The sequence below is a fragment of the Cygnus atratus genome, chromosome Z (assembly GCF_013377495.2).
Source record: "Cygnus atratus isolate AKBS03 ecotype Queensland, Australia chromosome Z, CAtr_DNAZoo_HiC_assembly, whole genome shotgun sequence".
Classification (NCBI taxonomy): domain Eukaryota; kingdom Metazoa; phylum Chordata; class Aves; order Anseriformes; family Anatidae; genus Cygnus; species Cygnus atratus.
Window position 1 is genome coordinate 73855215 of NC_066396.1, and position 71413 is coordinate 73926627.

Here is a 71413-nt window from a genome sequence, read left to right on the forward strand (position 1 = left end):
GTAGAGGGGGAGGATCACCTCCCTTGATGTGCTGGCCACGCTCCTTTTAATGCATGCCAGGATCCCATTGGCCCTCTTGGCCACCAGGGCACACTGCTGGCTCATGGCCAACCTGTCGTCCACCAGGACCCCAGGTCCTTCTCCTCAGAGCTCCTCTCCAGCAGGTCGTCCCCCAGCCTGTACTGATACGTCCGGTTGTTCCTTCCCAGGTGCAGGACTCTACACTTGCTCTTACTAAACCTCATTTGGTTTATTCCTGCCCATCTCTCCAGCCGGTCCAGGTCTCGCTGAATGGCAGCACAGCCTTCTGGCGTGTCAGCCACTCCTCCCAGCTTTGTGTCACTGGCGTACTTGCCGAGGGCAGACACTATTCCCTCATCAAGGTCGTCGATGAAGATGTTGAACAAGACCGGGCCCAGCACTGACCCCTGGGGAACGCCGCTAGTCACAGGTCTCCAGCCGGACTCTGCGCCACCGATCACCACCCTCCGAGCTCGGTCAGTCAGCCAGTTCTCAACCCACCTTACTGCCCACTCCTCTATCCCACACTTTCTCAGCTTTGCTAGCAGGATGTCATGGGAGACAGTATCGAAAGCCTTGCTAAAGACAAGGTAGATGACATCCACTGTTCTCCCACCATCTGCCCAGCTGGTGATGCCATCATAGAAGGTGACGAGGTTGGTCGAGCACGACTTCCCCTTGGTGAATCCATGCTGACTACTCCTCATAACATTCTTCTCTTCCAATTGCTTGGAGATGACATCCAGAACGAGCTGTTCCAACACCTTTCCAGGGACAGAGGTGAGACCGACTGGCCTGTAGTTTCCCGGATCCTCCTTCTTGCCCTTCTTGAAGACCGGAGTGACATTGGCTATCCTCCAATCTTCAGGCACCTCTCCCATTCTCCAGGACCTTTCAAAGGTGATAGAGAGTGGTTCTGCCATCACCTCTGCCAACTCCCTTAGCACACGTGGGTGCATCCTATCGAGACCCATGGATTTGTGTGCGTTGAGCCCACTCAGACGCTCCCGAACCACTCTCTCGTCAACCAGGGGGAAGCCCTCCATTTCCCAAACCCTTTCTCCTCCCACCAGGGTCGAGGAGTCCCAGGGGAGAGTCCTTGAAGCAAAGACTGAAGCAAAGAAAGCATTCAGTATCTCCGCCTTCTCGGTGTCTCCCATTACCAGGACACCCCCCTCGTTCAGTAAGGGACCCACATTATCCCTAGTCTTCCTTTTACTGTTTACATACTTAAAAAAACCCTTCTTATTATCTTTTATCTCTTCTGCAAGCCTCATCTCTAGGTGGGCTTTAGCCTTCCTCATCGCGTCCCTGCAGGCCCTGACAACACTTCTATACTCCTCCCAAGAGGACAGGCCCTTTTTCCACATTTCATAGACCTTCCTCTTCCTTTTGATCTTGTCGATGAGCTCCTTGCTCATCCACGCAGGTTTCCTGACCCCCTTCCCCGATTTCCTACTCTTAGGGATGCACCGATCCTGAGCTTGGAAGAAGTGCTGTTTAAATGTAGCCCAGCTCTCACAAGCACTCTTGCCTTCTAGCAACCTAGCCCAGGAGATACCCCCAAGCAGGTCCCGGAAGAGGTCAAAGTTGGCTCTTCGAAACTCCAGGGCAGCAATCCTGCTACTAGCCTTACTTCTTCCACCAAGTTCCATCTTGAACTCCACCATCTCATGGTCGCTGCATCCCAAGCTGCCCCCAACCTTCACAACCCTAACAAGCCCATCCCTGTTGGTAAGGACAAGGTCCAGAAGCACCCCCTGCCTCGTCGGCTCCTCCACAACCTGCACCAGAAAATTGTCTTCAACGCATTGTAGGAACTGTTTGGACTGCACGTGCCTGGCCGAGTTGCTTACCCAACAGATGTCTGGATAATTGAAGTCCCCCATGAGAACCAGCACCCATGATTGTGAGGCTACTACCAGCTGCTTGTAGAAGGCCTCATTGACCTCCTTCTCCTGATCTGGTGACCTGTAGTACACCCCCACAACAGTGTCTCCCATACCAGCCCACCCCTTAATTCTCACGCACAAGCTCTCCACTTGTACTTCACCCTCCCCCAGGTGGAGCTGGGTACACTCTAATTGCTCCCTCACATAAAGGGCAAACCCACCTCCTCACTTCCCCAGCCTGTCTTTCCTAAATAGGACATAGCCCTCCATGACAGCATTCCAGTCATGCAAGCTGTCCCACCACGTCTCTGTGATTGCAACGAGATCGTGGCCCTGCAACCGAACACGGATCTCGAGCTCATTCTGTTTATTTCCCATGCTCCACGCATTGGTATACAGGCACTTTAGGGAAGCAGCAGGCACAGTTTCCCCTGGAGGGATGCAAGAGGAAGATTCCGGACGGGGTATCGGGATCATTACCTTCTCTGAGGAGCCCTCAGACAATCCTGTGGGACAACTCAGAGGTTTTTCCCTACTATCTTCAACCATGACAGCAGTGACAACTTCCCCCAGCCCTTCTCTGTCACTTTTAGCTCCCCTTCCTTCCCCCATCAAACCTAGTTTAAAGCCCTGGTAATCAGCCCAGAGAGCTTGCTCCCCAACACACTTGTGCCCCACTTGCTGATTATCTATCTTATTGTTCTTGAAGCATTCACACAAATTCCCTGGGAAAAATTTTAGATGTGAGAAATACCACAGATACTGAGTTCTTGCTACCAGATGCTCTCACCCCTGACCGTCATCTCTTTTTCTTGGATCAGCACACAGGAATAGTCTTGGTCATCTTTCTTAGCTTGCAGCTCAGAAATAATTGAAATACTGCGGCCAGATTGTTCTGTTTTCCAGGAGGGAAGGATAGCGTAATATTTCTCAGAAAGGGGATGTAATTTGTTTATAGGGATGTTACATTTTTTTTAAAGCAAAACAATTCACAGCAGTGTAGATACTACAATTTTCTGTCAGTTTGTATATTGGAAAAGTGACTTTTCACCTTACAGAGATTATCCTTGTCCTGAAAATCTCATAATATAAAATGAATGGAGACAAGAGAAGGAAAATGAAAAAGAAAAGGGCAGATGGAAACTGAAAAAAAAAATAGTTGTTTCCAGTTACTTATAACAAATCCTTCACACTTTGCTTGCTCACTGATGATTGGAAATTGAAAGGAGAAATTCTGAAATACCTACAAAGGACAAGATGGAGCAAACATGTTTGGGGACAGGCCTTGGAGAATGAATGCCTGTGAAATATGTCAGAACATAGTAGAGGGAGCAAGCAGGGATGGCGTAAATTGGAATCAAGAGATTTAGGAAATGAGGTCAAAAAGAGTTGGCGAGGCACCAGAAAGAGACATTAAAGTGCAAGAAACTTAGAGTTCTACTGGGCCTCTAGAGTGAAGACTAAGAACTTCAAAGGAAGAATTGGGAAGGGCAGTAAAGAAAAGGTACACATTCATAGAATCATAGAAGCGCAGAATGGTTTGGGTTGGAAGGGACCTTAAAGACCACCCAGTTCCAACCCCCTGCCATGGGCAGGGACACCTACCACCAGACCAGGTTGCCCAAAGCCCCATCCAGCCTGGCCTTGAACACCTCCAGGGATGGGGCATCCACAGCTTCTCTGGGCAACCTGCTCCAGGGCCTCACCACCCTCTGAATGAAGAACTTCTTCCTCACATCTAATCTAAATCTCCCCTCTTATAGTTTAAAACCATTCCCCCTTATCCTATCACAATCTGCCCAGGTAAAACGTTTCTCTCCATCTTTTTTATAAGCTCCCATTAAGTAATGAAATGCTGCAATGAGGTCACCCCAGAGACTTCTCCAGGATGAACTGCCCCAAATCTCTCAGCCTGTCTTTGTAGAAGAGGTGCTCCAGCCCTCTGATCAATCTTTCATGGTTCTCATCTGGACCCGCTCTAACAGCCCCACATCCCTCTTGTTCTGGAGGCCCCAGCCCTGGACGCAGCACTCCAGGTGGGGCCTCACAAGGGCAGAGCAGAGGGGCACAATCACCTCCCTTGCCCTGCTGGCCACCCCTCTGTTGATGCAGCCCAGGACGCAGTTGGCCTTCTGGGCTGCAGGCACCCACTGCTGGCTCATGTCGAGCTTTTTGTCCACCAGAACCCCCAAGTCCTTCTCTGCAGGGCTGCTCTCAAGGAGTTCTTCTCCCAGTCTGTGCTCCTCTCTGGGATTGCCCTGGCCCAAGTGTAGCACCTTGCACTGGGACTTGTAACCTCCTTCTCTTCATGTAGGCCCACTCCTCAAGCTTGTCCAGGTCCCTCTTGATGGCATCCCTTCCTTCTGTTGTGTGACTGCACCACTCAGCTTGGTGTCATCTGCAAACTTGCTGAGGGAGTGCTTGATCCCACTGTCTATGTCATTGGTAAAGATATTAAACAGCACTGGTCCCTAGACAGATCCCTGAGGGACACCACTTGTCACTGGCCTCCACTTGGACATAGAGCCATCGACCACTCTCTGGGTGCCACATTCAAGCCAATTCATTATCCACTGAATTGTCCATCCTTCAAATCCATATCCCTCCAATTCTGAGATCAGAATGTCATGTGGGACTGTGTCAAATGCCTTACGTTAAGTCCAGCTTGGTGACATTGGTCGGTCTTCCCTTGCCAACTGACGCAGTCACTCCACCACAGAAGGCCACCAGATTGGTCAGGCATGATTTGCCCTTGGGGAAGCCATGCTGCATGTCTCAGATCACCTCTTTGTCCAGCATGTGCCTTGACATTGCTTCCAAGAGGATCTGTTCCATGATTTTCCCAGGCATGGAGGTGAAGCTCACTGGCCTGTAGCTCCCCGTTTCCTCCTTTCTACCCTTGTTAAAAATAGGAGTGACCATGCCAATTTCCTTCCTTCCTTGCTTGATTTCTTACATATGGTGATGGTGAGCTCTTGCACTCCAAGAAAAGTGTCCTTAAAGAGTTGCCATCTCTGATCAGTTTCTCTATACCTAAGGACAGTGTCCCAGGGGATCTCAGCTAGGTCTTTAAACAGCTGGAAGTTCACTCTTTGAAAGTTCGGGGTCCTGACTTTGCTCTTTGACAGGCCCACATTCCTCCTTCATATTCAGTGTGGGTTTATGCAGGGGGAACCATGCTCAGCCAACCTGACAGCCTTCTTTGACCAGCTGACTGGCTTGGTAAACAGGGGGTGAGATATGAATGGTGTGAGTCTGAACCGGAGCAAGGCTTTCAATGCTGTCTCCCATAATATCCTCGTAGATAAAACTGGCACAGACTGGACTAGATAAGGGTATGGTGAGTTAGACAGAAAGCTGGCTGAATGTCCAGTCCCCAAGCCTTGTGATCAGTGGCAGGAGGCCAGCCAGAGGTCAGTTACCAGTTCAATGCACCAAGGGCTGACACGGGGGCAACAGTGTTTGACATCTTCATTAATGACGGGGTGTTTGCTCAGCAGGTTTCTAGATGACACAAAACGTACAGGTGTTGACAGGCTGTATATATGAGATGGGCTGTATATATGAGATGGGCTGACAGGAACCACGTGAAGGTCAATAATGGAAGATGCAGAATCCTGCACCTGGGCAGGAACAACTCCAGGTACCAGTACCTGCAGTTTTGCAGAGAAGGACCTGGGGGTGCTGGTGGACACCAGGCTGACCATAAGCAGCAAGGGCGGCCAGCAGCATTCTGGTTTGCGTTAGTAAGTGTGTTACCACTGCAAGAGACATGGGCACAGTGGGGTGAGTCCACCGTAGGGCCACAAATATGATGGTGGGACTCTACAAGGAGAGGCTGAAAGAGCTGGAATTGTTCAGCCTGGAGAAGAGAAGGCTCAAGGGTAGTCTTGTCCATGTGAAACCTTACCAGGATCCAGGGGAGTAAAGAAGATGGAAGCAGACTCTTCTCAATGGTGTGACTCTGTCTCAATGGTGAAAGGAGACAATGAGCACAAAATGAAAGGCAACAAACAGAATCACAGAATCACAGAATCACAGAATCGTCTAGGTTGGAAGAGACCTCCAAGATCACCTACTCCAACCTCTGACCTAACACTAACAAGTCCTCCACTAACCCATATCACTAAGTTCAACATCTAAATGTCTCTTAAAGACCTCCGAGGATGGTGACTCAACCACTTCCCTGGGCAGCCCATTCCAATGCCTAACAACCCTTTCAGTAAAGAAGTTCTTCCTAATATCCAACCTAAACCTCCCCTGGCGCAACTTTCGCCCATTCCCCCGTGTCCTGTCAGCAGGCACGTGGGAGAACAGACCAACCCCCACCTCTCTACAGCCTCCTTTAAGGTACCTATAGAGGAGATAAGGTCTCCCCTGAGCCTCCTCTTTTCCAGGCTGAACAACCCCAGCTCCCTCAGCCGCTCCTCGTAAGACTTGTTCTCCAGACCCCACACCAGCCTTGTCGCCCTTCTCTGGACACTCTCGAGCACCTCCATGTCCTTCTTGTAGCAAGGGGCCCAAAACTGAACACAGTACTCAAGGTGCGGCCTCACCAGAGCCGAGTACAGGGGGACAATCACCTCCCTAGCCCTGCTGGCCACACTGCTTCTTATACAAGCCAGGATGCTGTTGGCCTTCTTGGCCACCTGAGCACACTGCTGGCTCATATCCAGCTGACTATCAACCAGTACTCCCAGGTCCTTCTCTGCCAGGCAGCTTTCCAACCACTCACCTCCCAGCCTGTAGCGCTGCTTGGGGTTGTTGTGCCCCAGGTGCAGGACCCGGCACTTGGCCTTGTTGAACTTCATACAGTTGACCTCAGCCCATCGGTCCAGCCTATCCAGATCCTCCTGCAGAGCCTTCCTGCCCTCGAGCAGATCGACACACGCACCTACCTTGGTGTCGTCTGCGAACTTACTGAGGGTGCACTCAATCCCCTTATTCAGATCATTGATAAAGATATTAAAGAGGACCGGCCCCAGCACTGAGCCCTGGGGGCCTCCACTAGTGACTGGCCTCCAACTGGATTTGGCTCCATTCACCACAACTCTTTGGGCCCGGCCATCCAGCCAGTTTTTAACCCAACAAAGCGTATGCCAGTCCAAGCCACGAGCGCCCAGTTTCTTGAGGAGAATGCTGTTGGAAACGGTGTCAAAAGCCTTACTGAAGTCAAGGTAGACCACATCCACAAACAAACAAACAAACAAAAACAAAAAACACCTATTTAATCATATGAAAAACCTTGTTTACTGTGAAGATGTACAAATGCTGGTGCAGGTTTCCCACAGAGTTTGTAGAGTCTCCATCTTTGGAAACGTTCAAACCTGCTGGAACGTGATCCTGGGCAAAGTGTTCTAGTTGACCCTGCTTGAGCAGGAGGTTGGTCTCTTCAGCTCTTGTGTGATTCTCTGAAATTGTTTACTTGGGCTTTCTAAATTTAAGGCTAAACTCTGAGCATGCCTTCTCCGTTTTTCTTAATTTAATGCTGATTGCATAACTGCTTTCAACAGCAATACTGGGGGGAAGGCTTATAGGTTAGTGTAGACCGGGATCACTTCCCCCCCAAAAATACTATGGAACTAAAACATTTGCATACATCTCACAATATTGAGGAGGTTTTTAATTATTATTTTTAAATTTATTTTTAAGTTGTTTTCATCTTCTCTTACAATAACATTCCTGAAGGTCAAAAGTATCAAAGCCTCATTCCTGACAGATTCGTACATTGAGATTTCACTGCAAGCTTTAAGTTGATTTTTTTTTTAAATTTTTCCCACTATTGGACATTTTAAGAGCTTGGGTGTCTAATCCTTCTGGTGTTTAATTTGTTGAGACACTCTACCAGACAGGAGACAGCCTGTGCTATGGCTAGCCTGGAACTACACTTGTTAAACCTCAGTGGCCACTTCACATATGCTGATTAGAAAGCTTGTTACTACTGCCAATTATGAGGGTACTGGCAGACTTCTCTGATAAGTTGGGCCTCTCTAGTTCTCCTCTATTAGGCAGAATTTTCCTCAAATTTTACAAGTGCTCAAAGACTTGAGTAAAATCTCTAACTCATTCAGGCAAGGGAAATGACTGACAGAGAGCAATTGAGTAAATTTCTGTATTGAATTCTGCTAAATACTGCATACTTTTTTTCTCAATGCAAATGAAGACTCAAGAGAAAGACACAAGAGAGAACATTTTGATAATAACAAACATGCTTAGCAGTAACATACCTATTTCTTTGTTTTTATTCAAAAGAAAGGAAGAAAGAATTTTAATAAAGGGTTAGTTAGACGTATCCTACATTCTGCTTAGCCTTGGAGGCAGAGTTTTCAGTGTTTAAGTTATTAAAATTTAAAACTTGACTTCAAATACACACAATTCCTACCAAAGCATATTACCTTTATAATAAGGTTTTTTACAAAGCAGTTTCAGAGTGCAGATGCACAAGTGGATGAAGTTATTATGCGCAGGGCATACTTCCACCCTCCGCTCATATCCATATTTTCATGAATAATTTGTTCTTGCCTTTTATTTGCCCAGAACCTCAGCAATATCCTTGTGAGGAGAAACAGTAACAGGACAGTGACGGGCAAAACGTACAGCTGGAAATACTAACAAAGGCACACACAGGCTGTGAAATAGCATTTCAGCAGATTTTACATACAGTTTTAGCTGGGGTTCAGGTGAAAAACTGTTTTGCCACCTGCAGCTGGAGAACTAGATTACAAGTTTTGTCTCTCCAAAACTTATATAAATGATGTTTTTCAATAGAAACTCTGATGATTTTGGAGAAACCTGAAAAGCCTGTATAAACTTTTGTGTTTTTTTATGTTTCCACAGTCCTCTCAGAACTAATACCAGCATCACTACAGTTTATCAACTAATGACCTTTTGCTAATGATCTAAATATATATATACTTTTTATCAGTACAAAATTACATATGAGTGTTTATACTTCATCTTTTTTGTTGGAGCAACAGGTCTCATATCTACATACTCCACAGCCATATAGGATCCTCAGGAAGAAACATCGGGCTGCAGTTGGGCCCCGGGATGTGCGACCTACGCCTCTTGACAGGAATAAATGTCCCAGGAGAGGAAAGGGTGCCGTTGTGAGGTGTTTGGACTAGAGGGAATGGCCTCGAGTTGTGCCAGGGGAGGTTTAGATTGGAAATGAGGAGACATTTCTTCTCAGAAAGAGCAGTCAGGCATTGGAATGGGTTGCCCAGAGAGGTGGGCAACCTTAAGTGTGGGAGACAGAGGGATTTGGCCAGCCTCTTTTCAGTGGTTTGTGGGGACAGAACAAGTGGTAATGGCCACAAAATGGATCACAGGGAGTTCCGCACCAACATGCGAAAGAACTTCTTCATGGTGAGGGTGACGGAGCACTGGATCAGGCTGCCCAGGGAGGTTGTGGAGTCTCCTTCTCTGGAGATATTCAAGGCCTGTCTGGACGCCTACCTGGGCAACCTGCTCTAGGGAACCTGCTTTGGCAGGCTGATTATCTCTTGAGGTCCCTTGATTCTGTGGTGGAGTTACTGTCCCTGGGGGTGTTCAAGGAAAGGCTAGATGTGGTGCTCAGGGACATGGTTTAGCAGGTGACATTGGTGGTAGGGTGATGGTTGGACCAGATGATCTTGGAGGTCTTTTCCAACCTTAATGTTTCCATGATTCTATGTTACACTGATGAGAGGCTCTAGCCTGAGCTGGAAAATGTAATGTGGAACAAGGTAGATAGGGCTGCAATTTGCAAGGTCCTGCAGTTTTGCCACCTAACCTAACCCATAACAGTGGCCTAAAGAAAGCTGGAGAGGGACTCTACCGGGAGTGTAGCAATGGAACTAGGAATAATGGCTTTGAACAAATGGAGGGGAGATATAGATTAGATGTGATGTGAGGAAGAAATTCGTCACTCAGAGCATAAAGTGCACATCGGAATTAGGGCTGAAGATGCACCTTGCTTCTGTTCTTTTCCGTAAATAATAGAATGAAATTACATAAAAACCAGTGTTAAAAATAAACCCAGGGCACAGGATGGGAGGTGGAGGGCAGTCCCTCTGGCCAAGGGGCAGCCTATCTCTCTGGCAAGCCAAATGGCCCAGAGGAGCCAGCCCCAGAAAAGGGGCCCTCAGCCCCCCCAACCCTCCTCCTTATTCCATGTGAGGGCATCTTCCAGGCTGCTCCCAACACAGCTGCCTTTGGCCACGCATGGGCCACTCCATCACAGAGGCTTGCTGAGGTCACAGTGGCCACCACTGCCCCCCCTTTGCTCCAGGCCCTATAAAAGAGGACCCCCGCAGCTGGCCCACCATTCGCTGAGCTTCGAGGCCCTCTGATAGCCAACTCGTGTGGCAGGAGGAAGAGCAGAGGAAGTAAGGTGAGCGGCAGGCCTCCTCGGTGTGAGGACAGCAATGCAGTCCAAGGAAGCACCGAGGAGTGCACCTAACAAGAAGGAGATGTGTCGTGGGCAGAGGGATAGCGCTGGCAGCACAACTGACACCAGTGCTCAGGAGACCTCTGGCGCGCAGCCCACAGACACATATAGGCGGTGCCACTGGCACCGCAACGATGCGGGAAACAGGCTGCCCCCTCAGCCATACAGAGATAGGGGGCCTGGGCCTTCCAGTTGGTGCAGTGGTGGCGTGGACCGAAGGCATGAGCACCAGGCAGACAGCCGTGGGGAGCAGAGGTGTGCCTATCATCCAGAGCACAGTGTGGGACCCAGCCATGGCCATACAATGGACATCAGTGTCAAACCCATGCATGAAGATCAATCTGAGAGTGGCATGGGACCTCGGCATGGGACTGGGCGACCCCCTGGTTTGGCACCCTGGCCTGAGAACATTCCGGACGGAACGCATCCTGTCTGGGCAGTCCCAGGCAAGGACTGGCTTAGCCTTCTGCCCAACATTGTGGAGTCCATGGAGCTGGTTCCACCAGAAGAGGTGGAGGAACCAATGGAAGTGGATCCACCTCGGCCAGAACAGACCTGCGACTACCCCGGCATGTCTTTGTTACCTGCCATCCGAGTGCACCAGCAGCGTCATAGCAGTGCCCAGCGAGCTCCCTACTTGTCGTCGCGCAGGCTCCATCCCAAGCATTAGCTTGGAGCCCCCAAACACCACGGACATCCCGCAGGCTCACCTGCGAGGTATCCCAGCAATAAACAACTCTGTTGCCAATTCTCAGGAGTTGTGTGAGTGCTTCTTTCCCATCTCCCAGCCCTTGTGCAAAAGGTGGCATCCCTTCTGCACAGAGCCTCGAGGAAGAGCACAAGAGAGGACCCAGCTTCCTTTGGGCTGCTGTGCTGGGGTGACAGGAGGACTCCCCGTGGGCCACCATGCACCTCTAACATTTGTGCAAATAGACTGAGGGGTGAAAATAGTAGTGTGTAAGTGATTATGGGTGGCTAATTTGTTATATTAGGAGTGAGTTTCTATATCTGAGTAATTGGTAACGACAAACGTGGAGAAGGCTGAGGTACTCAGCAACTTCTTTGCGTCTATCTGCACTGGTAGACAGGCTTCCGAAGTCGTCATTTCCCTGAACCCGTAGATGGAGGCTGGGGGAGCAAAGTCACACCCACTGTAAGTGAAGAGCAGGTTCGACACCACCTGATGAATCTAAAGAGGTACAAGTGTATGGGGCCTGAGACATGCATCCCAGGGTCCTGAGGGAACTGGCTGATGTAGTTGCCAAACCTCTCTCCATCATAGTTGAAAAGTGCTGGCATTCAGGCGATGTCCCTGGGGAGTGGAAAAATGGAAACGACATGCCCATACTCTTCAACAATTAAAACAATTAGGAGACATTTCTTCTCAGAAAGAGTGGTCAGGCATTGGAGCAGGCTGCCCAGTGAAGTGGTCAAGTCACCATCCCTGGGGTTGTTCAAGGAAAAGTTGGACCTGGTGTGTAGGGACATGGTTTAGTGGGTGACATTGGTAGTAGGGTGATGGTTGGACCAGATGATCTTGAAGGTCTTTTCCAACCTTAATTTTTCTATGATTCTATGTTTTTCTCAGTATGCAGCAAAGCTTTCCTCAAACCCTGGTAAATAAATTCATCGATATTTTGGCAATAAAACGATGAATGAACCAAGAGCAGTAACTCTACAACACACGGAAAGCTTGCCTTTTTTTTTTTTTTTTTTTTTTTAAACACAGTACACATTAGCATAAGTCCAAGGCATTTGATTAGAACTCCAGGGTGTATCATGCCTCTGAGGCATGATGAGCCATCTTTGAGGAGGAGGCAGATTCACACTAGCTGAAGAACGCTGCTCTTTGTGAATCGACACAGTCTGTGCTAAAAGGGGAGACCAGGCGCACGTCATCCATCACTTCAAATTGCCACAGCTCCAGATGGCCCCTTGTTCCAGGAACCCATATCCTTTACTCTTTGTCCCCCACTAAGCTGAATATACCTGCTGAAAGAAGCCACATTGCAGGTTTGCTAGAGAAGTTATTCAGACCAAAGGCCTTACCCTACCTCACATCTCTCCACCATGCTCCCAGTGAACCTCCTGAAAGTGTACTGGGGCCTTGTGTATTAAAGTAGACATCAACTTCAGTGTTGGATGCTGCAGTCTCCCAAAGGCGAGGTCTTTTTACCTCTTTACCTTTTTACCTTTGAGGTCTTTTTACCTTAGACCTCTCATAAGGATGAATTTCTTCCTTTTGATACAACAGAGCAAGCAGGACCAATTGCTGACCCCGAGGGGATGGCAGAAAGACAGGTCCTCTGCTAAACCGAGGTGACTTGTGCCAGCTTGGCATTTTCCCGCATGACACTGTGTGACGGTTGCTCATTCATCATTAGTATGCTTTGCTGAAGGTTGGAGTCAGTAGTAGGGTAAATAACCTTTATTCATTTTATTTATACTCTAACAATTCTTAAACACATGCTACAGTTTACAGAAGCCTCAGAATGTTTGTATGGAGCCACTGACCCTAACAGCTATTGCAAAATAAGCAGCTGGTCAACATAATCTCCCATGCAAACACCTTCTGGGACAAAGATTAAGCTTTAGTGTTTCAGCTCAATATTTCAGAGCCAGAAAAAGTTTAATAAACTGTGATTATTTGCTCAACTTACTATTGAAGACTGGCCCTCAATCTTCCTAATTCACTGTACCGTAATATTTTAATGCAAGATACTATTTTGCATAGGTTGTTTCTGCCTCAGAAGAGAGATTAAGTCAAGCCAAGTAAGGGTTTATTGCATATATCAGCTCATACATTTCATGATTCAGATGTACTGACTCAGAATTCTCTGGCTGGCCTTGTGGCACTATCAAAACTGAGCACTACTATTCAATTCACAGCTTAAAAATGTACATAAAGCTCATTAAGAATGATGGGATCCTAAGCCCATATAAACGCGATTCTTAGATTCTAACAAAGAAAAATGAAAAACCGATTGATTACCACCCACAGTTACAAATCAGGTACAATCTGTGATTAATGAATTTGAAAACTGAGGCCATGTGTTTTTTGTGAAAAGTTCATTAAACACAAGTTTTGCTGAGAAAAAGACTGAAGCCGGACAGCATAAAGGTATGTTGCTGGCCACCACGATTTACAATTAACATGATAAGTGCTGTTGAGCAGGAGCTAACAGACTACCCGTGTAGCGTTGGCTCTGCAGCACACCAGTTCCTCACCTGTTCCTACCAGAGATTTGTCAGACTCCCATTTCAGTTTTAAGCTGTGCTTTCAGTTTAAATTCAGTCAGTCATTTTCTGCTGCAGCATGTAAGCTTTGTGGATAGTATCACAGAATCATTAAGGCTGGAGAAGACCTCCAAGATCACCTGGTCCAACCATCCCCCTACCACCAATGTCACCCACTAAACCATGTCCCTAAGCACCACATCCAGCCTTTCCTTGAACCCTCAAGGATGGGGACTCCACCTCCCTGGGTAACCCATCCCAATGCCTGACTGCTCTTTCTGAGGAGAAATTTCTCCAAATTTCCAACCTGGCACAACTTGAGGCCATGGCTTTCCATCCCTACACCCTGAGTCCTTGATACTAAGTAGAGTTACTCCGAAGCCTGATTTTTGTGCAGTTTCGAGTTGCATTTTGGTGACCAGACAGCAGCGACTGAGTTCTTAAGGAGAATTTACGAGCACTCCTCCACCCGCAACCCCAACGGGGAGCGGAACGAACACACACACGCAAGCTGGGTCCCGCCACGTCCCGCCCCACATCGCGGGTCCGACACCCCCGTCAGCCCCGTCGCCATGTCCCGGTGGCCCCAGGGCCCCTCGGCGGGGCGGTACCTGCCATAACCGCCCGCCCCTCCCCGGCGGGCCGGGCCTGCGCCTGACAGAAAGGCGGTGGCAGGAGGAGGGAGGACGGGGACGGGGCGGGCCGGCAGCGGCTCCTCCTCGGTGCGCGGAGCGGAGGCCGTCGGGCCGGCGGGGGGACGGGGAGCAGCCGGCACAGCAGAGGCGCAGCCGCGGCTGACGGGGATGGCGGTGCTGGCTCTGGCCCTGGAGGGACTCGCCATCTTCGGGCTCGTCCTGTTCGTCGTGCTCTGGCTTATGCACTTCATGTCCATCATCTACACGTAAGCGAGGGGCGCGGGGGGCGGGGGGGGGGAGGACGGGCCCGGAGCTCAGCCCGCAGCTCCCAAAACCCCTCTTCGGGCTGGAAAAATTATAAAAATAATAATATTAAAAAAAAAATAAATCGTCGGTGTTGAGGCCCGGCGACCTTGCGCCGCCGCTGGCTCTCAGGGCGTGCGGGGGGGGGGGGGGGGGGGGGGTACGGCGTGGGGAGGCCCCCTCCTCCCGTTTTAAAATTTATTTATTTATTTTGTTAAAGTGGTGGTTTGATGAATGATGGCGGTGTGTGGGTATGCGCAGGTCCCCCGGCCGTTGAGTCGCGGGGTGCCCGGGGGCTGGCAAACAAAGCAGATTTATTCAGCCCTGTCAGCTTGGCAGAGCGATCCTCCATATGGGAAGGGGCTGGGAAGGCGCCTCTCCCCCTGAAAGACCTCGCTTCTGCCTCTCCCTGAAATGAAAGGCCGCTGTTGCATCACTGCAGGCATTAGAGAATATCTAAATTTGTTCTGTTTGTGCTCGGCTGGCTTCCTTTCTCGCTGCTCCCCGCGTGTGGTAGGTATCCCTGATGAACCCCTGCCTTCGCTGAAGACAAAGCTCCTCTTGCGCTCATGGATGCTGGAGGTTTGTTTCTGCTGTCCTTGGTCATGGTTGCCGTGCTCCTTTTTCCATGCAAAATCGCTTAAAATCTCTACTAATTTTTCCGTATTGTAGTTCAGCTGCATTTAGGTCTTATGCAGATGAATTATCTCCTTTCTCGAAGGCTAGTTGTCTGGTTTGTTTTGGGTAGAAATGACAGTATTTTGGTACTGGTGAGCTGCAGGGGTGCCCTGTGTGGGAACAGGCAGCGAACTGAGCTGCCATAGAAAAGCTGATTCTGGACAGCTCTGGGCCAGATCAAAACAGCCCCTTGCGTGCCAAAACTTCAGCCTCTCGTGTGAGAGCGTGTGGCGGTGCTGCCGCTGCCCATAAATAATTAAGGAAGAGTGGCAGCTGCGAGGAGCAGGAGACCCACACAGAGACGTGGGGGAAGACATGCGAGAAGATAAACAGGAGGTTTGTGGCGAGAGGGGAGCCAGGGGACTGTACAGAAGGGGGATGTTAGTGGCAGCCCTCGCCACAGGACCCAGGCGCAAAGGGATGGCCAGGGTGGGCAGTGGTAGGCATGGGAGGGTGACGCCAGAGCAGGGTGGGCAGGGGACACCCGAGGGACTGCAGCCCCTGCAAAACCCACGGTGGGGCAGGGATGCTGCCAGAGGGAGTGCAACCTGTGGGTGAGTCACGGCAGAGCAGGTGCACCTGCCGGAGCAGGGAACAGTTAAGGAGGAAAATGAACAAGAAGCGAGGCATGGCAGAAGGTGACTATGCACTGACCATGGCCTCCTGTATCGCCTGGCTGAGTGGGTCAGGAGGGACTGAGCGTAAGGTGCTGGGAAGCACAAGGAGCCCAGGTGGGGAGGAAAGGTCTTTGCCTAAAGCTGACTTTGGGTAAGGGGATAAAAAAAGGCGCTTCTCTGGAAGTTTGATGGTCTGCTTTGTTTCCTCAACACCCAAAACAACAATTAATTTTCCGTTAACTGGCAATAACTCAAAGTGAGTAGAATTCCCCAAGCTGAGGCTGCTTTGCCTCTTCCAGTAGCTGGTGGAGAACACGGGCAGTGGCTAGACTAGGTGCCATGGCTGTGAAACTTGGACAGAGCTCTGGGTTTTGTTACTGGGAATTTGTGGTGTTCCTGTTGCCTGCGCGTGCCACCCCTGCTTGGTACACAAGGCGATAACAGGTTGGGAACTCGCCAGCTGGGTGGGTGATTGCCCCGGGCTGTGACACCCCTGGAGAAAGGCGTGCTTCCAGCAGGGCTCCGCAGGGACTGGCCCCGCAGATTTGGCCGTCTCTGCTGGAGAAAGGCCACCAGCAGGGCTCTTTAATGCAGGAGGGTCTCCCTTGCCCAGAGCTGAGCAGCTGGTAGCTGAAGTGACCAGATGGCAAGCTGTGGTGGAGGACCCCAGCTGTATGGAAACGGGACCGCTGCACCCAGTGTGACCACTCAGCTGCCCTTCACTGGAGGTGAAAGTAAAGAAATGCTGGGTGCCTGCAGCAGCTGCTGCAGGGAGATGTCCTTTTAGCGGTGCTGGGAAGCTGGAGCAGTGGGCATGGATACAGCCGCTGCTGTACTCGTACAAGGAAGGGACCCCAAAAAGGTGTATGCCATTAGTGCTGTGGCCTGAAAGCTCTGGTGGCCACATACCATTACTAATGCCTCTCATCATGTGGAGGCTGTTTTGTCCTGGAGAGTGGGTACAGCACGCTGCACCCTTCCCTAGATCTCTAAGGTGTGAAGGGTCTTTGCTTACACGTGGAAACTCCTCTCGATCCCAGGAAGAGGGTGTAGCATCGGAGCAGAATTATCTCATGTTTACCACGGAAAACTAATTAAACTGTACCCACTACAGAAAGTGAGGAAGGAAGATAAAAGTGATTACTCTTCCCATTTTCTCTTTGCGTGGATGATATTGTTGGTTTAACACTTGTTAAAGTGATAGGGGTAGGGACTGCTTGTTCTCAGCCTGTACTGCATCCAGCGGTGCTTGGCTGGTGGGTTGGAAGGGCTGATCTGTGCTACTGGAATGATAACGTTAAAACTACTCAGCAGAGGTTTTGTGGCCAAGGCAATCCTCATGCTGTGGTTCCCCTTCAGCATTTTAGATGCTTGACTTAAAAGGAAATATACTAAGAAGATGTGTGAATTAATTAGATAAATGGGATTATACATCTGCTTAGAAAGTAATCTTTTCTTGTTTTTAATTGCTTTCAGCAGTTGCCAAGGTTAAGGTCATAACAGCATTTCAGTGGTGCTGGTTTGCATTGCAGTTGCTTTAAAAAGATGTAGGTTTTGGATATCTAGGGTGACATACAAGATTTCGGTTGTAGGAAGAATGTCCACTGTCTGTTCTCCCATGAAAGCACTTGCCGCATGGGGTACGAATCATGTACGACTGTCAGTTTGGTTCTTGACAGCTTTTTCCCCTACCACCTTTCCCCGTTGTGAACGGGTTTGATTTAGAAAAAGTGCAGTAGGTTTGGTGGATTTCGTGTTCCTTCGAAATAAGCAGGTGGGCTGGAGCAGTGAAATTCAGACAGCCCCACTATTAAGTCAAAAGGTGATATTGGTAAATTGTTTCAAGTATGTGATTATGAAACCAGTATACGCTGGGTGCTCTCTGTGTAGCACTGACTCAGTGGAGTAAATGAAATGAACACAGGCCAAATGGCAGTTTTTTATTGCTAGTAATTAGGTAAAGGGCAGTTTGCATGTATTTGCTCTGTGTAATAAGGCAGTGGTGACTGACCTGTTTGAGATTCTATCCTTCATGCACAGCTTGGGTCCTTGGGCAAGACCCTTGCGTGTGTATAGCTGCTTGGATCGGGCTTGAGACACCGACTGATCCAGCAGGAGTTCAGTGCCGGAGGTTACTGGGTATACCAACTCTGAAACCTTCTGAAGCTGTGTGGACAGCTAAAACAGACTTTCAGAACTAAAATCAAACCTATAGCTATGTCTGAAATGGAAGGAGTGCATGTGATGTGCAATAAGGAAAAAGGATCTTACAATACTGCCTGAAGTGTCATTCAGGAGACCGAGGAGTAAATCTTAATTTATTTCAAGGCTGTTAAAATATCAATGTTAAGTTAATGATGCCTCACTACGATTCTGAAGATGTTCAAACAGTGGAACAGAAATTGTCTTAAATCATGGGGAAAAAATAAAAACAACTAAAGCTGCTTTCTCAGGGTTTATGACACTCTAACACATCTTGTATTTCTGAATAACTGACTGGCAAATTCTGTGGCAGCGGGCTTGCTGCTTTGACAGTATTTCAAAATAGATGGTTCTAGCTTAATAATGATAGTTTTCTGAACTTTGTGTCGCTTCTAAAATAGGACTGGCAAACAAAGTCTGCAGAAGCAAGAAAAAGCCTTACTTATGCATAACCCGATCTGTTTCCCTACTATGTCTTCCGGCTTTAGTCTAGAAACGAAAGAAAGCCTATGTTCTATAGTTCCCTGAATAACTTGACTTGATTGTTTCAACCTGTATGCCACACAGAGGTGTGTTGCGAATGTATTTTGGGGACCAAAGAGAGGATAGGACATCTTCTAAGATGTTTTGTCCCTGGTGAACTGCATTGAACTCTGCCAGTGCGAGTTCACAAAATCTCTTAACCTGCTTGCAACTTCCTGCTTTGTTTTCCTGGTCCACAAAATTGGACTGATGGAGTCGATTTCCAGCCCCGAGTCTCCATTGTTTTTGTACCTGCTGTCAGCAGCAATTCTAATTACAGCACCTCATTTAAATTAGTTTTTTTTTTTAACAAGGGATCCATAGTCAGTTCGCACACAAGTTGTTCATTGTGCTGGTTCTCCAGGTATGAGTAGGAAGGATACTGCCATATCATTTAATTGGTAACTACATTGCTGTTTTTAGCTGTTAATTATAATTAAAATGTCTATATGTTAAACAGTATTCAATGATAAAAAAAAAAAAAACAAATTCTGCATTCGTGCAGTATTTAGGTATAATTAGGCACACTATGCCTTGTCTGAGTGAAACCCAAGACTTCCAGAAACATAAATGTAGTAAAACTCCTAAAGCTAACTAAAAACATATCTAATACCCCTAGTGTGAATCGTATGCATCTAAGGATGAAGTTCAGTTTACAAAGATACAGAAAAATCAAGTTTTCTTCTAAACAAACACCAGCTCCCTTCTCCCCCAGCAGAGCTGGTGTTTGATTTCTGCTTTTTATGAAGTCATGTTGATCTTTGGGTTAATAATATGTTACTGTAGAGCATCTGTGACCTTTCCTTCTTAAAACAACAATTCTGTTGTCCATATCTTATTGTCTTGTCCCCCTGAATTTCTGTTTGTCCCTCCCTTGCTGCTCAGTCGATGATTTGTGTCCAGTCCTACCCTGCTCTACGCTGACATCCTTGCTCTTGTCCTTCTGACCTTTTTGCTTGTTGGCACGGGGCTCCTTCCTTTGGGCTGTCTTGGTTTTTCCACCGTCAGTGTCTGGCAACGGATTGACCAAAGGAGATGGATGAGCAGTAGTAATTCCCTTCGCCGTGACAGGGCTGCGGGGTTTTTTTGGTTTGTGGCACTGCTTCAGAGGCAGTCCTCAGACAGAAGCATCGAGGGGAGGAAGCGTGCTATCAAGTACTGCCAGGCATAAGCGAGCCAACATTTGGATAAACTTTTCTAGAGATAATACCTGTTTCTGAGATGAGAGGTACCCTTCCCTCTTGTTGGTAATCAAACAGAAAACTGAGACGTGTGCTGGAGCTCCTCCAGGAAATGTCTGGAAGATTTCTAGCACATGCAGAATGCTCTGTCTGTTCTTGGGTTTGTTTTTCTTCGCTACTCAGATGAGTCTTTATTGAACTTGAACCATTTAGGCTGAAATTTTCCATGCAGGTGAATAGTTTTTCCAGTTACGTAGCTGATGACAAACAAACCTGATCTAAAACGTTGGTAACTTTAATAGTAGATTGTCATCTGTGGTCTCGTGTGTGTGGAACAGAGAATGGAGCAAGCTCATGATCTCCATTAGTAATCTTTCTGCAAAAATGCGAAGGGTTGAAAGCAAGCAAAAACAGAACTTGCATGTTTGACCACAAAGAGGGACACTAGAGAACTCGGAGAAGTTGAACAGTTACCTGAAACTTCTGTTTGATCTTGGGTGACACTTCTATCTTCCTACTGTCTCCGCACAACCCTCCCACCTAATCTGTGCATGGAGGTTGGACCCTGCTTTCTGCAGCAACCTTAAGGTACTTGCTGCAAGTGCTGCGTCCTTACAGCTTGTTGGGTGGCTTTTACCTGGTGAGGGAATGACAGCATTGCAGGAGAGGGGAATCTGAGGGACTGCAATGCCAAGATGTGACGTAAAGCAGAACTGCTCATGAGGAACAGGAAAACCAATGTTTAAGGACATGGACGATGGGAGGTATCAGCAAACAGCAGGGGGTCGTGCCGCCATTCAGAGGGACCTGGGCAGGCTGGAGAAATGGACCGAGAGGAACCTCAAGAAGCTCCATCGAGGCACATGGCAAGGAATAGCTCCGTGCATCAGCACTGGCTGGGGGCCAGCTGTCCGGGAGGCAGCTCTGCAGAGAAGGACCTGGGGGTGCTGGTGGACAACACATGGCCCTTGAGGCAGCAGCGTTACCTGTGGCAGCACAAAAAGCCAACAGCTTTCTGGGCTGTGTTACTGGTTCCTATTACCTACGGACTGACTGGGATGGAGGTAGCGTGGAGGATGGAAGTTGTACATGTTGCCAATTTTAAACAGCTTTAAATTTACCAGACACTGCGTGGTCACCAGGCTTAATTTTAGGTAATCTGTAGGGAAAGACAGACTTGGAGAAGGCAGGAGTTAATTTTTGAGTTATGTATAATAAAGTTGTGGTTGAGTGAGCGGTTCTAGACTAAAAGAAAGGAAAGCAAAACAGCGCAGAACCAGAAATCTGAGAGTGGTAACAATGTAGGAGAAAAGCCATGATGTTGTAGGCAGTTAGAAAACTGTTTTCTTTCCTTTTTCTTTTTTTTTAATGTTTTGAGTCAGGAGGATAAGGTACAGGTAATAAAATTTGAGGGGGCAGTGTAATATTGGAGGCTCTTAACGTGAATGGTTTGGTAGAATCCAAAGCTAAAATTAAAGACTGTCTAGGGTAGGCTTTAAGGACCGCAGTTGTGGCAAACCTGTGGATGATATCCTCAATGTGTTGAGAAAGAGGAGTGGTGGTGGTGCAATAAACGTGACAAGTGCGCTGTTAGAGCCAACCACGTCTGCTTGGTGAATGGTTAGTGTGGAAAGGAAAGATGGAAGGCTGCAAGATTTGGAGTGTGTAAGGCATAAAACTAGGTTAAAGGAAGTGAAATGGATTGTGTTATCGGTGTAAGTGGAGGTCTTTGACGCAAAGAAGCATCTAGCCTTGCGTGCCAGCTGCAGAGGAAGAAGTTGAGCAGTGGGATGAGGAAGAATATATTATGCGTGCTGGCTACCATAAGGTTATCAAGATTTCAAAAAAGTGGAAAGAAGCTGAGGCTGTATGTAAACCAAAGGTTGCTATAAAGATGTAACTTGATTAAGCTGGGTGTGTAGAGTTGTGTAGGTAGAAGTTGGTAGATGGCAATGACAAGTGACTTTAAGAGTGAATTTGTGGAATTTGTCAGAACTCCTGTGTGGCATGCAAAGTATGTAACTAGTATTTCTGGTTTGCTAGAGCACTCCTGAAGTCAAAAACAGTCATGTTAAAAGTAGTCAAATTCACTGGGATTGTAATTTTTTTTCTCATAACTGAAAGAAGTTCTGTGATTTTGATACACCTAACATTGGTCTTGCATTTTAGCGAAGACTATGGTTTAGAAAAATAATTAATGTACTTTAAATATTTTGCAATAGATCAAAAAAGCCTTTAATTTTTTGTTATTGCAAGGTGAATAGTTTGCATTTTCTTAAATACGTTACTTATAGTTGATAAAGATCGAGGCTAGATTATACCTTCTCATTCTTGGCTTGAGCTAATTCATACCTTGAGTCAAATTACTGAGGTTGTAGCATGCATAAAACAAGTCTTATGTTGTCTTCTGGGCAAGTAAGGTAAAACATGTTTACAAGCGTAGACAAATGCAGAAAGCCGCAGTGAAGTATAGTACTCAGAAAAAGGCTTAGACTGTCTTGGCAGTGCTGCTTGTAACTTTATTGCTTTCAAACTGTATTTCTTGAAGCAGTTTGACTTCACAGTGATGGAATGGAATAACCTATTTTTTTTATATTAATTAAAACAGACGGATAACTAACAACACATCTCTGCTGCCAGTTGATGCTGATAGTTGGTTTGGTCTATTTCAGACCATTAATTGTTCCCCTCTTCAGAAATACCTCTTTGAAAACCAAAGTCTGTTCGTTTTGTTAGTTTGTTTTTTTTTTTAACCCCTTGGTAAGGCTTCTCAGCTCTATGTCAGCAGCATAGTCCGTGGAGAAGGAACCTGTTTAGGTAAAGAAACACCAATTTTCACGTTTGCAAGTATCCTATTTTTAAGTGCTTGTTCTGGGGTGTTGTTTCATTCTGTCTGTATAATAATGAATTCTCAGATGATTGTTGCTATGGTTCAATAATGACAGCATGCTACCCTTCATTTTGAAGAAATATTTGTCTGGCCGTATGCATACCTTGCTTGAAGCAAAATCAAGATGCTGAGAATTAGATTTTAGTCAATATGCAGAGCTATTTTTGAGGAGGTGTCTTAAGTGCTTTCTGCCAAAATAATTTTTTTAATCCTAAACGTGTTTTTCTTGCAGACTTTGCTGGAGTAAGACTCAGAGGTAAAGCAGAAAGCTTTCAGACTTGTCTCCTTCATGAGAGCACACATGGTGAAGTGAGAAATTCTTCTTCCTGTGTTCATCCTCGCAGACACATGTGTTGGGCTGGGGGAGTGGAGGAAGCAGACAGGATTTTCAGGCTGCAGGAGTCTTTTGCTGGCTTCTCGCTTGCCTGACTCCACAGAACAGGGTGGTACAGCCAGTGGCTGAGATGCTGTGGCGAGGGCTGTACCCACCAACCTTTTGAAATACTAGTGGGGTGTTTCAAAATTAAGACGCTCCATGTCCCCTTTCAAACATTTTTAAAGGGGAGGTGAAATGCACATGTTTCACAACAGCATTTCCAGGCAGATTGTTTTACGTAGATCATGTAGCAGTGAAGGAAGGAATTTTTTTTTGAGGGTCTGTGACCAAAGTGTTGTGTGTATATTTTTGTGGCTTTTTCTGTACAGAAGACAGATGAAATTTACCAAGATAGTTTTTCTGGTTCCCATCTGCTGAGGGAGTGGGGGGATTACTTTTCTGAAGCCTTTAATATTGTGTTGAGTATAGAAATTACTCTAATGTTTTCTTTGGAAGGTTTTCATAATTGCTTTCTTTATTGGAAAGTCTTAAAGGTCCCTTAAGACACTTGCAGAGAGAGCACTGACAGCCCTGTAGGCCAGACAAGGTGTGTAGCTTTTATATTATCTCTGTTGATACAAGGAGGGACTGGGACCGTGTGTTCAGACTTGAGTACACTGGTGTTGGGGTGAGGTTTCTGCTTCTATTTTGTACTTTGGAAACATTTGCAAATGAGTTAATTAAAAAAAAAGGGACTGTCAACCACTAAAATAAGAAAAATGTATTGACGCAGTATGTCTTTGATTTGTTCGTGCCATCTCTGGTCAGTCATTACTACAATTCTGTTACTTGCAGTTAACAGTTTTGGAAGCTTTCGGGGAGAAGAAAATGAAAAATGATGCTGAGTGGCACAACAGGAGCAGTAAGGAGCAACGTGTCTGTAGGAAGCACATTATTTAGTGTTTAGAAAACGATGTTGTCATTTAAACTTGTCCCTTATGAAATTAATAGTGATGAACTATTTTCTCCCTACAGAATTGCAAAATAAGTCAGAAAAGCGAACTGAATTATCTCACAGTGCAAATCTTATAAAGCTTTGTTTAAAATTTTCATACTGTGCTTTGGGGACTCGATTCTGTGCTAAGCCCTTACTGCTGAGTGGTTCACCTGGCCCAGAGCTGTTGCCATCCGCTGGAGGTGCCCTCATAAATAAAACAGGGGATGCAGTTCTCTGAAGCTGCCTATCGCTTGTTGCAAGGAGTCTGCATCAAAAAGCACTTCTATTTCCGTGCCTCGCTGGCTCTTAATTTGCTGCCCAAAGGGGTAATCTAAATCCACTCCTACCCCTACACCTTTCTAAACATTTCTGCCATTCTAATCTGCCTTTAGCGAGCATGTGGCTACAGGGTGACTCAGATCAGCAACGAGCTCTTTCTGTGGGATAGTTCTCAGTTTGATCAGCCGGCTGATCCAATTTATCCTGTGGCCCTGACTGCTTTATAACCACCAGTCGGCTGAGGGTGTGGGAAAGCAGAAACAGGGCATGAGTTGCTATTTTGATGGCAGCCTGCAGGTAGGCTTCTAGGAGAGCTGTGTTCATTTTAGTGCTTGCTATGATCCAGTAATGGCTGCGGCGTAGACAATGTGCGGAGCTTTTGTTAAGCACACGTCGGTTCAGCTTGGCAAACTGTACGCGACCTAGGATTTGGATGGTAAAAGGGTTCCCCTTATGTTTAACTGCAACCTATTGTATGGGAGCCTGATTGTTTCCCTTTTATCTTGTGGGCGTGGGGATAAGAGAGGGGAGTAGGGAAGGAAATTCTAGATTAAAAAAGGGGGTGTTTGCTAGAGGTTCTCAGTTGAGGTATAAAGTGTTTGCTCTTACTTATTTCCAAAAGATAAGTTGTTGTTTTTTTTTTTTTCTGCTTCAGCTTTTTTCAAACATGGAGTTAAAAAATAAATAAAAATCCAAGACCCCACCTTTGAAAAGACTGCACCACCTTATGGATTGCCTGTGCTAAATGTGACTTTTGTGATAACATGTTAAAGCTGTTCAGAAAGTGCTTCTCAGGCAGTTTCAGCTGTGTTTGAAGGCTTGAAGTTAAAAATGTTAAATTGCACTAGATAAGATTTTTATTGTTTTGCATTGTATGGTTATACTTGTCTTCGCTGCCTGCTAATTGAGCTCCTGATTTCCAGAACAGGAAGAGCAAATTAACGTTTGTGTTCTGAAAGCATTTACCTCCTGAAAAAGTGTAATTATCACAGCCCAGGTTATACCTCATTCCGTTCCTCCTTGAGACCTTTAATTCTGCGTTTTTCGTGAGTCTGTGTGGAAAGCCTTTTCACTCTCACTGCTTTGGAGCTTGTTTCAAGTTCTTTACACCGTCTCCCTTCACTGCACCTCCCCATCACGATTTCAGTGTACTTTATCCTAAGGGACTTCTCCCATCTCCAAGCACTCTGTCAAGGCTGGGTGACGTGCATTTTATTACAGTAGCAGTCACACCAAACATGACGTTGGGGTTTCCTCTCGGAAGTCTTGTTTCCCCCTCTTCCTGGCAGCGCGTTTCTGCACCTCCCTCTTGCTGGGCACTTGTGTAGCTGGGACCAGTGCACGTGTGGGCTGGCTGGCCGTGTGGCCCTGTGCCCTCTGCCTGGGATGTGAGGCTGGGAGATGACTCTATGTCCCCTCGGTGAGGGGCTGGTCCCCACCAGCAGCCAGGCAGGGGTGTGCGAGCTGCCACCACCTCACTTCTCTGAGGCCACGTCTCTTCCTTGCAGCCACGCGAGGAAGAAGAGTGGCGTGCCCTGTGTGTGTCTTGTGAGTGGCAGGGACGTTTTCTCCTAGCAGCTGATACTGGTTAGCCCTTTCTGGCGGGCAAGTAAGGACAGGGAGCAAGCTGCAAGGGAAAGGATGCTGTGAAGGACAACTTCTGTGACAGCCAGCTGTGGAGGAGTTTTCAGGGGACTGACCCTCACTCCTGCACGTGCTTCCAGAGAAGCTTCCAGAGGGTTGTGCTCCTGGTGGCATGGGTCCCGCTCTGGCCCTGAGGCACTACATACCCTCCATGGGCACCTCAGCCCTTGTGGAAGCCTGCTGAAGCCAGGGGAGGAAGGAGACCATATTCCTCCCCTTCTCCTGCAATCCTGGCAGCGTGTTCACAGCCGCCTTTCCAAACACGCTCTGGAGCTTATTGTGCCATTCCCTAAGGCACTCCAACATTAATTTGGCAGAAAACAGTCCATGTGTTTTTTTTTTTTTTTTTCCCTCCCACTTCAGGTTTAATTTTCTGTTGAAGTGAGTCGAAGCAGCTCACAGCAGGGTTGCACGGGCATCAGTACTGGCGCAATATCTCGTTTGGCTGGCGTTGACAGAAGCAAGGGAGAGAAGGAACACCAGGGGAACCTTCTCTTTGCTGTTAGTGAAGCTGCATGATCATCTTGCCCATCCTTTCAGAGTGTATGCTTGCTAAATTACATTGACAAAATGCTGACATTATGAATGGAATAACAGTTTAAGTTATGGTGGTTTAAGTACCTCAGCTGGGTCACTGTGGGATCAGACAAGTGTCAGAACCACCATGAGAAGCTCAGGACATCCCAGAAAAAGAGGGAAAATGAGGAGAGAGGGAGTGCCTTCTAAGCAGTAGCTTACACCTAAACTGGTTCAGCTATTTTATGAAACTGCAGTCTAGGGGAACAAGGCTGGAAAAAGATCCAGGTGTTCAGTTCTTGCTTAAAGAAGAATTCTGTTTGCTTGTTGGGAGTGGCCACAGGTGATGTTTTCTGCTTACGGATCTGTTTTGCAGTTTTCAAATCCTTCTGCAGTCGAGGGAGGACCCTAAAAATGAACAGTTTATTAGACCTCCAAGTGGACAGTAGTATGCCCATGTTCTTAAATATGGTGAACTCCTGTTTTTTACCTTTCCGCTTCCAAAAGAAGAGGAACCATCTCCCTTTTATTTCTCATGCTCTCAGCCTGGATCTGGTATTCCACAGCAGATCTTGCTCTCCACAAATCCCTGTGTGAAATGATTCAGCTGACTAAGATGGAAACTGACCAGAGGATGGGTGTGTTTGTGTGAATTCAGAATTACAAGCAGGGAAAGCAGCCTCTTCCAAAAGTAATGATCTGTGAGGCTATCTCAACTGCCTGTGCAACCACAGCCTCCAAGGGATGTCTCCAGCCCTTCCCAGGCCTTGTTAGTGCTGGCTTGTAGCATTGCAGGATCTGCTGCCAGTCTGTGGCGAAGAATGATGTTTTTGCACCAAATGAGTGAATTGTTAAAGCAAAGTAGCTGCGGAGGGAAGGCTGAAATAAATGAATAAAGAGTTGTGTTTTTTTCAACTGCTTTTAATAGCCATAGAGACCCAGCAGTCCATGCTAGCAAGCATTTTGCATTTGCTAGAGTATTCTCCTTGCCTTAAGGGGGTGGGAGAAAAGGTTTGGTTTGGCTTGATACAGGTGAGCAAGGATTCATCATGCACTGCCTGGGCAGTGCTAACTGAGTAGCCTGGATTTTGCCTTTCAAAGCACTAGTACCTCGGAGAGAAAAAAAATCTGGATTACTGTTGCTTCTGTGGGTTAATTATCATGTGGAGGAACTAAGTTTCTGCAAGTTTTGCAGATGTTCCTTAGATAATATAGGATAGAACCACAGAACTGCAGGCTGATTTGGGTTGGAAGGGACCTCAAAGCCCATCTAATTCCACCCCCCTGCCATGGGCAGGGACCCCTCCCACCACACCAGGCTGCCCAAAGCCCCATCCAGCCTGGCCTGGAACACCTCCTCTTCTCCAGGCTGAACACCCCCGACTCCCTCAGCCTGTCTCCACAGGAGAGGTGCTCCAGCCCTCTGATCATCCTCGCGGCCCTCCTCTGGACTTATTTTAACACTCTTGTGTCTTTCTTGTGCTGGGGCCCCAGAGCTGAAAGCAGGCTCCACGAGAGCTGTGTAAAGGGGGACAATCACCTCCCTCATCCTGCTGGCCACACTGCTTTTGATGCAGCACAGGACATGGTTGGCTTTCTGGGCTGCAAGCACAACATGAGCCAGCAATGTCAGCTTCTCATCCACTGACAACCCCAGGTCCTTCTCCTCCCCGCCTGTGTTTGTGCTTGGCATTGCCCCAGCCCAGATGCAGCACCTTGCCCTTGGCCTTCTTGAACCGCATGAGGTTCGCACAGGCCCACCTCAGGCCTCCCCAGGTCCCTCTGGATGGCAGCCCTTCCCTCCTGCGCGTCGGCTGCACCACGTGTCTTGGTGTGATCGTTGGGCTTGCTGAGGGTGCGCTCAATCTCACTGCACCTGTCACCAGCAAAGACATCACGCAACGTCGGTCCCAATACCGGCCCCTGAGGAACTCCACTGCTCACTGATCTCCACACTGGGCTCTTGACCACAACCCTTTGCGTGTGACCATCAATCCAATTCCTTACCCACCAAGTGGTCCACCCTGCTGCTTTTCTCTTTCCCAACCCGCGCCCGGCTTCAGAGTGTAGAATAAATTTCACTGCTTTGTTACCTAAGGATCACAGGCTGATGCATTTAATGTGACAGTGTGAAAGGTGCCCAGGTAACCTGGCTGCTGGTCATTCACACTCAGGACCTGAAAGTGCCTTAAATATTGCTTTAGCAGCACCTGTTTTGGAGTTCAAAGCTGTTACTGATTCCTTGGTGTAGCAGTGCTTTTCTGCAGCTTACTGCATTAGGCAGGGGTAGAGAAAAAATCCATTAAGCAAGTACATCCGAGTAGTGTCTTTGCGGCTGCTCTGGGTTAATTTCAATGCAGAATAATATACGTGATACTAACTTGGAAGGGGCTGCCTTACTTTATTGTTTTTACTGCTATACGTGCTCTGTGGTAACAGACCACTGTGATCACAAGACCTGTCTTGAGAGTGCTAAACCACCGTAAGTACAAGGTTGTGCTCAAAAATATTACTTCACTTACTAATTCATCTTAACCGTACTGTGTATGACCTGTAGCACGTGGCTTCATTAATAATAGATCTGCATTAAAAAATGTTGTTCTAATTTGTCCTAGTATTTTGTCTACCCTGTTAAATGCTAGCCCTGAGTATTTTAATTTATTTCCCGTAATGGTTGGTCAGTTTCTCCAGTGATGCTAGGTTTTCAGCTGTAGCGCTTCCATTCTTGTTCAGGTTATGTCAACCCACAAACAGTCTGTATCGGTGTAAAATGATGCTGCTTCAGTGTGGCATCACAAGTAGCGGGTGATCTGACGGCTTACTTGTAGGATGGTGAGCTACAGGCGGTGCTACCCTACTGAACTGTGGTCTGTTAAAATTCCCTGTCTGTGGTGTTGTGTAGCTGGATGGATCCTGGTAATGCCACATGCCTCCTTTGCAGGTTTTCTAGGGCTTCCCTGACTCGCAGCATGTGTAGGCTCTTCTTTATGTAATTCAATCACCTGTGTGGTCCTGCATGTCAGCATGGCTTGTGCTGTGACGCCTGGCGAGGTTCTGCAGTTCTGTCACTTGCTGCTTATTCTCCATCACAGTCCTGCCACAAATCTTTCTTCATTTTTTTTTTTCTTCTCCTTACCTCTCTCCATTCACTCTTCTCTTCCCTTCCTTTCTGAAGGATTTTGCCTTGGTATGCAAAGCTTATGTGTGCATTGATACAGTCCATTTAAAATGGATTTTTTTTGGTTTTTTTGCCTTACGTACCTCTTATTCTTCCTTTTCAAAGTTGAATTATTTGCTCTCCCTTCATACCAGACTTAACAGCAAACAAGGACATTATGTTTGTGTGAAAATTGGCAAGGAAATCATTGTGGTAGCTTTCTGAACTGTTGAAACTATTACTTTCCTTATTTTGGCCTGACTGTCCCTTCTCTGTTAATTGTTCTGCAAGACTATTTTGGTTCACCTCTGCAGTGCCCAGCGTGTCAGTGCTGACAGCGTGAGGACATCATCTTTGTCTTTCTGTCTTCTGGGCCATGTGGTTCTCTCTGTGCTGAGCCTCTGGTGTCCAGCTGCAAAACTAGTTTAAAGGAGCGTGCTGGTGAAGCAGAAGAAATAACACGTGAGGATGTTGCTGTCCTGTTTCAGGAAAAACTATAAAGAACTACTGGAATCTCTTAGTGGAGCTTCTTAGTAGATCAGTAACTTCCCTTGATCAGGCACATTCTTCAGGAACAAGCTGCTTAGGAACATGACCTCTTGTTTTGCCATTTAACCAGGATGAATTGCACTCAGTAGACAACTACCCTATTCTCTTTTTTAGGCAGCATCTTGTGAATTCTGAAGTGTAAAAATTTTCAATATAAAATATTATTTCAGTCTGAGTACTATGCATGTTTTTAGAGAAAACTGCAGCATACAGTAGATTAGAACTCATTTTGAAAAGATTGATATTGTAGTAATTTGCAAATGTTAAGTTTCAGCAAATACTTTTTTTTTGCTGTTACTTAGATTACATATTTACTTCATTAAAATTTTATTGTGTTCTGGCCTGCTGAGAACTCAGAATTTAATTTTGCATTAATTCACACAGGAGTGTAGAATTAAACATTCATGATAGTGAGTTGTGGCGTGGTTTTAAATTTTACTTTTTATATTTATTGCTGAAATATTAGTGATAGTCTAGATTTTTTCTCAGTTTATCCATGCATCTGACGAAGTCTGGTATCTAATTTTTAGGATATTTATACTACAGTTGATAGTCATACTTTTCTCGGAGATGTTTAACTGTTGATTCTGCTGATCAGTTTTCCCCCGTGCTTTCAGCTTGATTTAAGTTTTGCATAATTTAGTATAGGAAAAATAACATGACTTTTTTTTTCTTTCTATTGTTTACAGTAAGTTGTTTTTCTGGTTATCCCATTGTAATACCAATAATTCTTCATACTATGTAGAAAGGCAGGAAAATCTCATCTCCTGTCTAGATTGCAAAAAGTGATACTTTTACTGTTCAAAATGTGTACTGCTTGGAAGTTTATCTGAAATATATAAAAAGTTGAACAAGGTTGAATTTAACCTATTCAGCACTAAAGTTCTTTGGACATTGCCTCTGACATGTCAACTGTCATCAGGTCTAAAAATGCTGAACAAACCAAGTTTTGTAGCAGTTTTAGCTTCCGAGTTTCTTGGTGTTTATTATATTTTGAGTAGAGTTCTCTAGCATATCTTCATTCTTTTATGGTGGTATGTTATTTCTCTTACAGACGTCTTCACCTAAATAAGAAAGCTACAGATAAACAGCCGTATAGCAAGCTTCCTGGTGTTTCACTTCTCAAGCCGTTAAAAGGTGTGGATCCTAATCTGATCAACAATTTAGAAACCTTCTTTGAACTGGATTATCCCAAAGTATGTATACTATTTACAGTCTTTCCTCTTCTGCCTTCTAAACTGATATCAATTGTTTGTGCTAAAACTATTCAACTTGATTGTATAGTGAGTTGTTCTTCCTTCCACAGCTAATGCATAATTACATGTTTTATGTGTTCCAGACAATACTTATTGCTCTTAAAAAAGCTGCTTATGAAGAAACATGACTAAGACTTGGGAATAAAACATACTCTAGACATTAATAACTAAGAATTGCTCAGTGTTGAGATTATCCTATAAACAAGTGTTGAGGTGCACAGTCTCCAAGCCACTTAGCCACTGCTGGAAAATAAATAGTTAATAAAAGCTTCCATTTGCTCTTGAACACCGTTTGACTTTGTAATATTAGTGATAAGTAATATAAGTGATAAGTGTCAGAGTATGTCCTTGCTTTAAGGACCATACAGCATAAAGGAGAAATGCTCGCTGCATCCTTTGCTACTTGGTTTATGCTAGTGTGTATGGAAAACATGCTATTCCTACTACATATCAAGATTTCGAACTCAGGAGATATAAGGACTTTTTTTCTCAGTTTTTCTCGAAACCATTTCTGATACTGTTCCTTCAGGTGTAGAAGGCCAGAGACATGGGTAAGGTGTACAGTGAGTTTTTGTTGTGTATCCTATTTAGGAGTGAGTTCAAAGCTCTGTCTGGTAGGGTTTAAAAAAAACAACAACAAACAAACAAAAAACAAACAAACCAAAAAAACAAAAGCAGAAAAAAACAACAAAAGACTTGGAACTTACTAAAAATTGGATTGTTCTTTTGTAATGACATCCATGGCCTTTGAAAAGCTTGAGGTGTGCAGGTTTGAATCCTTTGACTTACTGAAAAGCGCGATAAAGGTTAAGTGTAGCCAAAATAAATTAAAGCACACTTGAGGCGTTCTGTATATGCTAATGTTGCAAACAGTGCAGAAGGGTTGCAACAAGACCTTAAGATGTTCTGTGACTTTAATGAGCACCTGAACACTTGACTACAAATACAGTTGTTTTTACCTACTATGCATATTGAAATTTTGGCAGAAATCTCCCCACTCCTGTTATATCCAAATGAATCTGATTCTAATGTTTATGTAGATAAGCATCTTTGTATTTCTTCTGCTTTAGTCATATACCTTGTATCTCTTTAATCTGTTACTGCATACAAAGACTATTTACTGTGAAAAAGAATTTTTCTCTGTACAAATGTTGGCATGTCAAAGCTTTTTGTTCTATCTCGTTGAATTTCTTTCAGACTGTGAATATAGAAATGTCATTGCAACTGTGGATGGAAGATTAATTTTACAAGTTACCAGCAAAAATAATTGTTCTTTTGCTTTTTTAATTGAATCAGCAATAAAGCGCTAATTTCTTCAGTTGGTAATTTTCATGATGTTCAAGATGTCAGGACCATTCTATAATAGTGGAAGGACCTGCCTGCTTAATGAGACAGGTCTTTTGCCTTTTAAATTCAACTTTTTATGCTGGTAAAAATAATAGGAAACAAATATTACTGACTCTTTAGGCTAACAGGCTTTAAGCTTGCACTCTGAGACATAAATGTGCTTGTCTGGTAGTCTGTAGTGCTAGACCAAGTCTTACTAACTACCACTTAGTGGTTAATGATTTTAAGTTTCCACAACATTCTGAATGAACTTTTGATTGCTGTATTTTTGTCTCTATCTCTTTTTTTTTTTTTCTTGAAAGAATGTATTTATTCCATTTATTTCATCCAATACTGTAAAAACATTACTTCTTACTGAATGGAAACATTAGAGGTGGTTCTCACTGAACTCAGACAGCTCTTGAGATTCAGGTTAATTTTTGATTACGTAAAATAAACTTCAAGTAGGTGTTAAAACAGTGTGAGGGAGAATGAAATAACCATCCTGATCAGTAGTTGGAACTTCTCATTTGGCATAGCAATTGTAAATAAGATTCAACAACAATATTGTTCTTAAGCTGAATTTTTAATTTTTGGTCTGTAAAAATGGTCCCTAGGTATCTTGATCAGAGATCTAAATTTTCTGAATGTTATTCTTTTTATGGAGCACTATTAACATCTTGTAATACTTCAGCCATTTGACCAGGGAGAGGGGAAGGTTATGTCAAGTAAGGAGCATTTAGTGAATCTCTTGCAAATGCAGAAACAAATATCTCCTTTACAGCTTGTAAAGTTGTCTCAAAACATTAGGTTGAGTGATTCTTAAAATGCAATTTTTTTCACCCTGGTGTCTGTAGTTCATGTAATAAGCATGTAGATTGACTGCTGAAACAGCTACGTTTTTCCTTTAACAGTTGCTAGTTTTTCTGTTTTTCTGTTGATGAGGAAAATACACATATGGCAAGATGCATGTCCCTGAGCTTAGCTTTATTATGTGCTTAGGTACACATTTACTGGTCTCAAAGGATTATCTTCTGTGCATCTACATCTACATTATGCATCTACAAAGTAAAGAAAAGGAAGATGCAGTTTGGTGTACAATAAAGCTTGTGTTAATATCATCTGGGGTTCTCTTAAGGGTATAAAAAGAACCCAGACTGTGTGAATTCCATTTTTAAGTGCCTTCCTTGTTTTGCCATGCAAGCATTCAGAGTATTACAGGCTCTATTGGTAAAGATCATATTCTAACACAATTCTGACATACTGCATTTTGGGAATTAATGTATGTTGACAGAAAGACAAGATACAGATTGCTCGGTCTGCTGTGGAAGCTAATGCTTTCATGGCTTGTATCATCATTTCTTTAAATATTTTGTGTACTGTAATTTCATAGAGTGTAAACTCAGTTTTAAGATTCATATGTGAGCAAAAATAGCAGTGAAACAAAAAATGTTACCTTTTTTGTGTACCAGAATGTCTTGTTTTGTGCCCAGTAAAAACTTTTCCAATAACAGGAAAATGAATGTTCTTAACGACAACAGCTTATAGGGACACGGGCTTGGGTTCTTTTCACAAGCATGTGGTTGCACATTTAAAAAAGTCTTATTTAAATGTAAAACAACCCCGTTATTTTTTTTCAATTCTATAGCAGTGCTCTGTATTTTTTCAGTTTGGTGTGCCATTAAGCTTTATTCCCTCAGCTATACTGGTATTGTGTGTGTGTGTGTGTGTGTAAAAAAAAAAAAAAAAAAAAAAATGCATTTGTGTACACTTTTGTTTTTCTTTTTTTTTTTTTACTAGTATGAAGTACTACTCTGCGTACAAGATCATGACGATCCAGCTATTGATGTTTGCAAAAAGCTCCTTGGCAAATACCCAAATGTTGATGCTAGGCTGTTCATAGGTAAGCATTGCAGCTCTGGGGTTGGACTCTCGCTTGAAAAGTCTTTTTAGGCCTTCAACTCCTTATATAGTATTCTGCAATAAACAGTTGTCTTGTTCTGCCAGTGTTGGTTCTGTAGCTTAGTCATCTGTTTGAGAGGAGTATAGAATTAATTTTGTATTCACCATTTGAGACCTTGTTTTAAAAACAAACAAAACCAAACTGTAGGAAGAAGCATTTGTGCAAGCCCCTCCTCGCCCCCCAGCTTTTTTCTACTAAATCTGGAATTCATCAATTTAAATCCTATCTCTGTGCTGAACTAAATATGCAGGAAGTTACTTAATGTTGTGGGTGTATTTGAGCTTGAGTTGCTACAATAATCCTTTTTCATCAACTTAGAGACTGTGAGGCTATTTCTTCACTTTCTGATTATATCAGAGGAAAGGAATAAGGTGTATTGGAACTAAAGACTAGTTTTAACTGCAGAACTATAATGCTTCTCTGACATGAAATAAACTGAATCATATCTGTTAGGAGCAAAATGTTGTCTCACTTTTTTTGCTCCTGTTCTGTTTTTTTTCTAAAATTACCCTAGAGCATAATGATCATGATCAGTAGTAGCACACAACATTGACCTTACAGAATGTAGTAACAAGCTTTTTAGTTCTACTGTCTTTTCAATGTCATTAACCTTATTAGCCTGCCATTTTGAGGAAGCATTTGAATCCTTTTCCTTTTTAACCCTCTGCATAATTGTAGTGAGAGCTAAAACATGGAAGTGAAGGAACACTTAAAATTGAAATCCTTTCTATTAAGTTGGACTTAAAAAATTGAAAGGTTACTTTATTCTGTTTCAGTTAACACATCTAAGTATTTGGAATATTGAGCCTAGATTCTAAAAAGCATGCATTTTGTGTATGATGTCTATGTTTTTTTAGGTGGCAAGAAGGTTGGCATCAACCCCAAAATTAACAACTTAATGCCTGGCTATGAAGTTGCCAAATATGATCTGATATGGATCTGTGATAGTGGAATCAGAGGTAGGTGGGTGTTGTAATGTGCTGACAGTTGTATTGCCCTTACTCCTGTAAGCAAGCAGTTGTGGGGAATTGTTTTAAATGAGGATAGAAATAGAAATTAAAAATAGAATTTTGGAAAAATATTTTCACAGAATAAAGATGCTTCATCTCTAAAAGGTATAAATACCATTAAAAAGAAAGTTCAAACTGCTTTCATTCTATTTGTTGTTGATCATAATAATGTTAATCATATTTAGTATTTTATTGACACTGTTGCCCCAGAGTACTGCGCACTGAAGTGTACCTGCTCTTCATAATAAAATGAATCACTATATTTTTTATAGAGTAGCCTCCTGCTAATGACAGAACTGTTCAGTGAATTGTTTTCTCGTTTGTCACTTAGTCACACCAGACACACTGACGGATATGGCCAATCAAATGACTGAGAAAGTAGGCCTGGTCCACGGGCTTCCCTATGTTGCAGACAGACAGGGATTTGCTGCTACCCTGGAACAGGTCAGTGCAATACTTTATTTTTTTTTCCCTAATACGCTGCTGGCTGACTAAAAGTTGTATAGTGCCCTTTGCAGCTTTTAAGCGAAGGGATGTTTCATTTGTTTTTAGCTGCAGTTACACTTCAGACTATCTAGGATAACGTTTAAATGTTTGAAAATCCAACCACAGCGCTAAACATTGGTTCAGTATTTAAGTTTGCAATTCCAAGAAGGAGTGCAGGATTTTATTTTAAAGTTAATTAAAACTGGAAACTTCTTCACTGCTTACTCAGTAAAGGCTATTCATTCTATTTTTCATTTTGAATAGGAATACAAAAATGGCTGTATGTCAGAAAAGTCCTTTTCATACAGTGTCTTATTTACAGCTTAGCTTATAAGCAGAGCCTTTGAGAACAGAACCTAAGCAAGATATATATGCTGTTTTCAGATAGTAGTTGCTCAGCTGAAAATACCAGAAAGCTGAGAGAGATCCTGAACAGGAAGTAGTCTTGTCTGTTTACTAATACTCAATATATTAGTAAGAATGGTTTTCTTATAAGAACTTTTCCATTTCCATTCGATTAAGTCCATTTAGATTTTCAACATCTACAGCTGTATGTAGCAGGAAGTCCCACAGGTACAACCACCACCACCTTGTTCACTCTGAACTTCGTTCTCCTGTAGTGTATTTCATGTCTCCTAATGCTTCTTTTGGAAGAGAAAGTGAACAGTTGATTCCTGTCCAACGTCTTCATATCACTTATGTTATCTGTCCTATTCTTCCCTCTCTCCATTCTCAGTAAGTTCTCTTTTGTAGAATGAAGAGGTTGAGTTTTCTTGTTTATTCCTTTTGTCTCAAGGCAAGTAATTTAATCAATTATCTTTTATTCTAAGCTGGCACGAATGAAGCATTTTGGCCCTGAGTCTAATGTTAGTCAAAGGCAAAAATATGAGAGACAAAAGTGCAGAGAAATTCAGTGGAGAGAGAGCAGCTTATGTGACTTTTTTTCTGCAGCGGAAAGTCTGAATTGATTTTCTTAAGGGAGCAAGAAGCAATAGCATGAAGTCCTTAGTATTGCTGTTAATCTCCTTAGTACAGTGTTTCAGCTCTTGCTACTGTATTCCTGGAAGAGCTTTTTCTTCCCATATCCTGTATGCTATAAGATCAGCATGGCTCTTCTTGAATGAGTTAGTGTATTAGTAAGACCATCAATGGGAAAAAGTAGTGGGAGGTGCTAATGCTCACTACCAACTGTCTTTTTGTAGAAAATCGCTGGTTCTATATTGGATCTTACAAAGATACAACTTGCTTACAATCTGAATTTTTATCTTCCCTATTTCTTCTTGCATGTACATTAAATAAACAAAATTCCACTGGTTCTATACAACCATATAGTAAGCTTCTTTGAAAATGTATGCAGAAATTTACTTGATGTTTACAAGGAGGCAGCATATCTTTTTTCTATAACCAAGTAATCTATTAATTTTAATGATTGGTAGTATGATTTTAGTATGTACTTCCTGAGAGCAACCTCTATTAACTAGAAATTAAATACCAAATATAATATGGTGGTTCAATACATGGATTTAATGAACAGCTTAGATTTATAAAAACAGCACATATCACTGTTAGATTTATCAGTTTTGTTGATAGGTTAGATTTCTTATATGGGTGGTAAAGACCTTTCCAAATAGATCATCATAATTGGCCATGTCTAGATTTCTTTTTTTCTTCCAAACACTTACGGGAGAAAGTTGTGGGTAGTACTTGCATAAATACAGGTAGATCTTTAAAAGTCTTATTTATCTTGTTTTTGCAGGTTTATTTTGGAACTTCACATCCGAGGTCGTATATTTCAGCCAATTTAACTGGCTTTAAGTGTGTGACAGGAATGTCATGCTTGATGAGGAAGGATGTCTTGGATCAAGCTGGAGGACTGATAGCTTTTGCACAATATATTGCAGAAGATTATTTTATGGCCAAAGCTATAGCTGACCGGTAAGATGACTGGACATTGCTTATTACTTTAAGTACGGTTTTAATTCTTTTTTTACATTACGTATTGTATGTATAGGCTGTCGAGTCAGTTTCACATGTATACAGCAAACATGTTTTACAAGTGCTTTGTCCTGTCAATGTATTCTTGGAGAAATAACTAAGTCACACTGCAGTCTTATTTCTTTAGGAAAAAAGTTTCAGAGAACTTGGAGTAAATATTATTCAAGTGGTATTTGCTACCTTCCAAGCAAGAGACTTGATAAAATCTGCTTCATTTTTTTGCTTATATATAATAATGTGGCATACATACCAAAGAAACCTTCCAAGTCTAATAAAATTCTTAGATGTTTGTTCTAGAATTGCTCTTTGCATTTCTTATTTGCTCTTTTTTTAATACAAATTTATTTTTCAGGGGCTGGAAATTTGCAATGGCCACGCAAGTTGCAATGCAAAACTCTGGTTCATATTCTATTTCTCAGTTTCAGTCCAGAATGATCAGGTAAAATTTTAATTTTTACTTCTCCCTCTCACCTCTTACTTGCTTCTAATGTGGAAAACTTAAATGATGAGAGCAAAACTTCTATCAAACTAATTTGATGTAATATCCAGAATGATGAAGTTCCAATGCATGGCTTGAAGTACTCTTCTTGTTGGTGTTGAAAGACAGGTGCTGGCTTTCCACAGAAGTAGGACTGAGATATGAACACTTTTTTTTTTTTTTTAAACAAAACTGAAACCTTAAAAAAAAAAAAAAAACAACACACAACGCTTTAATACCTTTTAAATGCTATGCACAGTATCTTTGAAAGGGAGATTTTTTGCCATGCTTAATTTGGAGGTGTACTTTGTGTGATTAAACTAACATTGAGAAAGACCCTGTTGGCTCATCACCTGATGAGCCTGTAGAAGAGACATAAGGAATTGTGTATAGTTTGGAACTGATTTATTTATTTTTCCTAGGTGGGCCAAGCTGCGAATTAATATGTTGCCTGCTACAATAATCTGTGAGCCAATCTCAGAGTGCTTTGTTGCCAGTCTAGTTATTGGTTGGGCAGCTCATCATGTCTTCAGATGGGATATAATGGTATTTTTCATGTGTCACTGCTTGGCATGGTTTATATTTGACTACATTCAACTAAGAGGTGTTCAGGTATGTAGCACTTTTTTCAAAGGTTATGAAAGTTTTTAGTGCCAGCTACTTCAGCAAAAAGATAAATGTGATTATAGCGACAAAATATTTGACATTGTCAAGGAAATACCAGGTCAAATACCGCTACCCCTACCCATCTTCCAACTTTAGTTATAGTAGCGTGAAAGGAGGGTGTAAGTGTGCTTGTTCGTAATCTTGTTTTCTGAGTGCACCTACCTCTACATAGGCTCTGAAAGTTGGCTTCTCTCTTGCCTTTATCTCTTTTGCATTTGTTTCCAGTCTGCTCTACCTCTGCATGTCCAGAATTTTTAAGCTTTTTTTTTTGAGAGTCCAAGAACAGCAGCTTTGTGGGATGTTAGTTTTCTTCCTTTCTTAGTTGTTCTTTTGTCTTGTATGACTTGAGGCTTATATGTATATTTTAAGTATACAATTACTTACAGTTTTACTCTATTTTGATACCGAATAATGGACTTAACCGTACAGATGTAGTCTTCTAAAAATAAAATTCTTCCATCACTGGAAGAAGTGACACCTCAGCAAAACTTTGAATATAGAAGGATGTCACAAATCAGCACAGCATTTGCTGTTCTAATGCTGTAGTTCCTTAAACTATTTTTTCTGTGACCACATTCCATCTAAATCTGATCCACAATTACTTGTGTATACGAATTTATCAAATAGCTCTCGTTATGAAAAATATTCTTTTTTAGCCTTAGCAATTACTAGAAAGATAAGTTGGTTCTGCTGTTGATTTTGTAGAACACCAACAGCCAGGTTTCACAGTCACCTTTCTGAATCCTCATCTCACCATGTGTGACACGTACATGGAGTAGGAAAAGAGCTTTGTGCCTATTCTTCCTCTTCTGAAGTCTCCTCGGTTTCCAGCTCTGCATGTGGCTGGAAATTCTCAAAGGAACAGAAAAGGCAGAGGCTCTAAACTCTTTTTAATCCCATTTTTTTTCTGAGGCCAAAAGCTTGGGTTTTTTTTTTTTTGAATTTCACTCTCCTGGGAAACTGCAGTATACTTCTCTCATCTAGATGCTGCTGTTCTGGGGTCTGGGGCAAAAACCTAGTGCCTGCTTGAACACAATTTTACAGAGCTTCACAAGGGAAAAGAAAGTGTTTATGCTTTTCCTTGCCTTTTGCTCTACATAGAAGTCATTCTTTGAACCTTGTGGGTCATTCTGTCAAGCTTTGCACGTTTAATATGGGTAATATTTTGAACAGGAAAACTTTCTTGGATTCTAAAAAGTATGCTATTGATAATATAAATCTGTCCGGTAAGCTGTAGTGTAGATTTATCTGTAACACAAGTGTTTTAATTACTTCAAAATTCCTTTGGAATAGTACGTTTAAGTATTTGTTCTTATGTTCCTAGGGTGGTGCTTTGTGCTTTTCAAAACTTGATTATGCAGTAGCTTGGTTCATCAGAGAATCCATGACAATTTATATCTTCCTATCTGCTTTGTGGGACCCCACTATTAGCTGGAGGACAGGACGCTACAGATTACGTTGTGGAGGCACTGCAGAAGAAATCCTTGATGTATAGCCACAGCTTTGTAACTGTGAATGTCAAAAGAGAAAGGGGATCAAAAGTATTATAAATTGTTTATATAAGTACTTTTAAGAAAATCTACCTTCAGTAGTTTTATTACTTGTATGTTTTGGTATCTGTTCTTTAATTTATTTTTGCATGGCACTTGCATCTGTGAAAATACATCTGTAGTTTTGGCCAAATGGTACCTTGCTCCTATGTACAAATAGAAATGGTGAGAATTGGTCCTGACATCTATTTGCTATGTGAATGCTCTGCAGTAAACTAATTAAAAAATATACATATATCCTCCTGGATATGAACAGCTTCTTACTCCGTGGTGTGCTGGCCTAGCAAAGCCAGGGGTCACATAGCGATTGTCCAGCTGGATTGCACAAGGCCGCACACAGTAAAATCACAGAAAAAGTATGTCTGATTTCTGTCATATCCCACTAAATTGAACCAGTAATAGGACCTCGAGAAAGAAGCTCTTAAATGCTTTATGCCTACCTCTTGTAGTTGCTGCAGAACAAAATGAATGGAAAGGTAAAAATGCTTTGCAAAAACAAGCTAAAGTAAAGCTGGAGTCTTGTGTTTATGTGTATATATGAAATACTTGTCATTGCAATGAACCAAAAGTGGACTGAGTTTGATAGAATGCGTTGAAAGGAATTATTAGACAGTCATGTATTGTGAGCATCTTTTGGCCAACTCTGATCTGGTTCGGTCTTGAACCTTGTTAAGCACTGTGCTGTAACTAGCCTAGCTGGTCCCCTTCACTATTTCCATCCTTTTATAAGGGGTGTTTTGTGTGAGTGAATGCTTTTGCGGGGGGGCGGGGTGGTCACTAGGGGTTGGAAAGGAGCAGAAATACATTTCAGAAACATTTCACATGAGCTATTTTCTTACACACAATGTCTTAAGAATGTAATTTCATGATGCAGGTATTTAATAACTTTTTAAAGTGAACATACATACCTACACTAGTATCATAATTAAGTATTCAATTGCAGTAGATATTGTGAATATATTAAAGGGCTGAGTGAGTTTGCTGTTACTGATTAAAACTGTAATCTTAATTTAAGTATCAAACTAAGTCTACTCTTGGCTTTTTGCCTACTACTGTTAGTCTAGCCTTTAAATTGGACTTTTGTATTCCAGTGGTATGACTAAAAAGACTAGATTATAATGCATGCCCTGTTTTCTGACCCCTTCCCTGTAGCTTGGTTTCCAACCTCATTGTGAGACTTCCTAATTTGTGGTGAACTGGACTTGTTTTCTTTGAACTTTTTAAATTAAAAGCAAAACAAAAAACACAGCAAAGCTAGAGAGGGATGTTGCATAAGCCTTTTGTTTTCATAATTGTATTTATGCTACTTTACTTCAGATGGGATAGAATATTGCCACCATGAATGTGAGCTGTTAATTACAAGGCTAAAGCCAAAAAAGCAGCTTTAAAAGTTGGATTATAATGTGTAGCATATTAGCAATAATGATGTGTATTTATAAAAATGGATACTTTCACCTTACTGAGCCAATCCCTTAATTGTCATATGCTATACACTAGCGTAATGTGTATGTATGTGTTAAACATACTCTGGGCCAAAATGCTTTATCCACCTTAATATTTCTTTTGCCTTATGATACAATGGAACTTCTTTTAATGGGCATTTCTATATGAACAAAGGCTTTTGATGCATGCTTCATTCTTTTCATGTGAATCAGGAAGAAACTCTTCCTGAGGAAAGTTGCACACTGAAAGCTAGTCTAGTTGTGACCCACGAAAACATCGTTTTTAAGAGTTTCTACATAGTTGAATTTTGCTGACAATGTTTGTATCTTTGTTTTATGAAGTTTGATGCGATTCATTGCGCTGTTGAAGTGAAGCATAGCTTGCAACTTAGCATTATGCTGATTTCTATGCAGGCAATGGAACAGAAAACCAAAAAAGGCTGAACAGGCTTCATTTTAAAAATGTAAGTGGGGATAATTGTTTAACGGGTGCTTTTGTATTAGTAGAGCCATTTTTGGTCAAGAAAACTGAAGCTTAAGGAAATAGTTTAATTTGGGTATTGTCTGGTTGATTATGGAATGGAATCCAACACTGTCAGATACTGTAGAAGATGCTGCAACAGAACTTTTAAAAGTTAAAAATGGCTAATGTAAAGTTGTGTTGATATACAGATATGTAGAATGTACCATGTTTATTTAAAATCATTGTCTTGTTTTTTCTTTTATTTAAAAATAAATTTTGAATACAATGTTTGGAATACATCTTTTTTGCATTTTGTTCAATGGCATTGTAACAAGGCAGCTTTGATTTAAAGTGTTTATGGCAGTTTTAATGGGTTTAATTTCTAATTCATCTTTACTACAATAAACGGGTCTGCTGTTCTTAGTTTTTTTTTTTTTTTACACCTATACCATCTGTTTTGGATTTTACATTTTGCTGAAATTAACTCTCATGTGCTTAAATCCTTTGAGCTATCCTTACCTTTTTTTTAGCATAACTTCAGTGTATGAAAACTTCATAACTGAACAGATAGAAAACTGTCTATTGTAACTAATCAGGCTAGATTAAGACTTTATAGATAGATGTCTTTGCTTTAAAACTTGGAGAAATTGAGGAGTAGCATTCATACTTCGCTTTGAGGTACTACTGCTGAGAAAGCACTCTGTGCATGCGCTGTCATCTGACTGGTCTTTTCTCTTCCTTAATACATTCTCTAATACCAGTTTTCATGCAAATCTTAATAAGAGACTGTGCACAATAGAGCCGCTGGAGTCTGGGAGGGATGGTGGAAACAAACACCACTGGAATCATTTGATAACTGGTTATAGAAACATAAATATTCCTGAATGCATTTTGTGCTCAGTGCAGCTGCACAGCACAATACTTAAATCCCCCTTCCGAGTCCTTTTATTAATTTCCTCCCTATTAAGCAATGTTTTGGCTTTTATTCTGTGCTTTCAAATGAAATATTTCCCACTTGAATTCCTTTCATTGCCACTCTTCTGTCTCCTGATAGTGCTGACTACCTTCATTTCCTGTTTTGTGAGCTTAAACAGTTGATGCCTACTTATATCCATCTGCTTTCGTATCACTTCTGAAAGCTATTTCATTCCTTTTAAAGGCCTCTTACTCCTCACGCAATTATTTTCTTACCTAATTTTAGGGTAGGTCTGAGCTTCAGGCGTTGTCAGGTTATTCTTGTCTCTCAAGAGCTTAAAAAATCAACAACAACAGTGTCATATAGACAAACTTCTTTAGTGGTACAAAGTGACTTGAATGCTCTTATAGAGTATTTAAGAGTGACTTTTAAGCATGTCTAAAAATAAAAACGCTTGTAAGAGACGATAGCAATGTGTAGAATAGCAATAATTTCAAGCTTGATCCAGCTTTGGGTCTGAAAATGCATAAAATGAAGTTTGTCACATGTGAGTCTACAAATGTGAGTCTTCAACTTGGATATTCAGTGTAAATGTATACATTTAAAGGATGAGAAAACATACTCATTTGAGATAAACTAAATCCCATGTCGGAATTGTTTCACAACGCCAACTGTTGTTACATATCTGGGTGGATGGGGAGCTTCCCGTAGGAAAGTAATCTCCACGTTGACTGTACTTGCATGTTGGCTTTGGAGGAGGTATGTATGGTTCCTAACGTGGTGTAACTCTGTGGTGGCTCAAATCGGTGATTGGGGATGTGCTCTTAAGGAAAAACTAACAAAATCACGCCCAGACTGGTTTCGTGTGTCCTGTAGAGTCTGACTGCTCTGGAGTTGGGCTGTTCTGCATTGCACAAATTTCCATTGCTAGACATCGGGCAACTGAAGACAAGTGATAGCTGTTCTAGTTAAATTCCCTGTGTTCTGCTTTCGCTGCATGCGTGTCTGGTTCTTAAAGTCTGAACCTTTCAGAAAGGAAGCAAAGTTTAACGCAGCAGTTCAGCCACAGTCATATTTGTGTTACAGTTCTGGTTATTTTTTTCAAGTAGACAGTTGCTATTGACTATAGTGCAAGACTTTGCTAAAACTGTTTCTGTGTGGTAAACTGTTTCTACTGACTGCTGGCTCTTAGAAGTCCCAAAAAGGTGTCCAGTTCTGCCTTCAGATCTGCCTTGTTGAATGCAAGCAAACCAGCCTATCTGGTGAATCCGAAGGCTTTGTCAACGTGCAGCTGTAACCTCCTGAGAGGTTTCCTTTTCAAAAGCAGTCTTAGGTTAGAGCCTTTAGTGTTTCGCTAACTGTGCTGAAGCCCCGCAGCCTATATATGGAGAGCAGCTCGTATAATTGTAGCACTTTGGGGGAAGATGCTAGTGGTGCTGGTCTTCACACTGAGGTTAAAGTAGCTGATCAGCCCGTCCTGGTGAACTGAGACAGGGAGGGGGGAGGGAAAGCGCTGTTTCTAGTGTCCAACACGCTTTTGTAATGCTGTATTTCCCAAGTTTTCACCAGATTTGGAGTTGCCTGCTGCTTAACGTGTGCTTGGTGCTTATGGGGAGGATTTCTCTTGATCTTAACTCCAAGCATTTTTGCCTAAAGGTGGTTGTGACCGTAGCTGATCAGTGGAGGGGTGTAAGCCAGACATCCTGCGGCAGAAGTTCGTGGATTGCTGCGTGTTCTCCTGTCCTCCCTCCACACACAGCCCCAGCTCTCCCCCGTTGCTGGCAGGAAGGAAGGGCCCCGGCCCAGCCCAGTGCCAGCTGGGATTAATGCCATCCGCATGCGGCCGGCTTGTGGGCGAATGGAAGAGGTCAGGCTCCAACGCTCGTGTGGCTGTGCAGGAAGCCAGCAAGCCCGCTGGAAGCATGAAACAGGAGCTGTCAGAAGGAGTCTCGTCAACAGGCTTTGACATGAAGAGAGTTATTGTTCTTGACTTGGGTTTAAGTCCTCTGGGCCTGCTAAATTTGGGTCTGCTGACAGGACTGCAGCAAGCTCACTGACTGCTGAGCTCTTCCCTTCCCCCTGCCCTACTGTACAATGAGTAGCTCCTCCTCTTCCAAGGTCTGCCTGTCGCCTGGAAGTGTTTGTTTTTACTTATTCAGCAGCAAATTGCCTTTGGTGGCAGTGGCTGCTTCCTTCCTGTGATACCTGAATGCTGGCAGATACGCTGAGGCAACACAAGGCTCCAAACAGCACCCGTATAAAACGCAGCAACACACTCAAAAAATGGCCACAAACCATTTTGGAATAAGGAAATACAGAGAAACTATGAAGGCTTTTAGTGATTTTTGTCAGTATAGCTAATTTAGTTTATTTTTGTATATATGCACTTACATGAATAACTATTATTATACATTTATATGCAGTTATATATAGCTATATATACTTATTTATAACTACATATAAGAGAGAGCTGCAGTGAATACAGTGTTAAGTTTGTCCATGGCTAATGATCAAGACTGACAGATTATGGACAAATCTGGATGCTTTTGCAACATGTTGGGTAGCGAGGAAGAATATCAGAGAGGTGAAATCTTAGGAATGCTCTTCAGGTTTCTTGCTTAAAGACAGGCTGAGACCTCTGAAGGGTTCAAGGCTAGCTGTCTAGAACAAGCCTGTTCCCCTTAAGTTATACGGTGCTTTCAGCAAGAGCTGCTTTATGGCTGCATCATGTGTCTGGGGGTCTACAGCTGGCAAAGGAGGAAAGCACCAAGACATGAGAGCTTCCAGCTCTTGTCTCTGGGTTGCAGACCACTCAGAGACCTTCTTGTTTTGGCTCTCCATGTCCTGGAGCATTCAGCTCTGTGTGAACTTCTGCAGATGGCATGTAGGATGAGGAGGGCTGGTCACTGTTGTCTGGGTAGGAAGGGAGATGGACAGATCTGGGCCTTCCCAGGTTTGAGAGTGTCAGTAGCCATGAGCTTTGTTTCGGGTGTTGGTGTTTACTCTTAAAATTGCCACTGGCGGATGTGCCTGATCCTGGCTGTATGGACCCAGAAGCTTCTCACTGCAGGTACTGGAATAGCACAGACTTAAAACATCGGTGTTATTTCTGGCATCCTCCCGCAATCATGATGTCCAAGCAGGGCAGTGTGGCACATGGCCGAAGATGACTGCCTCTGAATGTAAAGTGTCTCATCTGTGTGCAGGCTGACACAAACAATGATCTCACCATAACACGTCAGCACTGTGCTATCCCTGCGAGCAGTGAGCACTTGTGTTTGACATCCAGTGACACTTTTGTAAAGACAGCCTTTGGGCAGCCAGAGTACAACTGTACAATATTTCCCTGCTTTGCCTATCAAATGGACTGCTTTTGTCTGCAGCAGGTGATGGCTAGAAAGATGATTTCATTCCGCTTAAAACCATAGCTGAAATGAGTGCCAGAAGTGAGATTTGGCTTTTCCAGCCCTCTGTTCTACGATTAACAGAGAAGCTGGTGTGTTTCTGCCTCAGGCGGTTTGTTGCTACCAAACAGCAGGGCCCATTCTGTATTAATGTGTAAAATAACAAAGCCATGTCCATGGAACACGAAAGATTCCAGCCCTGCATGGGATCGAGGCTGATTTTAGCAGAATCGCTGCCACGCAGTCCAAACCCTCTTGGCTGCGAATTGTTTCGAGCTTCTCACTCCCCAGGAAGTTGGTGCTGTCATCACAAACAGGCTGGATGCATTTTTTCCTCATTTTGGGGAACTGTTCTATATCAGGTCTAGGTGTCTGAAGGGACCAAAGTGCTGTTGTTTCATTGGTCTGCACCAGAACTTCCCTGCTTTCACCTGGTTTGTGCTGCAGCCTTTTCTGATGCCTGCTGCATCTGACAGCCATTTGTTCCCACTGTAGCTCTGCAATCAGTGGATTAGTGAGCTTCGTCTGGGTGAAAGACAATGTCCATCTCCTCCCTGCTGTTAGCAGTGGGTGAAAATCAGGGCACTGAAGGACATGCTCGACTTGTGCTTGGTGAATGTTATCTCCATGTACCACACTGCGCAGGAGGTGTAGGTCTGACACAGCTGATACTTGGCAGTCCTTTGCTGGGCTCTGGCTCCTGCCAAGGCAGCAATAGAGGGGAAGTGTTTAAAAAGGAGAGAAAGAAGAAAAAAAAAAAAGAAAAAAAAAAGAATAAAGCCTTTGGTTTTAGCATTTGTTCTGAAATAAGCAGGTTGTTTGGAAAGTCTCACTGTAGACAGCAGTCCTTGCCACCCACCTCTTGAATCATGTTCCTGGTCTCTTTTATCCATGCTTAGCTGAAACCCAGTGTTTTTTGGGGAAAAAAAAGTGCATCACTGCACACCTGAGTTTGATCAGATTGACTAAATCCTCTTAAAATCATTGAGAATCAGACTCTTTTGTGGAGATAATCCCTGCTTCTGCAGACAGCACCAAATAGCCTGTGATGAGCATCCTTGTGGCAAAGGACCCTCTTGTCCATCCAAGAGTGGATGTCACACTGCTGCCTGAAAGCCACAGTGTTTTTCTCCTCAAAAGTGTTGGATTTGAACCTCAGACTGCAGAGCAGCTGAGGTTGGAAGGGATCCCTGGAGGACTTGTCCCACCCCTCACTCAAGCAGGGTCAGCTAGAACAGGTTGCTCAGGACCATGTCCAACTGGGTTATGAGCATCTCCAAGGATGGAGGCTCCATGATCTCTCTGAGCAACCTTTGCCAGTGCTTGATCACACTCAGGCTGAACATAATTTCAGCCTGTCTTTGTATGCCAGGTACCTACCAGTCCCTGAATCCTCTTTGTGTCCTGTCCATGGAGGTGCTCCAGTTTTGCCCCACCAGTGCCAAGTAGAGGGTAAGGATCCCCTCCCCTGACCTGCTGGCAATGCTTTGCGTCATGCAGCCCAGGACAGCATTCATGTTCTTCACAGCAAGGGCATGTGGTGGCTCATGTTGAGCTCGGTGTCCCCCAGGACCCAGAGGTCCTTTCCTGCCAGGCTGGTTGCCCCCAGCACGTCCTGGTGCCTGGGGTTGTTCCTCCCCAGGAGCAGGGCTCCCCTCCTCTTGTGGAACTGCAGGAGGCTCCTGCCAGCCCATTTCTCCAGCCTGTCCAGGTCCCTCTGGAAGGCAGAGTCACCCTGTGGGGTGTCAGGTATGGATCAGCACCCTGGAAAAGGGGAGCAGGTATGGCACGGTAACACATGGCCTGCTGCATTTGAGATCTTTCTGGTAAAAACCCCTTTGTAATGAATGTATTTGAGTCCCCTTGTTGGTAAATCTTAGTCATGCAAATTAAATTATCTTACTGGCTCCTTCTAAAGCTCCACAGTTCTCATTTGTACAGGTTGGTTGCATAATTTGTCTTCCAGTGATGTTTCTTTAACCTTTGTGCCCTGTGCCTGCTGAACTGCACAAGCTCTCCCAAGCAGCTATTTAAGGAATCTGAGTATTTGGGTTCTGGCTTTTCCCACGTTAGCTGGTTGACTGTAGGTACAGCTAGATGCAGTTTTCTGATGCTTCCTGCCAGCAGAAATCAATGACGACGCCACTTCTTATTTTTGCACCAGGTGTGAACAAACAGAAGAGCGCCAAGCCTGGGCTTCGCGCACCTCGTTTCTGGCCTCTGTGTGCTGCCTCAGGGTCTGAGCAGGGTTAGGTTTCTGAAGACATCCAGCTCCTGCTGGTGAGAACTGGGACTGAAAGCACTCCAGGCACCTCTAGGCTCTCCTGTGACACCCAGACTTCAAACAAAACCACGTTCATTTCAGGAGTGCCACACAGGCAGCCAGGTCTGCGCTGTCTGCTGATGAGCAAGGAGGTGCACTCAGCCAGAGAACAGCACTCGGGCCTCTCTCCGAGTATTCAAATCATGGGTCTGAAATAATTTCACTTCAGCACAGACGGGGAAGAGCTTCCTACTACCCTGAACCATAAACTGTCTCCTTCTCGGGCTGAGAAGGAAACAATGCAAATGAATTGCTGATTGTACTCATCGGCCGCGACTCACTCCTGAAATAACTGGGTGAAAAAAGAAACTAAGTGTGTTTTGTGTAACCCTGGTGTATCCATCCGGGCACGGGTTCTGCATGCGTTCGTTGCATTTTGGGCAAGAGTCATCATTTTGGTGGTGAGGGAATTGAGGCGCTGTCCTTGGCATCGAGCATGCCTCTCTTTGCCCCCATCTTCTCCCTTTGCCTTTCCAACCTTCCCCCTGCCATCACCTTCCTCCTCTGATCTCCAGGCCTTGCTCCCCTGTTTGTTCCCCCCTGTTCCTTCCCAAACCCTGGTGCGTGGAGCCAGGGCCGTGGGAGGCAGGGGCTGGACCTCCTCAGGCTGTGCTGTACCTAAACCATCCTCTGGCACCTAGGTCAAGCTGTCCGCAGGCTGGGCTCACAAACTGAGGAAGGCCAGCGCTTCTGGCTCCTTTCTGAGCGTGGTTTTCAAGCCAGAGGCGGCCCAAAGCCTCCCTGTGATTTCACACAAGGTGTGACCCATGCACAGCCTCTGCAAAGCCGCTTCAGCATGCTACATCCAGTTGTGAAGTTAAATCCAGAGCAGTCAGGGCCAGTTTGGGGGGATTTTCGTGGTTTTTTTTTTTGGTTGTTGTTGCCCTAGCAATGGAGGAGCTGAGCAGAACAGCTGGCAGGAGGAGGGGAACCCCAGCACTGCTGCAACCTCGAGGTGCCTTCGGAGGCTCAGCCCAGGTCCCAGTGCCCACGCTGGTGGCTGGGTCCTGGGCTGAGTGACCTGGGCTTCAGGAATGGCCACGGAAGCACACAGCTTAGTCACAACATGTATTAAACTGTGGGAATATCAAGCTGTGTATTGGATTAGGCTTAGCTTCGAGCCACCTAAGCATCATTAACCACTAGAATATTGTAACTATATGCAGTATATTCACTTTCAAGCTAAATGTATTGACTTTCATATTAACTGCTTTTTTTTTTTTTTTTTTTTCCTTTAGGTGGATGTACTCAATGCAATTTTAAATTACATGCTTGTTGGTGCATATGTTTGTGCACATATCTAGGAACAACAGAAAATGTGCTGTTAATAAACCTCCTCCCTTTTATTTTCTATTAAATATATAATGTGGCTATTTAAGTAAATGAAGAACGTTTTTGATTTGTGTGCTTGCCTGCCTACTGTCTAGAGTTATTTACATTCCCACTTGCCAGAAAGACCTATTGTTCAAACACGGTGTTCTTTCGGCAGGGTACCAGACATTACACGAATATAAGCACGCTGAGAACTTAGCCTTGAATTTATTCACAAGGTGAGAAGCAGACGGGATGTCCTAATCCTGAGAGGCTGCCTTATTTCTCTGGCAGCCACAGGGATGGATTCCTCAACTTCGTTCCTTGTTCCTGTGCAAAAGAGAGGAGAAACCCGTAACATGGTGACTGTTCGCAGTCCTGTGTCCTCCACGCCCCTTTGTTCTGTCTGGCTGGTGCAGAGATGCAGAAGGCAGAGGATGTGCCTGCCCCATGTCTTGTTTGAACACTTATATTTGTATTTACAAGCTGTGCTACAGCAAATTAGCTTTTTTTTTTTTTTTTTTTTGTAGCTCTTGACACCAACCTGTGGCAATACCCCAAGGCAACGCCTGTGGCCCTGTTGGTGGTGCAGGTTGCATCCAAAATTAGCTGCCAGCTCTCCAAGGGTCTCAGTAACAGGAAGAGCAAGTCATGGCCCTCATCAGTGCTCTTGGCATCCTCCTTCTCTTGGAGGTCTGTCCTGAGAGGCCAGGCAGGGGAAAGGAATGTCCTCACCTCTCAGCAAGTGATGCCGTGGTGTGTGCAGCCTTTGCCACGACTGGTTCATTTCAGAGAAGTCGCAGCAATGCTAGAGGCTCAGTCCCACAGACTGGGTGCCACAAAGGTCTGTTTTGCTATTTTGTTTTTAAAAGGGGAAGAAGGTAATACCACCACCAGAAAACGGGGCTTTTGGAAACTTTTTGCAGGGACTGAGGTTTGTGACAGCGATGCGAGACCTAACAACGTGCCATTTAGGGGAAGTCCACCAACAGCACCCTGCAGCCCCTGTGCAGCTGCTCTGGCTTGCACACTGCTCACCTCCTCCTTGCAGTCCGTGCTGGAAACAGTGGTGCTCAGCAGCATTAACCCAACCCCCTTCTGGGCCACACAGCTCTTCCTTGGAGCCCGGTTCCTCCAGGGTCTGCACATCCCCAGAGATGTGCCAGGAGCTCACACCTCCCCATCCTGATGCTCCTTCTAAATCAACACCACCCTGGTGCTCAGACATACTCCTATTCCTTCCATGCGTTAATGTCTGCCTGTGCATTAAGGCCATGGAAAACCTTTCTGCACTTCTGTAGGTAGTGAAATTTCCTGGTGGTGCAACCATCATAATGTTGGTGCCTTGAGAGGGCTTAGTGTACAAATGTGGTGTTCGTGTTTTTATCTGCACGTTGAAGTGCAGCTGGGGTTTTGCTGGTTCCTGAGAGAGGAAATACCTCGGCCTCCTTGTGGTTTTTCTTCCCGGGATTTCTTCCTATGAAGTAATGAGCACCCCTAAAATCCACTGCGGTGAGTAATCTAACAAATGGTTTTACTTAAGAAGAGAAACAAAAGCATACTTATTTTGGAGAGGAGTTGGTAAGGCTGCTTCAGAAGTCTTCTCCAGAAGTCTGGAAATCCCCTATTTCTCTCCCCTCCCTCCTAAGGTCCAAGTGAATGGGAAGGCCTTAGGATAATACACATAGTCAAAATTTTGACCTAAATAAAGTGGAGAAAATTGCATCTCCAGAAACACAACCACCTTTTGGAGCTACTGAGAGCCTTTGCTGCTCTTTTGTGGTTTTGGTTGCATATAAAATGCCAGGGTTTGGGGAAGCATACAGATTACGCAGTGTTTGGTAAATGCAGTCAGTGCAAACTGTTGGTCACCCGGCCTGGTCTGTGCACGTGCCCGATGTGGTCTGCAGGGTGCTCAGACATGCACCTGGATTTTGGGGTGCCCATCACCAACCCAGGAGCAGGACCCAGCTTGGCAGGCTGAGAAGTGTGCTCTATAGGAGCTGCCTACTGGGCTGACTGCTTTTCTCTGGATTTTGGCTTTTTCTCTGCTTTCTGTGTTGTAATGTTTATTCTGAATTGCAACACCATTTCAGGCCATCCAGCAGGTTAACAGTTTAAAATTCTGGAGGGAATATGCTCCCTATGCCTGTCTATTTATATCAACACCTCTCTTCAGGTATTTATTATTAGGTACTTTAAGCACAGATAAAACACTCTTCACGTGAAATGTGTCTCTAAAAAGACCTCCATCTCTTCTCAGTGCTTCAAAGCACCTGGAGGTATACGTTCCCCTGCACCAGTGTGTATGTATGCACGAGTCCACAGGGCTGTGCAGGCAAATATCTGGTGTGGGACAACAAGCTCCTGTGCAAAGCAACCGCAGAGGTGCTGTCCCCTGATGGTCCTGTAACCTCAGCAGAGGAAGGGGTAAAAGTTTCAGTTGTATTTTTTTTTTCTTGCTTGCAAGGACTTGAGGAGCAGAGCTAGCTGAGTGATGGTGCCTGACCATTGTCTTACCATGGACAACCCCAGCCTGGGGAGACTGCCCCAAGGCAGGGCAGTGCACAACAGTTATCCTCCTACCTACTTGAAAAAGAGAAATGTTCTCTGTTTATTTTGCCCCCATGCTACTTGTGCTGTGGGAATCCTGCTGTACCACCGTGCCAGGTCTGATGGGTGGTGGCTGCCCTGCTCCCAGGGTCCCTTAGCTGGTTGTCACCTTTGGGCTGCCACTCATGTCCCCTCCAGCAATCATGTCCCTTTTGGGTTTGTCTCCACGTTGGCAACTCACATACTTGTCTTTTACCACGGTGTTAAAAAAAAAAAGAGTTTGGAAAGGTGAAAATCAGTCATTTTCATATGGTCCTGTGCTCAGAGGAATAATCGTGCTCCTTGGTGAAGACGCTTGTCAAAATGTAAAATTAAGAAAAGCCTTCAGCAAAGGTTCCTCCTGGTGTGAGGAATTTCATCCTGGGCAGAACACAACAGGGGACACTAGCAGTGCTTTTTCTCCTGGCAAGCACTTCCCCACCGCTGGGGCTGTGTCTTGTTCTTTCTTCCATAGAAATTGGAGTAAGGCTGAAGAACAGATACAAATTCATGGTGTATTTGCTTGTCTGATATCCTAAAATACACCTGAAATGGAGGTTTTTTGTGGGACAGAGGAAGTTGTGGCCTATTACACAAGAGGAGCAGTTTGATTTACAGGAGGCTGAGGGGAGACCTCACTGGTCTCTACAACTACCTGAAAGGAGATTGCAGAAGGAGGTGTAGGCCTTTTCTCAGGTGACTAGGAACAGGATGTGAGGAAATGGACTCAAGTTATAAAATAGGGGAGCTTTAGATTGGACTTTAGGAAGAATTTCTTCATGGAGAGTGTGGTCAAGCATTGGAAGGTGCTGCCCAGGGAAGTGGCATAGTGCCAGACCTTTCCAGTGGCCAGCACAGAGCAAACTCTGAAGCAGGGGGTGTCTGAAAGGAAAAGCAGCCATGTTCTTTCATCTGTATGCTTTGCAGGTGCTCCTCGAATGCAGTCCCTAGCTCTTGACGAAATCCTGCATCTGAAGGAAGCATTACTTTCATGATGAGCAGCTGCTCTGACACAGCAGCAGCAGGTGCAGGCCACCTGTGTAGGATGTCATGGGACACACCTGCTCAGGCCTAGTCAGTTTTGCACTGACCCAGTTGGTTTCAATTCACTTTATGGACATCAGTCCCATGTCCTCCAGGACAAGGCTTCCAGGGGCAGCAATCCCTACAGCAGCTGGCATCCTGAGCATGCTGGAGTCGTCATGTTGAGAGCAGAATCCCATGTCCTCCAGGTCTGGCCCTTCTCTGCTTAAACCAGCTCCAATGTCTCTTGGGAGGAGCCAAGAAGCTGAATGTTCCAAATTCAAAGTAAACCAAAGGTTTGTGCTTGTTTTGAATCCATGTGGATTTAGGGAAGCTTTAAGTCTGTTTCACAATGTCAGTTCAGGAGTTTTGCCCTGATTTTATTGCGTGATTTTTCTTAATCTATGCAAAAACAGCAGGGCTTAGATCTTCTGTGAGGAGAAGCCAAAGGGCAAAACAATACCTGTGAAATCTGTCAACGTGGTACACACAAGGCTGTGGGCAGTGCAGTCCCCCTGGAAGGAAAAGCCAAAAGAAATTCCATATTTTATGGCTAAGATGGCCTCTATTTGCAATTCTGCCCCTGTGACAATGGTTTAGTGACTGCTTTCTCGGATTCAAGAACAACTGCATTGTGTAAGCAAAATGAACAGGTTTTCACTGCGTTCCTTCACAGTCCCTCAAATTTGTGCCAGATGAGCTTGCACCAGAAAAAAGATATTAATAAGAATAAGGATAAGAATGAGAATGAAGAAGGAGAAGAGTCTCATACTGAATCCTTTGTGGGCTGCCTTCTGAGCCCCATCTTGCCCGTCTCATCATGCTGGCAGGAGGCCACCGCTGAGGGCAGGAACAGCAGAGCCCCCTGGACAGGGATGGGCTCTGCCAGTGGGGTGGTGGGTGTCAGCCCCCAGTGGTGGGCTGGCACGGGCAGGACCCTGGCCGATGGTGCAAGCCCTGGCATGGGAGCGTGCCCTAGTGCAACTCTGGGTGGCAGCACTCCTGTGGGGTTCGCACCACATCACGCCACACACAGAAGCTGTTTTGAGCTTCACAGTTAGAAGAACAGCATCATTGGGTGTTTGGTGGTTCACAGAAAGCACCTGGAGAAGTCATCTTCAGGTCTTTGACCCGCACTGGTGTGGGAAGGCATGCATACATACATACATGCCTCTATATAGGCCTATATGCATGTAGTTTAGTTCAGGGGGCATAATAATTCCTCCAAATCTTCCTCCCAGCTGAAATATCTGATTTGGAGGGCTTGCTTGTGTCTTGGCCAGAGAAAGGCAGAAACACTCAACCTGCTCCTTTCTTTGGTTTGCATGGTGGAAATTGGGGTGGGAGGTAGCTTAAGGGATGGGAAATGAGCACTTGCAGAGTGGGAAATGAGCACTTGCAGAACATAAAAGCAAGAACATAAAAGAGCATAAAGGCAAGTTTGGTTTTCTTTTTATTCACTCCAGTTCTCTGACATTTTCATATTACTGGGTTTAGCCTTGCTGCACAAAACACCCGTGATGCTAGTAGGATCCAGCCCACCAATACTCCAGATTGTAGAGTTGTATTCCTGTGGAATTTATGGCTCCATAATATCCTGCTTTCCTTTATTTCTTCTCTATTTTAGAGTTCCAGGGTGTTTTACCTGTGGTAGCAAGGAAACGTGACAGCTAGGTCTGGTGCAACCCAGAGGGAATTAACACTGGACAGCTAGTTGAAGAGGTTTGCAAACAGGAGCTGAAAGGGGGAAAGTTGGTGCATAAAGGGGGAAAAGGGAAAAAAGGTTGAACTAGATGGGGTGGACAGGAAATGTGGAGCAAACAGAATCAGTGATGGGATGCTCATTGTAGCTGAACTTCATTAGCTGGGCGGCCAAGGACTTTCTGGGGGTTGTGTTTTGGTACAAGAAGGAGGATTTCCCCTCAAGATCCATTGCTCCGGATACATAGGCTTGATGACCTTAAAACTCAAAGTGGGTGTTGATTCATTGCGTGCTTGCGACAGGAGGGATGACAGAATTGTCATATCATGTTTGCACAGGCTTTCCTTATTACCACGATTAGATTGCACAACCATTGAGATTCATGAACTTTGTGGTTTAATTAAGCTCTATCTTTACCTTTAGGGTCCTGTGCTCTGACGTGACTGAGCAAGGACAGCAGCTGCCCCCTGGCAATTTTTATTCCTGGAGCTGCCTCCTCCAACCTCTGATGTGACTGCAGCAGTGACTGTCACCAGAGCCTTCTCCAGCACTGAGTGTGCTCATATCACCACAGGCTTTGCTTCTAGGGTGGCAGGGGCGTTTGTCTCCCCTGTGCTTCGGTCTGCCTGTACTCCCTGATGTGCACCTCCATCAGTCATCTTGTAACACATTTTGGCAGACCCCCCAGGGTGGGCACCTGGGGTATGAGGCTGCTGTAACTCTTCCTGGCCAGAGAGGAGTTTCTCTGCTATAGTGCCACCTGCTCACACATCCCCAAGGCAAGCTAAGGTCTCTGGTAATGTTTTCCCTGTTCAGGGTAGAGAAGACTGGACCAAGACCATGCTTCAGGGCATGCCAGACTCCTTCTGCTCATCTATCAAGTAAACCTCCCAGGACAACCTGAGGTTGCTGCAGCCTCTACCTTAATCCTATATAGCCCCCTTTTTCTTTGGACACTTGGTCTGCTCTGTGGTGTGATTTACCCACACAATTTGACAGTAATGCTGGGTAGCATAGCCAAGGTCCATGGCGTAGCAGCTCTGCATGGTTCTGGAAATCTGGTCCATTTAGAGGTGTGTTTGGTTCAGGAGACCCATTTAAAAGAAAGTGTGTTTCAGATTGTACATAGCCACAGTGAGGAGTCTATTTCACTCCAGCAGTTCTCTCCACAACATCCATTTTATGACACTGTGTACATAATTTAATCACTGCAGTTTACACAAAATCTTCTTAACTTAGCCATTACTTTGAGTGTAACTCTCTTCAACTGACTACTTCTTCTGCAGGTTTTCTGGCATCTCTTATGAATCCAGCCTGTGTCAGAGTAAAAGCTCTGAGATCTATGTTATCTATCCATCTATTTATATATCTATCTATTCTGTTCATCATTTGTTTCTGTCCTCTTATTTCTTCCCCTAGCCATTGTAAGACAGAGCTAAAGATATCTCCATTTACAATTACCTAAAAAAAGAAAAAAAAAAAGGCTAGTAAAAACAATAAGGAAGAATGAAGAAGACAATACAGAGATAAGTTCTATCCATTAGAAAATTTTCATACAGGAAAGCTATGTCAGGAATCAGAGAGATTTTTCATCCCCACCACTCTAAACTGGTTTGGTTTGTTTGTTTTAACGTTTTCAGTGAAAAACCAAAGTGTACAGAAAGCAATAACGTATCTGGTTCTGAAATACATTTTTCTGTCGATGAGACACTTCTCATTAAAAGCCTATCAGCTCCTTTTTCTCCTTTATGCAATGACGGCATCAACACGTCTCACTGCCACACATGTGGCTGCATTCGGTACAGCTGGGCAAGGTCATTATCATTCACACAAAGGGGCAAGGTTTAGGTTTTATCTGCCCACACCTACTATTTAGGTATCACTACAGTTCAGAGGAAAATCACATTTTATTTTTATTTTCAGCTGGTGGAAAGTCTGATTTCCACCAAGCAATCTCAGCCTTTCCATAACAACTCATCAGCTAAATCATAGACTTTCAAACCCTTGCCACGGCCCCGTAAGGGCGGTGCTGCAAAGAGCAACAAATGATGGGCAATTAATGGAAACCTCAGCATGCTGGCCTAGCTTGCTGATGAAATCAAGCCACTGCTGTTGTGGAAGAGGACCCTCAGCACTATGTGGCACATGTGGGAGGTGAGTTCAGGGGGGAGCAGAAGCAGAAGGAGATGAGACACCACACGAGGCACCAACCAGCACTGGAGATCACGTCCATCAGAGGCTGGTCCCACAGAGAAAGCTTCTCAGAGCTGGTGACAGGACCAGCCTCTGATGGGTGACACGGAGCTGTCACCCACACCTTGCCAGCTGCCAGCATCTGCCCCACCACCAGCATGGCCAGGGGCCTCCAGGAGCCCAGAAGCGAAGGGCTCAGTCTCCATGAAGTCTGTCAGCAAGGAGGAGCCTCAGCCCTTGCACAAACGGGCACCTGCATTTGTTATTTACCTAGCTCTGGCCTGGGAAATGCGAGGGTCCCTGCATTTCAGGTGGTGCGGCATTTCCATGAGCATCTCAGGGGTTGTGGCCTGCATGCAGAGGGACAGAAGTGTCCAGCTACAGGCAATAAGCAAAACCATTAGAACATGCCATGCTGGAAGTGATACAATTGCAGTAAATATTGCATTAAAATGTTTGCTGGAGTCTCCAGAGGGAGGCTTCTTAGTGGAAATCAAAATGCAAAACAAAAATATCCCTCTGCATCATGGATAGGGATCTCATGCATCATTTGGGTAATGAATCCAGGCTACAAAGCTGAAGATATTTCTTCTGGGGTGATGTCAGATAAAAGTAGCTAAACTTCAGAGAGCTCTCAAGAATGAATTGATGAAAAGGATAATAAGAGACAATCAGCAGCCTGAAACAGGCAGAATTGTACCTCACCTCTTGTGACACCAAGCCAGCACAAAGGGAAATTATTGCCGTATAAGACCAACACCACCCTCTAAGTATTTCCTGAGCCTGGGAAATCTTAAACCCTCTTTTGGGCCTGCAGGAGACCTGCTCCAAACTCACCTTCTGCTCAGACAGCATTTCTTCCTAACTCTTCTTCCTCTCGTCTGGCTCCAGACAGACCTGACCTGTCCCGGAGATGGACATGGACCACCACAAGATGAGATACCACAGGGGGGCCATTTTGAAAATGCACCCGAGTCTTCAGCTTTGGATCTGTGGAAAAGGGCACCTAGACCAGACCTAGAAGGGAAAGAAAGACTCAGATAGCTGCGGTGACTGGGTGTGATGTAAGATTTTCTTGTTGGGCTATGCTGGACCTTGGGCATCTCCTGCAGGTGTTGTCTGACACTCATCTTCCCTGCACAGTAATCCCTGCTTTTTCCAAGGATGCTCCATGAGCTAGCGCTGGTGAGCAGACCTTACTGCTACTTATCAGCAGCAGGCATAACCTTGCACTCCTCTGGAGAAAGATTTCTTCTTGTCCTCTTCTGCTTCTCCAGTCTTTAGATCCTGCTGTTTTAATTGTTCCCATTTTTGGACCAACCAAAGCATACTTCATTCTGCTGATCTCCTCTTCCACTGCGGCTTTTCCACGTTATCCTTTTAACACGATGTGTTTTGGAGGCAGGGTACATCTTTACTTCACAGCACTCCAGGGCTTTGTTATTGTGCTTGGTTCTCAACTTAAAGGTATTTTCATTACCATGGTAATACTTTCATGAATAAAAACGGCCGTGCTAGGAGCATAGCATGGCCCTGGACCCTGCACAAGCCATCAACAACAGATCACGCTCCCTGCTGTTTCTGAGACTGCATACAAGAATGAAATAAGTTAATTGACAGCTTTTATGGGAAATTGCTGAGCATAAGCCCAGCTGCCATAAATACCAGAGTACACACTCTCAGCCCGTGACAAGAACAATGTTGTGCAATGTCCTTTTATTACAGACCAAGCTAATAACGTGTTATCTCACTTTTACATCAAATAAATGGGTGCACACAGACAGCTACTGTGCTGCAGCACAATCCCATCTGGCTTTCAGTCTTAACCACTGCTCTCTAGAGAGCTGCAGCACAGGACCTACCTGCCTTTGCTTGGGGCTGCAGTAGGAATTACCAAGAATAAGGATGAAGGGAAAGCCTTGCGCTATCCTGGTAACACTAGCATTACTTACAAGGAGCTTTGCAGTTAGGAGTCTTTGTAGTCTGACATTAAAGTGGCTTCAGATCAGTTGCTGCTGCTGTATTGCAGAGGAAGTCCCTGCCCGACAGGCAGCAGGACATTCTGCAGTGCTATTTCTCTACTCTTTCAAGCCTTAAATTCACTTTAGTGACCTCACACCTCTTCATGCCATGGTGCCTGTATGTCAGGTAAAGGGTCTCAGCTGAACTGGAGAATGTCGTCTTTTGTCTTCATTTCCAAAACTGCCCTCTTGCACAGGCATAGACCTCCACAAAAGGAGGAAGACCCCTCCCCAGACCACCTCTCATGGGGTTGGCCCCCTTCCCTGGGTACCAGTGACAGTGCGTCGGGGTCACAGGGCAAGAAACATTCACCCACTGGTGTAGCAAGCACCAGCGACTGACCAGGGAAGGAAGTTGTGAGCTATTTATTTATTTAACCTTTGGAGCAGCTTCACTCCCTCTTTCCTTTCTTGGTCAGGAAATAGGGCTGGGTCTTGGCAGTGGGGGCTGTGAGAGAAATGCTCATGTCATGGGGCACACAGAAGATTTCTGCTCAGCAGTAAGGGGCTCCTGGTGGTACATGAGCACGTGGCCCCCAACAGGTCCCCCAGCCAAAGCCCAGCCTCTGCAAGAGCCCTGGGCATGCAGGGGTGTCCTGGTTTCAGGTAGGACAGAGTTAATTTTCCTCCTAGTAGCTGGCAGGGTGTTATGTTTTGGATTAGGATGAGAAGAGCGCTGATAACATGCTGATGTTTTAATTGTTGTAGAGCAATGCTTACACCAAGCCAAGGACTTTTCAGCTTCTCGCTCTGTCCTGCCAGCGGGCAGGCTGGGGGTGCAGCAGGAGCTGGGAGGGGACAGACCCAGGACAGCTGACCCAAACTGGCCAAAGGGGTATTCCGTACCATCTGACGTCATGCTGAACAATATATAGGGGTGGCTAGCCAGGGTGGGGGGCCGGCTGCTCGGGGATAGGCTGGGCATCGGTCAACGGGTGGTGAGCAATTGCATTGTGCATCACTTATTTTGTACACATTATTACTATTATTATTATTATTATTATTATTATTGTTATTATTTTTCCTGTCTTAATAAACTGTCGTTATCTCAACTCACAGGCTTCACCTTCCCGTTTCTCTCCCCCATCCCGGAGAGGGAGGGGGGAGGGTGAGCGAACGGCTGTGTGGTGTTTGGCTGCCAGCTGGGCTAAACCACAACAAGGGGCTTGAGCAACATCCACAGATTTCCCCTTGCCCCTCTCTTGGTTGGATGGACTGGTTTCAGCTTGTGTGAATATCCCTCAGGTGCCATCCCTGCATCCCTGTGTGCCAAGATGTGTGTTGCAGAAGACAAGTAGTAAAGCAAAAAAAAAAAAAGTATATATATATATATTTTATATATATATATTTTTTTTTTCTGTGCTGCTTCTTTGTAACTAGCCAACATGCAGTGAAAGGAGAAATCTGGCAAAACACCAATTTGCTATTTATGTTTGTGATGGCTTCTGGTGTCTTACCTGGATGGGAGAAAAATCTGGTTCTGTAGTGCAGAAACATAATGCCAAGTGTATGTGCAGGGCCCAGCCTGTCGCAGACAGCACACACCAGAGTGCTGAAAGCAGGATTTTTGGTGTCCTTTTAGGAAGACAAAACATTTAAAAACAGTTTGAAAGGATCTAAGAAGCTCACATTTCTGCTCTGCAGACTGTACATCTTGACTTCCCACCACAGATTCACAGTCACAGAATCGTCTAGGTTGGAAGAGACCTCCAAGATCACCTACTCCAACCTCTGACCTAACACTAACAAGTCCTCCACTAAACCATATCACTGAGCTCTACATCTAAATGTCTCTTAAAGACCTCCAGGGATGGTGACTCAACGACTTCCCTGGGCAGCCCACTCCAATGCCTAACAACCCTTTCAGTAAAGAAGTTCTTCCTAATATCCAACCTAAACCTTCCCTGGTGCAACTTTCGCCCATTCCCCCTCGTCCTGTCACCAGGCACATGGGAGAATAGACCAACCCCCACCTCTCTACAGCCTCCTTTAAGGTACCTGTAGAGTGCGATGAGGTCTCCCCTGAGCCTCCTCTTCTCCAGGCTGAACAAGCCCAGCTCTCTCAGCCGCTCCTCGTAAGACTTGTTCTCCAGACCCCTCACCAGCTTCGTTGCCCTTCTCTGGACTCGCTCGAGCACCTCCATGTCCTTCTTGTAGCGAGGGGCCCAAAACTGAACACAGTACTCGAGGTGCAGCCTCACCAGAGCCGAGTACAGGGGGACAATCACTTCCCTAGCCCTGCTGGCCACACTGCTTCTGATACAAGCCAGGATGCTGTTGGCCTTCTTGGCCACCTGAGCACACTGCTGGCTCATACTCAGCTGACTATCAACCAATACTCCCAGGTCCTTCTCTGCCAGGCAGCTTTCCAACCACTCATCTCCCAGCCTGTAGCGCTGCTTGGGGTTGTTGCGCCCCAGGTGCAGGACCCGGCACTTGGCCTTGTTGAACTTCGTACAGTTGGCCTCAGCCCATCGCTCCAGCCTATCCAGATCCTCCTGCAGAGCCTTCCTGCCCTCGAGCAGATTGCACATGTACCTACCTTGATGTCATCTGCAAACTTACTGAGGGTGCACTCGATCCCCTCATCCAGATCATCGATAAAGATATTAAAGAGGACCGGCCCCAGTACTGAGCTCTGGGGGCCTCCACTAGTGACCGGCCTCCAACTGGATTTAACTCCATCCGCCATGACTCTTTGGGCCCAGCTACACAGCCAGTTTTTAACCCAACGAAGCGTACGCCAGTCCAAGCCACAAGCATCCAGTTTCTTGAGGAGAATGCTGTTGGAATCGGTGTCAAAAGCCTTACTGAAGTCAAGGTAGACCACATCCACAGCCCTTCCCTCATCCACCAAGCGCGTCACTTTGTCATAGAAGGAGATCAGGTTCGTCAAGCAGGACCTGCCTTTCATAAACCCATGCTGACTGGGCCTGATCGCCTGCTTGCCCTGCAAGTGCCACATGATGACACTCAAGATAATCTGCTCCGTGAGCTTCCCTGGCACTGAGGTCAAACTAACAGGCCTATAGTTTCCCGGGTCTACTCTCCGGCCCTTCTTGTAGATGGGCGTCACGTTTGCTAGCCGCCAGTCAACTGGGACCTCCCCTGATAGCCAGGACTGCCAATAAATGATGGAAAGCAGCTTGGCCAGCTCTTCTGCCAGTTCTCACAGTACCCTCAGGTGGATCCTATTCGGCCTTATTGACTTGCGTACATCCAAGTGCTGTAGCAGGTCGCCAACCATTTCCTCATGGATTATGAGGGCCACATCCTGCTCGCAGTCCCCTTCCACCAGCTCCAGGTACTGGAGAACAACTGGTCTTGCTGCTAAAGACTGAGGCAAAGAAGGCATTAAGCACCTCAGCCTTTTCCTCATCTCTCATCACTAAGTTTCCCCCTGCATCCAGTAAAGGATGGAGATTCTCCTTAGTCCTCCTTTTTGTGTTAATGTATTTAAAAAAACATTTTCTGTTATCTTTAACAGCAGTAGCCAGATTTAGCTCCAGATGAGCTTTGGCCTTTCTAATTTTGTCCCTGCACATCCTTACAACACCTTATAGTCCTCCTGAGTGGCCCGCCCTCTTTTCTAAAGATCATAAACCCTCTTTTTTTTTTTTTTTCCTACGCTATAGCTCCCTGTTCAGCCAGACCGGTCTTCTTCTGCACCGGCTCATCTTTGGGCACGTGGGGACAGACCGCTCCTGAACCACTAAGATTTCCTTCTTGAGGAGTTCCCAGCCTTCCTGGACTCCTCTGCCCCTCAGAACTGCCTCCCAAGGGACTCTGCCAACCAGTGTCCTGAACAGCTCAAAGTCTGCCCTCCGGAAATCCAAGACAGCAGTTTTACTGGTCCCCCTTCTGACTTCGCCAAGAATAGAGAACTACCATTTCGTGGTCACTCTGCCCAAGACAGCTCCTGACCACCACATCTCCCACCAGTCCTTCTCTGTCTGTGAACAGAAGGTCTAGCGGGGCACCTCCCCTGGTAGGCTCACTAATCAGCTGCGTCAGGAAGCTATCTTCCATGCTCTCCAGAAACCTCCTAGACTGCTTCCTCTGAGCTGTATTGTATTGCCAGGATTATGTCTGGGAAGTTGAAGTCCCCCATGAGGACAAGAGCTGGTGATTGCGTGACTTTTGCCAGCTGCCTGTAGAATTCCTCATCCGTCTCCTCATCCTGGTTTGGTGGTCTGTAACAGACCCCCACCAGGATGCTTGCCTTGTTGGCCTTCCCACTGATCCTAACCCATAGGGACTCAACTTGATCATTCCCAGTCTCAGTCTCAAGTTCCACAACATCAAAACACTCTCTAATACAGAGAGCCACACCACCACCCCTTCTGTGCTGCCTGTCCCGTCTGAAGAGCCTATAGCCAGTCATTGCAGCAGTGGAGTCATGGGAGTGGTCCCACCACATTTCCATGATGGCAACCAAGTCATAGCCTTCCTGCTGCACAATGGCTTCCAGCTCCTCCTGTTTGTTGCCCATGCTGCGTGCGTTAGTGTAGATGCACTTCAGCTGGGCCATTGCCTGCTCCCCCGGCCCTGACACTGTTCCCCCTGGCACACCTCTAATGAGCCTTATTTCATCCCTGTCCCCCTTCCTACCTAGTTTAAGGCACCCTCAACGAGCCCTGCCAGCTCCTGGGCTAGTGTCTGTTTTCCCCTTAGAGACAGGTGGGACCAATCTGTAGTTAACAGGCCAGGTGCTGAGTAAAGCACACCATGGTCAAAAAAAAACAATAAAATTTCTGTGTTGGCACCAGCCTCTGGGCCATGTGTTTATCAGGTGGGCTTTCTGTGTCCTCTCCATACCCCTCCCTGCCACTGTAGGGACAGAGGAAACCACCACCTGTACTCCCACTCCATCTACTAAACACCCCAGTCCCCTAAAGTCCCATTTGATAGCCTTCTCTCAGCAATTTCATCGCTGCCAGCCTGGACTATCAAAAGAGGATAGTAATCAGAGGGACGAACCAGGTTGGGAAGGTTTCTGGCAATGTCCCTGGCTGGGGCACCAGGGAGGCAGCAGACTTCCCTATGGGTAGGGTCAGGCTGATGTATAGGGCTCTCTGTTCCCCTGAGAAGGGAGTAACCAGCAATAATGGGTCTGTGTACAGCTCCTGGAAAACTAAGCCTTTTCTTTCATTACTACCACAGCGCCCTTTGTGGACACCTGTGTCCCCAGGGCTGGAACTGATGCAACCCAGCAGTCGCGCAATTCCTCCTTGGCACAGTGCAGGAGAGCCCCGCCTGGAGAAAGGGCTCACCTGAATCATAGTAGTTGACTTCATGGAAACAGGAATTGCTGCACTTTGGCAATCTCCCTTCCTCCTCACTTTGCTGTTTTCTTCAGCCTCAGAATTTTGCGTGTGCCTCTGGACACCCCTCTCGCAAGAAGAGAGAGAGTCACTGAGAAACCAGAACTGCTACTGGCAGAGCTCATACAACCTTGTTGATCTGCAGCGCTGGGGTCCCAGGTCACTTTCTTTCCCATTCGTGGTGCTCATGTGGTTTCTGTTGGTTATCATGCTGCAGGAGGCCATGCTGAGGTGTTATCAGAGAGCATCTGTGTTGAAGGCAGATAGCACAAGGCTTTGAAACATCAGCACCTTCTCCCCTTCCCAGTGATTCAGCAACCATTTTTACAATGTCTGGGGTTTGAGGCATGAAGATGGTGCCCTCTCCTTTACTCATGGGGCTCTGTGATGGGGGTGAAGCTGCATCCCCAGGCTGTTGGCTTGCGGACAACTCTTGTGAAAAGCATCACCAGCCCAGGTCTGCATGGGGGCTGCAGCCCTGGGTGTGCAGTGAAATCATTCAGCTATGAAATTGTTCTCTGATGTAATCCTGAAGGCCTTGCCGATGCTTTTGTTCCATACCCTCTTCGGGCAAATATTTCTCAACATCTATTGGGAAATTTCAAAGACCTCATCATTGATTTCTTGTGCTTCTCTTTTTGTTAGACTACCCCATTGTGGACTGGTACGTTGGAGGATCAGGAGAGGAGTGATGCAGGAGGGGATCACCTGGAGATTGTTTTCAGCAGCAAGGCAGATTTTTACTGGTGTTGCAGCATCCCCAACAGCTCCAGAGACACTGCTGCAGGACATCTGCCACCTCTCCTGCAAGAAAAAGGGAGAAGCTTGGGATAGAAAGAGAAATGTCACTGGCACTCTGCTCCAAGCAAGGAAGTTTGCCTGTCCATTAGGTTTATGCAGCAAGGGTTTGGTATTGGGGGGCTACAGAGGTGGTCTCTGTGAGCAGAGCCCAGCAGCTGCCCCATGTCAGAGCAGAGCCAGCTCCAGCTGCTCCAAAAGGGCTGGCCAGAGCCGAGCCGTGAGCGATGCTGGGTGGGCCTCTGGGAGAGCAGAGTTAAGGGAGAGAAAGAAGTGCTGGGCAACAGCAGCTGGGAGAGAGGGGTGAGAGCCAGCCCTGCAGCCCCCAAGGGCAGCGCAGCAGGAGGGCAGGAGGTGCTCCAGGCATGCAGCAGCAGTTCCCCTGCGGCCCGTGGAGAGGCCCCTGGTGGAGCAGGCTGTCCCCCTGCAGCCCATGGGTCCCACATGGAGCAGATCTCCACGCTGCAGCCCAGGGAGGAGCCCCCGGTGGAGCAGGTGGATGTGGCCTGGAGGAGGCTGCGGCCCATGGAGAGCCCCCACAGGAGCAGGCCCCGGGCGGGAGCTGCAGCCAGTGGAGAGGAGCCCACGCAGGAGCAGGGGATCTGGGGGGAGCTGCCGCCCGTGGGGGACCCATGCTGGAGCAGTTTGCTCCTGGAGGATGGACCCCGTGGTACGGAGCCGTGTGGGAGCAGTTCCTGAAGAGCTGCTGCCAGTGGGCAGCCCCCGCAGGCTCAGTTCGGGAAGGATGGCATCCCGTGGGAGGGACCCCACGTGCAGCAGGGGCAGGGAGGGACGGTGAAGGAGCAGCGGAGACAAAGTGTCATGGACTGACCGCAACCCACATTCCCTGTTCCCCTGTGATGCTTGGGGGGAGGAGGTGAAAGAAGGTGGATGGGGGAACAGTGTTTGTAGTTTGCTTTTAGTTTTTCATTGTTCTAGTCTGTTAGTAATGGACAATAAATTACTTTAATCTCCCTATGCTGAGTCTGTTCTGCCTGTTAAGATAATTGGTGAGCGATCTCTCCATCCTTATCGCAACCTTTCAGCCCTTTTTCATTGTATTTTCTCCCCCTCTTCCTCTGAGGAGGGGGAGTGAGGTGGAATTTAGTTGGCCATCAGGGTGAAACACCACAAATCTACCACATTTTTTGTCCTTTTTTCCTGCCGCACTGCCTGAGCAGTTGCTGCTCTTTTGTCCCTTCCCTGGCACAGGCTCAGCTGATTCTCCAGCAAAGCCACAAGCAGAGGCACAGCATGCTTACCTTGTAATCCCAAGTTGTCTTCCCTATCTGCATGTGTTTTGAAGACATTTTTGATAGCAAGGATGCACCACAGTGGGGCTATCTCTTTCCAAGTAACACCAACCCTAGTCCTTCTCTCACACCCCTGCTTCCCACCAGCACTAGCCAGCTGGGCCTCGCCTCGTGGCCTCCACTTGCCTTCCTTCAAATACCATCAGAAAACATTTTCATCCCCCAGAGTGTCCTTCTGAACCCACGACAGACTCCTTCTCCCAGGCCTCTCGCTCAGCTTTGTGATATTAATGAATGAAAAGCATGCTCTGAGACAGGGACGTTGGCCAACAGGAACTTCACTGTTGACGTTACACATCAAGCGGTGCCAAGAACATAGTAGGTCTCAACAGTTACCGTTTAGAAAAACAAATACTGGGCTCTGCAGCCTTTTGGTGGGAACGCTGTTGCTTCGAACCCAGGAGCCTGAAATGAAACAGAAAAATTTCTCCATAAATGTCCAACTCACCTTTGATTCAGAATGTTGGGGAAAGAAAAGAAAAGAAAACAAAAACAAACAAAACAAAACAAAAAAAGGAAAAGGAAAAGAAAAATGAAAAGAAAAAGAAAATTTGCAAGTAGGCTACTCTCTGGTTTTGGTGGAGATTTACTGGGCCGGAGGGACCATCCCAGCCTCGCATCTGATCTTCCCACTTGCAATGCCTTCTTCTATCAGTCTTGTGATAAGTCTCTGAGGATGCTTTCCACCTCATTGGTGCCTGCAGCACCAGTGAGAGAGACCCTGAGAATTTTCTCTGTGATCAATGCTTCAAATTGTAGTTCTTCTCACCTAGTGGGTTCCTGCAGGTTGAGAAAAATGGCAGGAGGGAGAGACAGAGGAAGGAGAAGAGCTTAATAATAAACTTTCTCATTCCTAAAACCTACAGCCCATAGCACTTCACCTACCTCCTTCTCAGATGTGGACAGTAAGCTGAGTCTTAGATTCAGGAAGGGGTTGGTCATCCTAAATGTTACATTTTGAGAAACCTCATGGTAGCTGTTCAGAAAACAATTACTTTCACAGGTGTTGTGCTCCCCTCCCCCATATCGTTCAATGAATTTTAAAAAATGCACAAAGTCCACACCCTTGATAGATGCAAGAAGGATAGCTAAGGTTTAGAGGAACCATCAGGCCCTTTTATAAGCAGCCTGGGTCCTGCCCCATGAGTCTTCCTTAGCATTTCACAGAAGCACAAGCTTTTACCTCCCTCTGTGAAGCACCAGGATTTTGCAGATCCATTTCCTCCTGTAAGGCGTGTTTTAAAGAAGTGGGTAAAACATGAATGAAGATGTGACACCCAGGGCTTGCAATGGCAGGGTGCAGCACCAGCGCGCCCGGCTGTGTCACCAGGTGAGCCTTGTTGGGGTGGAAACCAAACAAATTTATCCTCACCTGTTCACTGCTTCTGGCAATGGGGCCATGGGTGCTCTGCCTCCTCTCTGCCACCTGCAGCACTTTTAGGAGTGGTGTTTGCTTGAACAACATCAGGGCTGAAATACACATGAATAGAAATTGAGCCTCTCCCCACCTGTGTTTATCAACCCCTTTTTCAGAAAACGGATACAAGCTTCTCCCACTGGCAAAGCGTGCTTTCAGCAAGGATTCCAATGAATGCGTATTCAGAATTTGGGGGAAAAATGTGAACTGGAGCAGCTGGAGCTAACCAGCATGGTGTCTGCAAGCCCGGGTGCCCAGAGTTTGCAGTGTGTGCCAGGTGCTTTGGTGACGTTCACCATTTCCAGGCACCTGTTTCCTATGGGGGCTGTGATCAGATTTCCAGAGAGAGGCAGGGGCAGATTGGTGTTGAGAAGTTGTTTCCAGCTCCATGCATCAACCCACTGGGTTGCTTTGGGGTAAGGGGAGGCATCAAGAAATAGCATTAATAGCTGGTGTTCAATTTATATTTGTACAAAATGTCAGACTTCACGAAATGAAAATATTTGGCCTTCAAATGCATGAGGAGGAGGCTTGCTTAAATCACCCCGAGGCGGTGATTGAAGGCTGTCATGGTCTGGGAGGAGGGAAGGTGCCCATGGCCGTGTGGCTGTGTCACCCATGGGGCAGAGCCATGTCCCCAGCATAGCCTGGCAGCGGGATCAGGATGTTTTCTGCACTGAGGCTGGTCACAGTGCTGCACCCCTGGTTTTTCCTCCTTGCCGTTCTTGCTGTGATTCACCAGCAGGGAGGTGACTCGAAGGGAAACCCAAGCGGTGATGAGGGAGGGAGGGAGGGAGAGCCTGGCAGGCTGATTTCTTCTCCTTACTCGGTCAGGGGTTAGGTCGCTCCAGGTTTCTGATTTCACCAGGAAGCCTTTGGGGTGGTGAACATCCTCCTGCTCCATAACGCAGGCGAGTTTTGTCACAGCCGATCTATTTCTGATTACCTTATGTGTAGCTCTTTCTCAGAATCGCTACGTGCTGAATTTTAACTTCCTCTTTATAAGGCACAGAGAACCAAACAGATTTTAAGGCCAAAGGGTTAAGATTTCACTAGCCCAAGAAATGTGTATTATTTTATTATCAGGAAAGCCCTGATCTTTCTAAACTGCTTAATTGTTTTTGTCCAACACCCCTTTTCTTGGCTGAGCCCTGACCAGTAATGATGACCTGAGCAGTAATGATGTTTTCAGATTGTAAGGGACAGAAAAAGAAAAAAGAAACTGGCTGTGGGGCAACTGAGAGGAAGTGGTTTGCACATTTCCCCTCCTCCTCGTCTTTCTCCGTCTGTATTTATTTGCTTTCCTTTTCTCCCCCACACACCTCCTTTTGAAAGCATGTGTCCCGGAATAAGCCTGGGAGGTTTCTTGTTATGTTGTGTTTGAAAGCTTGGCTGGGAAGGAGAGATCGGTCTTTTTCTTCATAAATAAAAATGTGAAGCACGTGATTCATCCCAGAGAGGGAGGAAGGGTAAAAGGACAAGACATGCTGGGGGAGACCAGGAAATCTGTCCTCTGAGAGGAGGGATCTCCTTGGCTTAGCAGGCTGATACCCCAAAATGCTTTGGTTTGCCCTGGGAGGATGTGGGTCCGTGCCCTGCTGTGGAAGGAGGGAGAGCAAGGTGTCTGAGCCGTGCTGCCCCTTCTGGAGAAAGGAAAGGGCAGAGGGCAGACAGGGCATGTGGTGGGTGCAGGGGGAAGATGCTGGTCCTGGAGGCGATCAGCTCCCAGACAGCTTCAGCCAGAGCTGGGCAAAACCCCTGCAAGCTGCACAGATCAGCTCCTGTCATCATCCCTGAGCAGCAGATTGGGTTTGGGCCGTTTTAATTGAAGGGAATCCAGCACTTCTGCTTTCAGCTGCTGCACTTTGCATCTTGGCCCCTGTCCTGCCCCTCGGAGCAGGTCTACCCCGGGCAGCTCCATTCGGGTACCAGCCACACACCCCATGCTGAGCCCCCATGAGCTGTCTCTTACTTACACATGCCCATAAACAGGGTTCTGTTCCGGGAATTTCACTCCCAATCACTTTGCTAGATCTGCCAAGAACACTCCTTTTCTTTTTTTTTTTTTTTTTTTTTTTAGGTCCGAAAGCCTCTGTTTGCAGCAGCCACAGCCTGTCCTGCTAAATCTTCCTGTTTATCCCAAGGCTTTCTGCAGGGTGAGCCTGGCGGGGAGGTGTCCTGCCAGTTCCCACCCTGCAACGAGCACCCAGGGAAGCCAGCACAACCCACTGAAAGGCTTGCAGCTGCAGACAAGCAGCTTGCAAGATTTTCTTGCCAATTCACCCCAAAATCTGCCACTGCCGCTTTTTGCAGCAAAAGTTAACAAGTAGTTTTGAAACTAGTCGGTGATGACAACAAAGTGGTGCGGTCATCC

General features: G+C 45.5%; 1 protein-coding gene across 1 annotated transcript; it reads left to right on the top strand.

Annotated features, from left to right (window-relative positions):
- The first annotated feature begins 14265 nt into the window (after positions 1 to 14265).
- UGCG (UDP-glucose ceramide glucosyltransferase) lies at positions 14266 to 43001 on the top strand. The gene is made up of 9 exons (XM_035564568.1): positions 14266 to 14482; positions 31122 to 31263; positions 34450 to 34552; positions 35470 to 35571; positions 35954 to 36066; positions 37865 to 38043; positions 38456 to 38542; positions 39004 to 39193; positions 40572 to 43001. The coding sequence occupies exons 1-9, from the start codon at positions 14385 to 14387 to the stop codon at positions 40740 to 40742; spliced, it is 1185 nt and encodes a 394-aa protein (XP_035420461.1). The 5' UTR covers positions 14266 to 14384; the 3' UTR covers positions 40743 to 43001.
- Positions 43002 to 71413: the final 28412 nt, after the last annotated feature.

Bases quoted from the DNA above. Each gene is read 5' to 3' on its own strand.
- UGCG (XM_035564568.1), top strand. From the start codon at position 14,385: ATGGCGGTGCTGGCTCTGGCCCTGGAGGGACTCGCCATCTTCGGGCTC. The intron at 35,572-35,953 runs GTAGGTGGGTGT...TTTGTCACTTAG, and splicing joins CTGTGATAGTGGAATCAGAG to TCACACCAGACACACTGACG. The intron at 36,067-37,864 runs GTCAGTGCAATA...TTGTTTTTGCAG, and splicing joins TTGCTGCTACCCTGGAACAG to GTTTATTTTGGAACTTCACA.